Here is a 72,089-nt window from a genome sequence, read left to right on the forward strand (position 1 = left end):
CTTGAATCATTCAAAATGGAGTTCGTTTGGTGGGTCAATTGGCTGAAAACATAATTACTTAGAATCAGTTAAAATTGAATAAGTGATCCAATTTGGCTCGCTCAATTGATTGTTGATTGGTCAAGGCTATTTAGCCTAAATTCATATTTATTTGGCCTTTTGCATGTGATTTCTAGATGTATAGCTTAGGCTTGCGATGCATGCTAATTCGCGGATAGTGGGTGATTAGTCTTACTTAGGGATTAACATAATTGTCTTATAGCTTTGTGAATGCAAGTGGTGGGTTGATTGTTGTTAATCTTAATTAAACAACCCCTTAGTGGAATATGAGGTGGTTTGGGACAATCAATGTGCATGATTAGTTCTAAGATCGATTCCAAAACGTTTAATTGAATGTCAAGTTGATGTGAATGTTGCTTCTGCTTTGTGTTGTTTGAATGCATGACATGAATATTACGGATGAATGAATGAATGCCAAAATCGACACACATTGAGGCGTTGCTGAAGTTGGAGACCCGAGGAGCCGGCGGCCAAGAAGAGCCGACGATGGTGGAAGATCAATGTCCATTTCAATCTTAATCTCTTGCATTAGTTTAGTTTAGTTTAGATTAGCTTTAACTAGACTAGTTTATATACTTGTAGGCCAATTAGAATAAGCTTTGCTAATTAAAACCAATTAGACTTAGCCTCACATGTCAAATAAATGATTAAGGTAGTCTAGTTTAGATTTCACCTTAATCAATTGATTAGATTTAGGCTTGCTCTAATTTCTTAATAGCAAGCTTCCGAGGTTCATGTCTCGAGGCTCAATAATGAGGCCATGTGATATTCATTATCCGACAAGTTGCGGGTTTTATATTACCGTACTTAGATAGTAACTTTCTTGATAAAAAAGATAGTCACTTTTAATTCATTGGGTATTTAATTTCTGCACGGCATTTCAATTCATTTATTGTTAATTAATTTTCTAGAATAGGACTAGAACTAGATTAGAATCATGATGAACTCTCCTACAAAAACCTTTGCATGATCATTTTGTGGACTAATACATTTATGATCATAACTGGTAAACCAAGATTGTATGGTCACCTTAGAAAACAATCAACTAGTTAAGTATTGAAATGCCGCTAATAGAAATATTAGCTTAGTCAAGTCCCCATTTTTAGAAATCTTTAGTTGCGTAGAAAATGAGATGAACCTCATGTTCCTCGTTTGGGTTCTAGCCGACCCTCAACAATAGCAAGTGGCGACTCCTAGCATTAATAGGTCGTTAAAGAACTTAAAATTGAAAATGAAATCCAACGTCACGCGAGGTATGGGCTTGAGAGAGCTCGTGCTCTTAATTGATGGACCGATTGGTTGGACAAAAGACGATGTTTTTGAGCCGTCTTTTCAATGAATCATTCGGATCTTTTTTGTGCAATACCTCTAAATATATTTTCCAAGGGCAGCCCTTCGAAAGTAGGTCACGACAATTTCAAGTAAAGTTGTCAATGTTAATGTGCCATGTAAGAGTGTTGGCAACGACTGCACACCACATCAACAATTTTTTGCGGCAATTGGCCTAAGAATTACATTGAAACTTTACTTTAAAATTTAGGACTATATTGATCAAATTGAAAAGTTTAGGACAGACTAATTTTTATATAATAGATTTAGGACTGATTTAAAAAATATCTCGCCGTACGAGGGACCTATTATATTTTCCACTAAGTACATATGAAGTCATTCCACAAAGTACATATAAAGTCGTTCCACGTAGGATTTGACATAAAAAAAAATCCGGTGCACATACGATAAAACATCAGTGGAAGGAGTCCCACTAGATGCTTTTCTTAGCCCCAACAGCCTTCAATCATGCAATGGGTACCATAATCATCGGATTCATCCCATCACATGATCGAGTGTCTTCTGTAATCTGTTGGTTTATGAGAAGGCCAAAGGACGACTAAATGTTGGCAAAACTTCATTAGGGTCACTTTGACTTCACTTTCATATCACTGCAAATTTATGATATGGGAGAGTTTATTTTGGTTTCTACAAGTGCTTTGAGAACTGAGAGCAAAAGAACAGGGAAGGTTCTGGACGTGGTTGAGTTTCAACATGTTAGCATCGGACACTAGTTTGCTTCCCTGTGATATTTACGGGGTAAGTACAGCGCAAGTGTCATAACTTTTGTACGGAGGACACTTAAGTATCATAACTTTTTTTTGGCTCACTTGAGTGCCATAACTTTCAAAAAAGAGATCACTTAAGTGCCACTTACGAGTTGGTCGTGAGGGCCCGAAACCGCGGCTTTTCCGGCCGAACAATGACCTTCCCGGTGAGGCGAGCACCACCAGCTTGAAGAGGGGGTGTCGGTGAATCATTCCATGGCCTCCGTTTGTCTCGAAATTTCCATTTTAGCCTCCGTTGACGAAGGTAAAAATGCTTCGTAGTCACACATTTATCGAGCCGATTTGTGTGACTACGAAGCATTTTTACCTTCGTCAACGGAGGCTAAAAAGGAAATTTCGAGACGAACGGAGGCCATGAAATGATTCACTGACACCCCCTCTTCAATCTGGTGGTGCTCGCCTCGCCGGGAAGGTCACCGTTTGGCTGGAAAAGCCGCGGTTTCGAGCCCTCACGACCAACCCCTCTGACAAGCTAGTCGTGAGGGCCTGAAACCGAGACTTTTCCGGTCGAACGATGACCTTCCCGGCAAGGCGAACACCACCGACTTGAAGAGGGGGTGTCGGTAATTCATTCCATGGCCTCCGTTCGTCTCGAAATTTCCATTTTAGCCTCCGTTGACGAAGGTAAAAATGCTTCGTAGTCACACAATTTATCGAACTGATTTGTGTGACTACGAAGCATTTTTACCTTCGTTAACGGAGGCTAAAACAGAAATTTCGAGACGAACGGAGGCCATGGAATGATTCACCGACACCCCCTCTTCAAGTTGGTGGTGCTCACCTCGCCGGGAAGGTCACCGTTTAACCGGAAAAGCCGCGGTTTCAGGCCCTCACGACTAGCTTGTCAGAGGGGTTGGTCGTGAGGGTCCGAAACCGCGGCTTTTCCAGCCAAACGGTGACCTTTCCGGCGAGGCGAACACCACCAGCTTGAAGATGGGGTGTCGGTGAATCATTCCATGACCTCCGTTCGTCTCGAAATTTCCGTTTTAGCCTCCGTTGACGAAGGTAAAAATGCTTCGTAGTCACACAAATCGACTCGATAAATGTGTGACTATGAAGCAGTTTTACCTTCATCAACGGAGGCTAAAATGGAAATTTCGAGACGAACGGAGGCCAAGGAATGATTCACCGACACCCCCTCTTCAAGCTGGTGGTGCTCGCCTCACCGGGAAGGTCATTGTTCGGCCGGAAAAGCCGCGGTTTCGGGCCCTCACGACCAGCTCGTAAGTGGCACTTAAGTGATCTTTTTTTTAAAAGTTATGACACTCAAGTCAGCCAAAAAAAGTTATGGCACTTAAGTGTCCTCCGTACAAAAGTTATGGCACTTGCGCTGTACTTACCCCTGATATTTACAGTCAACTTGGGACCTTTCATGGAAGTTAATCATTCAACTGCATTTAAATATACAAGAATAAATTGTCTATAGGACATGAAGATCAATCGAATGCATTAAGACATACACGTTAATTGCAACAAAGAGAAGAAATCTCCATTGGAAAGTTTTCCATTTCCTCTTCCGCTCCAAAGATGCTCGAGAAGATCTTGGGCTTTTCAAGGTTCTCGACTGTGAATTAGGTTTGAAAAGCCTGCATAATGACCTGCTTTTGACTAATGATATCCTGGTTCTGCACTCTTTATTTGTCGCCATAGCCATGAAGAAGAACAAGAAGGGGGTTAAGGCTGCATTTGGTTGAACTTCATTTGCCCCAAATATCTTTGGCTCATGGTCTATTTACTCAAAGCAATGAAGTGATTTTGATATATTTTTCAAGGATAATGACACAAACAATCCCTGAACCTTGGCTCAATGTGTAATGTGGTCCCTGAATTTTTAATTTGTTCAATATAGTTGTCGCGACCTAAATTTCTCAGGCTAATGGATTGTTAAGACTAAGCCTAACTCGGGCCCTCCCAAGCCCTACCAATTCGCAACTTAGGGTTTAAGTTTTTAACATACAAAAGTTTTCATGCTTGGAGTTGCCACTAATCTATTTGTGGTAGGTCGATTAGAAACCTAAATAAAACATAGGGAGATATATTTTATTCCTACGAACCAGAGATTCTAAGCTCGGGGACTTGATTACGCTAGATCTAGTCTAACGCCCTTTTGGTACCGTTTCTTTTAAAAAAAAATATTTAAGCATGCAGTCTGGATACATTTTATTACCTAATCACTAACATGTAAAGTGTTCATGTGGGTGCGCAAACCACCAATTCAACACCCAAGAAAACAGTAAATAGATTGCAAGATTGGGAGAATGACGTACCTTAAAGCAACGCAAGCGTCTGCATTGTTAGTAGAAAATCACACAAACAATTCTAATATGATTTCTAATTAACAAAGCAAGGCACTCAAGGTGTTCTTTAGGGTTTGCGCTTTATTAAAATGAAAACTAACCTATATGTAATGACGTGCAAAAAATGACATGCGATTAATGCGACCTAGCATGCAAACTATATGACATGCGACAATATGACCTATTTCTAACGACGAGCAAATGATTTATTTTTGGTATGTTTCCAATGAAATTCGGAATCTAAAAATAACCTAAACAATCTATTACGATTAGAATAACACCTAATTTAAACTAGGAAATAAATTATCTTAAGTCCCGATTTAAATTAAATAATTATCCTATCTTCTAGATACATTTAGGATTTCCTAAACATGCAAAACTCCTAATCTAAATCCTAACTAACATATTTTGGATTTTTTATTAAAAAAAAAGCAATCAAACAAAGATAACAACCGCATTCAAACAATCCACGCAATCCGTAAGATTCTTCTTATCAAATTTGAATTAAGAAAAAGAATCGAGCTAACGGTCATATCTATAGAGTTATAGATATCAACGGAGAGCCGATTATTCGAATTTGGAAAGCGAATTAAATCTATTATCGTATCCAAGTGATTATGGATAAAATAACGATTTTCCATATCGCCGCATATCGTACCTTATAGATAAGGTCGGATAGTCGTCCATATACGTTGCCAAATTAGGAAAAATTCCTAATTTTGGGTATTTTCGAATATTGCGGATATAACACGCACTATCCTAAGATATCTAGCTATCCACGTAATATTCACGAAATATTCAAACATCCAAAAACTAAGAAACCAAATATTCTAAAAATATTGAATAACATCCTTACCTAATTTCGAGATATTTCCAAATTTGGACTCGCGGATCGGGATTGCGGATCGGGACGAGCGGCGGTGGGACGGACCGGCAACAGTGTCGCAGTGGTGTTCGCAGCTCAGGCTGCTTCACGGTAGTGATGATGCTAAGCAATGGCGGGAGTTGCTGAACGTTCACCTCCAAGATGTAGAGGTTTCTCTTTGGTCACCAATGCTCTCGCCCATGATCATACCTCTTTCTTTGAAAATCGTGAGTGGACTTGTAATTCTTGACCTTTGACCATGATCCTGAAGACGAACGCAGTGAGATTTTAATCGAGGAAGGAGTCAAGGCAGCTCAGCGTCGCATCAAGAGGGCAGAAAAAAGTGCAGTGACGGGCGTCAGGAAGCAGCAAGATCGGGATGGCGGCATCACGGCGCCGACTCAAGAAACGATGGGCGATCGTCGGGCGGTGCGGCAACGAGCGGCACGGCATGACATGGGCGGCGTGCGGTGACGGCGGCGGGCGGTCCACGGGTTCGGGCTTGGGTGGCAGCAGCGCGTCAACGTCGGGGCTGGAGTGTGGTGGACGCTGGTCGTGCTCGGCTCGGCAGCGCGGGCAGCGGCGGGGAGCGGCGGCACGAGCCCAGGTGGTGGCAACGGCGGTGGCAACGGCGGTGAGGGCACGACGATGAGGCAGTGCAGACACGAGGCAGCGTGACGGTGGGGCAGTGTTCTCTCATTCCTTGCTCTCACTCTCCCTCACGTGCTCTCTCTAAAAACTCTGATCTTGAAAATTATGAGAGCTCCCCCCTTGATTGAGGGGTATAATCACATATTTATATCGCAACCCTAAGTTAATTGGCCGGGCTTCCTAGTCCTAATGGGCTTAGGCTTAGGCTTTTATCCTTTAATTTTTATTTAATTTCAAATGGGCCGAATTAATTTGGGCTTTTCTCTAATTAAGCTTGATGGGTTGATTTAAGCTCAAATTAAGATAATCAAGGCCTTTTGGACTCATGATCTTCGGCCCCTATCCCCTAGGTGAGCCGAGTTCCGTTTGGTGTCCGAGCTCGATTTATGCGATGGATTTTCAGCTTACTCACCGTCGCCGGTCCAATGTGGAATGCAATTAAACTATATGATCCTAAACTATATTCTATGCGATTTTGATATTTTTGTTTAGGGGTTAAAATTTATGTAACACTCCGGATCTACACTGTGTAATATTATCCGTTTTGGGCCCACTGACCCTCACAGCTTTAAAACGCGTTACACAGAATAGGCCACCTAGGCCTTATAAGCAATCCCAGGACTCCCCCCTAGGCGATGTGGGACAAGAGACATGCCCCCCTTGCCATCCTAGAAGCTTGCCAGGAGCCGCTCCTTGTCTGGGCCCTTTTTGGCCCCGGCGACCACTCCCCACCCTCGTCGGACCGGGTCGTTACATTCTCCCCTCCTTCGAGCACAGCGTCCTCGCTGTGGCCCCACACGCGGTCGGGAGTCGGCTCTGATACCACTTAAACGGGGATGTCACGCCCCGTACCCTACGAGCACGTAGCATCCCGCCGCGGTCGTTAAGAATGCGACTCCCAGGATTCGTCGCCGACCCGTTACCATCGAATAAGAGAATATACGCGGAAGCCAAACGAACACTCCATTCAACAAACATTCAAACGGGATAATAGAGAGAGACAATTTAAACAAACCAACAAACCATTTTATAAACTTAACGTCATATACAACGATAACATATACAAGCCTTCCTAAAGGCCACAAACCCAGACCACGCATACTCAAAAAGGGATAGAGTGGTCAATCTGCTCCACTACTCTAGTCAAAAGAGGAGCTCCAAAAAGATAGGGATCTCTAACCCTATCAAAAACCTCCACGGCATCCTGACGGTGCTCCTGGCGAAGCCGGGTCAGATGCCTCGCTATAAGAACCAGACGGCAAAGGCTCCGATTCAGGTTCTGACCCCTTGGACCACGCTTGGGGCTCCGTAACCATCGGTTCGGACTCAGGATTAACTACAGCTCCATCAGGGGGATCAATCTCCATAAGATCCGACACTCCCAAACCGTCGTCAGGGGGAATATCAAATCCCCAGAGAGGACCAAAAGTCTGAGCTCCATCCCTCAGAAACCAAGCCATGTACTTGTGAGCTGTCAAGTACTGCTCGCCATCATCGACCCAAACCGTACTCTCATATTTCCGATACTCCCTATCCTCACCAACTGGGTACTCAGTCACCCAATGCTCCGTCTCCGTTGGTATCCCGAAACGTAGCAGAGGCTCAGTCATAGTCAAGGTCGAGGGACTGAAATTTTTAGCAACGGGGAATGAGATAAAATCTCAATAAGTAAACTACCTAAGCCTCGATTAGGGCAATACGTACCTCCGGCACCCTAATCATGCAATTCTAACCAATAGGGTAAGTTCTTATAAAACGAATAATGGTACCACATATTATGCAAAGTCTCGAATTGCATCACAACTATGGCATACTATCAAAATGCATAACAACAATAATAATAATCCAGACATACTCAATCATTCACACGAGTCTCGATTATAAGATGAAATCACTTCGGCCCGTCCCATACCGTGCCTCACGATTTTATCCCATAATCAAGCGCAAAGCATACCATATGCACATAACACTCGAAGTTGTCTAAATTATTAACGACCCACCATAGGTCACGCCGAACTCCCGCCGGTCTTCCGGCATAGCCAGGCATCACCCCACTACTTTGGGCGTGGCAACGTCTGGGATCGAACCCCCCCCCCGACAAGTCGGATACCGGACGGCATTCCATTTAGGAGCATCGATCCGACCTCCACCGCGATCGGCAATGTCTGGGATCGAACCCCCCTCCCCCCTCGACAAGTCGGGTACCAGACAGCATCCGAACTTCCGCCGGGCATCGTCTAGAACTCATCTTAGACGGAACTCATCATGGCCACACACGTAAACAACCACGCATTGCCAATTTTAATCTTCATTAATTAGCCAATGCAAGTGTTTATGACGTGCAATGTGCTACGAATAAATATGCCATGAATCGTACTCGTTTTCGTATCAAACATCGATATATGATCACGATATGCCATGCCAAGCCAACAATAGCCATAATTGACCACATGATCCACTTTCAAAGTCCTACGATTATTCATCGAGTGCAAGATCAACCACGAAACATCAATTTCAACCATTCGATCTTCGTTCTAGACCACGAAATCATCGTTCCAACCACACGATCAAGTCATAGTCAACTACTCAGCCATGATTAAATAAATTAACCATATGATTAAACAATTTAACCATGCGATCAGCATTAAACAACTAATCCACCACACGATCGTCATTAAACCTTTAATCGGCACATAATCGACTAATTAGCCATGCGATTGACAATCAAAGTCACACGATCAACTTCACATCTCTAATAAGCCATATGATTTCATTTTATCACATATTAATTTAATCTAAACCGTATGATCAAAATTAACACATAATCATGTTAATTAAGCCCTAAAATTAACATTAACCAATCTAGAATCAATGGGGGCCATATGATCAATGTCCAAATCATCCAATTCAGCCACTACCACATGATTATTGCAGCCACAAGACTAACCCACGAATTTAATTAAACAACCACTAAACAATCGTAATTAGCCAAATTAAGCACAATTAGCAACATTAAACATATGCTCAAGCTCAAGTCACTTAATCTACCTATCTTAACATTCAAATCAGCCATATAATCATCAAATTCAGCCACCAACAAATCCTCAATTCAGCATCTACCATAACCCCTAAATTACCCTAACAACCCCTAAACACTATCCATTGGTAACCTATTAACCTAATCAAGGTTTAGGGAGTTACTTACTACTAATTTAAGCTAAGAACTAAGCCCAAACAGCAGCATCAAGCCACAGCCAGATTTGGAATTTCTGGCGAACGGCGGCGGCCAAACGGCGATCCGGCGAACGGCGGCTGATCCCGGCGTGAACGGCAGCTTGGGGCTGGCTCACGGTGGTCCACGGTGACCAAGGGACGTGGGCTGAGGTGTTGGTGGGTGGTGGTGAGGCTCACGGCCAAGAGGGGGAGATAATGAGAGAGAAAATGAAGAGAGAGAGAGAGAGCAAGGAAAAGTGAGGAGAGAGAGAGAGTGTGAGCTTAACATATCTCTCAAAATGGAGGGCTAGGATGAGTCCTTGATGCCCAAGCAAAAATCCAAAGGCTAGGAATGCATCTTGGCAAAAGGCTTCTAGAAGGGTATTTTTGTAATTAACCAAAAAGGGCAAGGGTAAAGTTGTCCAAGAGAATTTTCAGCCACTAGGGTAGGAATACCATTATGTCCTTCCATTCAACAAATAAACTCTAGAACACACAGGGGTAAAATCGTCTTTTCTAATTTCCGAACCAAATTTCCCTTTTTCGCGTATTTCTGAGCAAACCGATAATAAGGCGAGCTTAACGCGGCGTCGTCCAATATAATACTTTTGATATCCTTGAAAGTTTGATACCCAAGTTTGGATTCCAATTCGTGGCCAAAATCGATCAAACGCGACTTTCGTGTATTTCAAACTAACGAGCGGCTTTTAGGGTTTACGCGTGTCGACCCGTGGTTGATTTGATATCAATCCACGTTTAAGTTTACTCGAGCCATGCTGACTTCCGTTGTCATGTAATTACGAGGGTCAATCATTAGTTCCGAATGACACGATCGTTAGAAATTGATTTTGGAACGTTCGGAATACAACAATTAAACGGAATCACCCGTGACTCAATTGTATAACATTTGTTAAATTGTTCCATAATCATTCTTGAATCGGCCTATAATGGCCCAAAATATCCCCTCGTCAATCCTTATGGTCGAAGTGTCGATCCAGATTCGAGTTATTGGGTCATGCGTACCGAAATCCTAACTAGCCATTCCCTAACGGTTAGTATTCTCAAGAATGGCCAATTCCGAGTGAGATAGAACAGAAAGTGCATTGATGATAATATCATTTCATAGATCCCGAAAGTGGGTCGAAATTCAGAATGTCACAATTCTTCCCCCATTACAAAAATTTCGTCCTCGAAATTTACAACCAAACCAAAACTATTCAAACAAATGGGGGTGCTGACGCCTCATGATTTCTTCACTTTCCCACGTGGCTCCTTCCGTTCCATGATGTTGCCAAACTACTTTAACCAACAGGATTGTCTTATTCCGTAGAACTTGTTCTTTTCTGTCTTCTATCCGAATAGGCTTTTCCACGTACGACACCTTGTCGTCCACGTCTATTTCTTCATAATTCAGCATGTGGGCCGGATCTAGTTCATACTTCCTTAGCATGGACACGTGGAATACATTATGAATCTGAGATAAATTCGACGGCAAAGCAAGTCGATAGCCTAAAATTCCAATTCTTTCCAATATCTCAAATGGACCTACGTACCTCGGGCTTAACTTCCCTTTCTTACCAAACCGGGATGTTCCTCGCATTGGTGATACCTTGAGGAAAACATGATCTCCTTCTTGAAACTCCAAAGGTCTACGCCGTTTATCTGCATAATTTTTCTGACGACTTTGAGCAGTTTTCAGTCTTTCTCGAATGATCTTAACTGCCTCGACTGACTGTTCTACCAATTCTGGACCCGTAATACTCCTTTTACCAACTTCATCCCAACAAACTAGTGTCCTGCACGCTCTATCATACAGCGCTTCAAATGGTGCCATTCTGATGCTTTGCTAATAACTATTATTGTAGGCGAACTCAACTAAATGTAACTATTCTTCCCATCCACCTTTAAAATCTATCCCACAAGCTCGGAACATGTCCTCGAGTGTCTGAATCGTCCTTTCAGACTGACCATCTGTCTGCGGATGATAGGCCGTGCTATATTGCAGCTTCGTCCCCATGGCCGTCTGAAGACTTTTCCAAAAGGTTGCGGTAAACTTAGGGTCTCTGTCTGACGTTATTGTCACTGGCACTCCATGGAGACGGACTATTTGTTGCATATACAGCTCGGCATACTTATCCATTGCGAAATCCTTTCGTACTACCAGAAAATGTGCCGACTTAGTCAATTTGTCGACGATAACCCAAATGGAGTCATGGCCTCTCTGGCTCCTCGGTAATCCCATAACAAAGTCCATCGTGATATGCTCCCATTTCTATTCGGAAATTTCCAAGGGTTGCAGCCGTCCACCGGGCTTACAATGCTGTAGTTGCTATGGTGAGCTTCTGCCAAGATTTCCTCTTTAAGTTCTGCGTCATCGGGCACGCACAAACGCCCACGAAACTTCAAGATTCCGTCCTCAGATACTTGAAAGTCAGCCTTTCTCTTAGTTTCGTCCATTTGCAGAATCTTTTGAATGTCGGCGTCTGTAGACTGTAATGCCTTAATTTTAGCCTGAATCTCTGGTTCAATCCTTAAAGTGGCTAACAAGCTTAAGAGGTGACCTACCTCAAACTTAAATTCAGAATCTCGTACTCCTTCAAGTAAAGTCCACTCTTTAATCATCAATTGCGCGATGCTCGATTTCCGACTAAGTGCATCCGCTACTTTGTTAGCCTTTCCCGGGTGGTATAAGATGTCACAGTCGTAATCGTTTAGAAGTTCCATCCATTGGCGTTGTCTCATATTCAATTCTTTATGAGAAAACAGATATTTCAAACTCTGATGATCTGTGTAGATTTGAAACTTTTCTCCACATAAATAATGCCTCCAAATTTTAAGTGCAAAGATGATGGCCGTAAGTTCCAAATCATGCGTCGGGTAGTTCAACTCGTGAGGTCTCAACTGTCGCGATGCGTATGCAACAACTCTTCCATACTGCACTAAAACACATCCTAATCCCTTCAGCGATGCAACACTGTACACCTCGTATCCTCTAGGACCTGAGGGTATTGTCAATACTGGTGCGGTAGATAACTTATGCTTAAGCTCTTGGAAACTTCTTTCGCACTTATCCGTCCATTCGAACTGTGTTTCCTTCTTTAGTAAGTGAGTCAAAGGAGTGGTTATCGCGGAGAACCTTTCCACGAATCTTCTATAATAGCCAGCTAGTCCTAGGAAACTCCGAACTTCTGTCACTGTCGTAGGTCTCGGCCAATTCGTAACCGCCTCAATCTTAGTTGGATCCACTGAGATTCCATCCCCAGAGATCACATGTCCAAGAAATGCTACTCGATTTAGCCATAACTCGCACTTATTAAACTTGGCGTAGATTGTGTGTTCTTTCAAGGTCCGTAGAACCATTCTTAAATGTTGCTCATGCTCCTCAGGATTTTTCGAGTATATCAATATGTCATCGATGAATACTATAACGAATAAATCCAAGAATTCCTTGAATACCCGATTCATTAAATCCATAAAAGCAGCTAGGGCATTAGTCAATCCGAACGGCATAACCGTAAACTCGTAATGTCCATATCTTGTACGAAATGCCGTCTTCGGTATATCCTCTTTTTTAATCCTTAACTGATGGTAGCCCGTTCTTAAGTCTATCTTGGAGAATACCGAAGCCCCTTGCAGTTGATCGAACAAGTCATCTATTCTTGGTAATGGATACTTGTTCTTGATGGTCACTTGGTTCAACTGCCGATAGTCGATGTACAAACGCAATGAACCATCTTTCTTTTTGACGAACAACACTGGTGCTCCCCATGGTGACGCACTTGGACGAATGAATCCCTTGTCTAGCAGCTCTTGCATCTGAACTTTCAACTCCTTCAATTCTGATAAGGCCATTATATATGGCGCTCTAGAGATTGGCTCCGTCCCAGGGGCCAACTCAATTACAAACTCCACTTCCCTTTCAGGTGGCAATCCCGGCAATTCCTTAAGAAAGACATCGAGAAAGTTACACACCTCGGCTATGTCCTCTAGCCTTGGCTCCTCAGCCAATGAGTCAAATACAGTCGCTAGGTAACCTTGGCATCCTTCATCCAACAGCTTAGTTACCTCAAGCAACGAAATCCAAGGGATCGAGGTCCCTTCTCGGTTTCCCACAAATTCATATCGAGGATGACCAACAGGATTAAATTGGATCACCCTACTACTACAGTCCATCACAACCCTTTGTTTTACTAGCCAATCCATACCAATAATAACGTCAAAATCAAACATAGCCGATACAACCAAATCAATTAATTCCTTTCTACCACCAATGATTATCTTACAGTTCGAACATCCTACTGAGATTAGCACTTTATCCTTTAGAGGGTAGTAACATGCAACATTACTTCTAACGGTTTCGGTTCGATCCCAGTCAATCTAACAAATTGCTCTGATACAAATGAATGCGATGCTCCCGGATCAAACAAGGCATAAGCAGCATGATCACATAAAGAGATCGTACCTGTGACCACGCCAGGCGCATCCTCCGCCTCTTTGCGAACCATAGCATAGATTCTTCCTTGTACTGGGGTTGGTTCTGATTATTCTGCGGAGCAGTTCCAGCCTGATTCCCCATCCGAGGTTGTTGCGGCTGAGATGGCGACCTAACTTGTCGATTCGGGCAATCCTTCACTTGGTGACCGTGCTAGCCACATCCAAAGCAAGTTCCATTCCTACCATGGCAAGGGCCATTCCCATGCCTTCTCCCGCAAAATCGACACGGAGTTCCAAAATAGTAGGTCGGCTTTACGATATTCTTTTTGACCGGAGGGACAAAACGCCTATTCCCATTCACAGGTTTCTTTCCAAAGTTACGATTATCCCTAGTCCATATAAACCGCGATCCAGATGCGGCATTCCTCTCGGTCATATCTCTCTCAATCATCTGAGCTCGCTTATAAAGCTCGTTGTAATCCCTAAGGTTCAAGGGTATCAATCGGCTGTGAAGTTCTGGCTTTAAACCATCTCGGAACCTTCTTGCCTTATCCAGAGGATTCTCGACCATCCTCGGTGCGAACTTTGATAACTGTTCATTGACGACATACTGGTATGTTCGAAGAGCTCCGAGGAGCATGAGGTACATTTGACTGAGGTACTACGGACCTTAAGAGAACACGCACTCTACGCCAAGTTTAGTAAGTGTGAGTTTTGGCTTAGCAGAGTAGCGTTCCTTGGACACATAATCTCAGGAGATGAAATTTCTGTGGACCCGACAAAGATTGAGGCAGTAACTAAGTGGCCGAGGCCGACATCAGTGACGGAAATTCGAAGTTTCTTAGGATTGGCTAGCTATTATCGACGCTTTGTGGAAAGGTTCTCGTTGATAGCCACGCCGTTGACGCGGCTGCTTAAGAAGGAAACTAAGGTCGAATGGGATGATAAGTGTGAAAGGAGTTTTCAGGAATTGAAGCATAGGCTAACGACCGCCCCGGTATTGACCATTCCGTCCGGACCAGAAGGATTTGAAGTCTATAGTGACGCATCATTAAGAGGGCTTGGTTGTGTATTGATGCAGCACGGAAGGGTAGTTGCATATGCGTCGCGCCAGTTGAGGCCGCATGAAATGAATTATCCGACGCATGATTTAGAGTTGGCAGCGATCGTCTTTGTATCAAGATCCGAAGGCACTATTTGTGCGGGGAAAAGTTCTAGATTTATACGGATCATCAGAGCCTCAAGTACCTGTTTTCGCAGAAGGAATTAAATATGAGGCAACGCCGATGGATTGAACTTCTGAATGATTACGACTGCGACATCCTGTATCATCCCGGGAAAGCGAATCGAGTAGCGGATGCGCTAAGTCGAAAGTCGAGTATGGCGCTGATGATGGTCAAGGAGTGGACCTTATTGGAAAGGCTAAGGGACTCAGAGTTTAGGTTCGAAGTGAGCCGGATGTCTAACCTGATGGCTGCATTGAGGATTGAACCTGAGATCTAGACAAAGATTAAGGCACTTCAGTCTACGGACCAAGAGATCCAAAAGATTATAGGAATGGACGCCGCTACGAGAAAATCGGATTTCCAAGTGAGCGAGGACGAAGTTGGAGAACGAAGTATTACAGGCCCAGAATTGGTACAGCAGACGGTTGAAGCTGTTGAGATTATTCGGGAAAGGTTGAGGACCGCTCAGAGTCGCCAGAAAAGTTACGCCGATCGGAGAAGACGACCCTTGGAGTTTCAAGTTGGAGACCATATATTTCTCAAGGTGTCGCCTATGAAGGGATTGTCCAGATTCAGAAAGAAAGGAAAACTGAGCTCGAGGTATGTCTGTCCGTTTTAGATTTTGGAGAAGATCGGTGATATGCTTATAGAATTGCCTTGCCGCCTAATTTATCGCAAGTACATAATGTATTCCACGTGTCGATGTTGAGAAAGTATGAACCAAACCCGACCCACGTTCTAAGGTACGAGGAGATAGACGTGGACGACAAGGTGTCGTACGTGGAGAGGCCAGTAAGGATCGAGGACAGAAAAGATAGAGTGCTGCGGAATAAGACTATCCCAATGGTCAAAGTTGTGTGGGAGCACTATGGAACGGAAGGTGCCACTTGGGAAAGCGAAGAGGCTATGCGACGTCAGCACCCCCATTTGTTTGAGTAGATGGGTTTAAATTGCAAATTTCGAGGACGAAATTTTTGTAAGGGGGGAAGAGATGTAACATCTTGAATTTCGACCCATTTCCGGGATCAATGATATTGATATTATTCTCGTTTAATTTTAGTAAGTCTCGCCCGGAATTGATCACTCTCGGGATACTAACCGTTAGGGAATGGCTAACTAGGAAAACGGTACGTGGACCAGGAACCCGATCGCGAATCGATCACCGATTCCAAGAAACGACGAGGAAATATTTTGGGCCAATGTGGGCTGATCCTAGGAGGGTAACGGATTTAGTTTGGCCAATGACGTACGATCGGATCGCGGGTGATTCCGCACGACCGAGAGTACGCATGGCGAACAAATCCCGAACTTAAACCTAACGATCGCGACCTCCGGAACTAGCGATAATTTCTCGCGTTCTCTTGGTAATCGAGACCATCACGACTCGAGTAACCCTAGGTCGATACGCGTAACCCCTAAACAGCCGCCCGTTAGTGAGAGACCCTAAAATTTTAAATTGAGCAATTTTGATCGCGAAATTGGATCCGGACTTGGACGTCGAATTTCGTGGACGTGTGCGACTATTTTGCGAGGACGACGTCATTTTAGTGTGGCCAACTATATTTGGGATCAATACGGTCGAAAAATGAAAATTCGGCCCGAAATTGGAAAATGACGATTTTGCCCATATGCCTATTTTTGGTATTCCGAATTTTGGGAGGTTATTTTGGGGATTTATTTGGATAAGACCAACCCCAATAATTTAGATTTTTGAAGTCTAAAATGCCCTTGGATATTTTAACAAGGTTAGATCTCATCCCTTAAAGTGAGGGGCAAGATGGGCATTTTGGAAAGTATGGTCAAACCCCCTTGGACCAATAAATGCCCTTGTCTCTCTCTAATTCCTCACCTCACCACCAGCCAACCCATTCTCCTCTCCTCTCTCCCCCTCGCCGGTTCCCTCTCTCTCCCTTGTTCGGCCGTGTGCACCGCCCGCCGAATGAAACGCCGCCGCCGCTCGCCGTGCCGCCTGTCCAGCTCGCCAAGCCTCACCGCCGTGCACCATCACCACCCCGTCCATTCTCTCTCTCTCTCTCTCTCTCTCTCTCTCTCTCTCTCTCTCTCTCTCTCTCTCTCTCTCTCTCTCTCTCTCTCCCTCGTCGGCCGTGAGGAACACACCGGATCAGCCCCCCTTGGCCGCGCCGCTTGCCGGAACGCCGCCGTTCGCCGAGGTCGCCGTCCGCCATCTCGCCTTCACCACCCGACCGACCTGTTCCTTCCCCCTCTCATTTCCATCACCACCGACCATCACCCTCTCCCCTAGACCATCAGTCAGTCCTTAGGCCATGCGGATCACCGCCACCGCCATGCGCCGCCGTGAGGGCCGCCGTTTGCGCCGCTGTGAACCAGCTTGGACCGCCGAATCCCCACCGGTTCCGCCGCCTCTTTGGAGCTTAGGATTAAGTGAGTAATTACTCCTAAACCCTAATTAGGTTAATTAAACATTTCTAGATAGGATTAGGGTGATTTAGGGGTTAATTAAGGGATATTAAGGTTGATTAGTGGGCTGAATAATTAGTGGTGGATTATGTGATGATTTGGGGTTCTAATATGTTGATTTCAATGTGGTTTAGTGCCCTAGAGTGGGCTGTTCAATGGCTGATGTGATTGGTTTAGATTGGCCTAAATTCGGTTAATTTAAGACTTAATGGTGGAATTCCCGAACATGTCTTGTATTGTTCGTTTAGTGGCTGATTTGTGCTCATTGGGGATTAATTTGATGATGCCATGTGGTGTGCCCTATGGTGGCCGAATGTGGTGTGGGATGGCGGGCCTTTAGTGTGTGAGTTTGTGTTGCACTAATTACGTGATTTATGTGCCGTGCCAAAATGTGTTAAATTGAATATTTGGGCGTGCCGATGTAATGTTGATTGAGTGCGTTATGGCATAAATTGAGCATGTTATGGCATCGTGTGAGCATGTCTTGGCATGGTTGGAATGTGTGCCCATGTTGGAATTAAATGCTCATTGTGCATTACGATATTGCCCGGATGCCGAACTTGCATGGCCACGCATTTTCGTATGCTAGGCATTGGCTTGAACTGAGATTTGTGTGAGTATGCGTGCCTGACATGAGCATGTGATCACCTAATTGCCCTGATGCATTTTACGCGGGGTTCAGATAAAATTGGTTGTGTGCACGTGTGATCACTATGAGTCCTGATGCGTTTTACGCGGGACGGTACCCGGTTTTACCGGAAGACGGCCAGCCTGATGCGTTTTACGCGGGTTTTGGTCCGTGTATGGAGATCGGTGTTGCGCCTGATGCGTTTTATGCGGGCTAGAGACACCGGGCCTGATGCGTTTTACGCGGGCCATGAAGTGTTGGTATTGATTGATAGACCTGATGCGTTTTACGCGGGTCGATCTCTAATTGAGAAATGAGCAATGTGCCCATGTGTAGTACTGAGCCGAATCATGAGCATGGCATATGTGTGCAAGAGTGTATTGGAAATTGAGCATATCGGTGACTCGTGTGTAAGGCAGGCACTAATGAGTATGAGCATGCGTATGGCGTACGTGTGACTAAGTGTGATCGCGTATATGCCATGAGTATTATTATGAACTGCCTAACCTGCAGGGTTAATTGTGTGCTCGATCTGGGCCCGAGAGCCTAGGTTAATTGATTGTCGATTATTGCTGGTTGTATGTGATTTGTTGCCTGTCAGGAGGTGCATGTTAGTCTAGTTTAGGTTTAGGGGGTTTTACCCGCTGAGATTCGTCTCATTGTTGTTTAAAACCCAACTTTTCAGACCCCCGACCTTGAGGATGTCAGAGGTCCCGGTATGTTTTGGGATTCCGCATCAGATAGAGAAGACGATGACCGTGTACCCCGTATGGAACGGGGAAATGTATATTAGGTATTACACTTTAGTATGGGTTGATGTGGGGAAGACTTATTACGAGACCCACGAGTATGTAGCTTGGTGCTTTAGGGACCACTCCTGGGAGCATGGACCTCTTCGGACTTTGATCTCCCGTTTAACGGGCTGGGTGAGATGGATCTGCGGTGTCCTGACGGAGATCTGACGAGTTCCGAAGCTTCAACCGAGGGGAGTTCCAATTCTGGCGCCGGACCTGACGTCTGGGAGGTGGATGAGCCGGACCCGATGGACGAGGAGCCGGTGGACTGGGATGCTGACCCGGAGCCTATGGAGGAGGTCCCCGAGCAGGAAGGCGAGCCTGAGGAGATGGACTCCGAGGAGGAACCAGCAGAGGTCGAGTCCAAGCTGGATTCCTTAGACTCCGAGGTGGAGCTGTCTGATAGTTCTTCATCTTCTGAGTCCTCGGGATCCGACCCGAACTAGGTTCCGTAGGGTTAGCCTTAGCTTAGATAGGTCGGGCCAGTACCTTTTTGATCGAAGCCCAACCTTAGTTAGTAGTCTAACCACCCAGGCCACTTACCCCTTTTTGTTAGTGGTGGCCGTTGACCGCTTTTGATTTTGGTGTTCGCTGTAAATGGATAGTGTAAATATTTCCCTGGTTAATATAAGTGTATATTTGTTATCTCGTTGTTTGTTGTTATGCTATCCTTGGTCTCGTGTTGTTTTATCTGTTCGGGTGTTTATGTTGCTTCCGCATGTGTCTCGATCTCTGTTTGGGTTTTGGGTCGGCGACGCTTCCTGGGGCGTTGCACAAGTTCGACCTAGGGCAGGGATGTTGCACTTCGTAGGGTTCGGGGCGTGACATCATAAGTACACACTTAGCAAGGTTCTAGATCTTACCTTGGAGCGCCTGCAACGTTAGTAATAGCACTAAACCACTCAACACTCATAAGCAGATAACCGTATGATGCAAATTCAAGCCTACCAATCACAAGCACATATTCTCAAAGCACGCACAAAGCGTCACAGACTTGTGATCAAGGCAAGTCTCTCTAACTTGCTACCCCAAAGTCATCGCTCCTTATCACTCCAGGTTTCGACCAAACATGAATCAAGCTGGCCTTGCTTTGATACCACTTATAACACCCCGGATCTACATTGTGTAATATTGTCCGCTTTGGGCCCACTGACCCTCACAGCTTTAAAACGCGTTACACAGAATAGGCCACCTAGGCCTTATAAGCAATCCCAGGACTCCCCCCTAGGCGATGTGGGACAAGAGACATGCCCCCTTGCCATCCTAGAAGCCTGCCGGGAGCCGCTCCTTGTCTAGGCCCTTTTTGGCCCCGGCGACCACTCCCCGCCCTCGTCGGACCGGGTCGTTACAATTTGATCCCTAATTTTCTATGCAATTAATCACTAAATAGTGTGCCAAAATTTAGGTGTCAACAGCTGCCCCTCTTTGAAGGGAACTCGAAGAAGTTTCATTCAAAGACAAAATGATACCTAAATTTTGACTATACAAATGCAATGAGAAAAATTAATCTTTTTGTCGAGTAAATGAGATCTCAATGAGCCCATACCCATTTTCTAATGCGATATGCTGATGCTAATGCAAAAATAGAAAACATACCTGCACTTACTTACCTGAAGATTTGGGAAAGCAAACTTGGGGTATGGAACAGCTTTTGAAAACCCGCCAAGTATCTGGAATTCTCAATAGTATTTGAAAGCTCAAAAATTCCCTTCGGATTTTCGATAAAAGGTATCGAATAATTCCTTTCAGACTTTCAAGAAAGATTCCTGAAACTCCAATCAGGTATTTGAATGGCCTCAAAAATTCCCTTCGGATCTTTGAGAAAGATACTTGAAATTGAAACTGCAATTAAATATGGATATGCTCGAAAATTCCCTTTGGATCTTCAAGAAAGATATCTGAAACTACAATCACATATTTGAATGGGCTCGAAAATTTCATTCGGATTTTCAAAAAGACATATGAAACTGCAATCAGATATTTAAATGGGATAAAAAATTCCCTTCGGATTTTTCGAAAATGATACTTGAAACTTCAATCAGATATTTGAATGGGCTCGATGATTCCCTTCGGATTTTCAAGAAAGATAACTGAAACTGCAATCAAATATGATTAATAGGATCGAAAATTCCCTTTGGATTTCCGGAAATAATACCTGAAACTTCAATCAGATATTTGAATGGCCTCGATGATTCCCTTTGGATCTTCGAGAAGATATCTGAAACTTCAATAAGATATTTGAATGGGCTCGATGATTCCCTTCGGATCTTTGAGAAGATATCTGAAACTGTAATCAGATATAATTAATAGGATCAAAAGTTCCCTTCGGATTTTCGGAAATGATACCTGAAACTACAATCAGGTAATTGAATATTCAAAAATATTTAGACAAATACGAAGCTTCAAAAAGCAACTGTAGCATTGGGAACTCTTCAGTCTTTGAGGAAACATTACCTGTCAGACATGACTAGAGCAAAACACATATGCATTCATCAAAGAGATTAGCAATCACGGCTATTCTAGAAATCACATTTCAAAATTCATCAATTCAATTAAGATTTATGCATGATGGTTTTACCATATTCGCATCACCAAATTTCCACTGGGGAGAATCATTAATTAAGACAATTTTCACTCATAACGTGGATTTCTTAAGAGTGCTAAATGAGAGACTTTCAGTTGGAAAGGGCTTTCACTCACTCTTATTCAGAAGGGCTATTTTATGAGAATCACTCCATCTCACCATCATCATGTCGACAAGGATCCGAGTATTCTCGCAAGCGGTACGACCTTACCAATCTAAGAGGTCTTTATCAGGACCGTAGCGTCGGTTTGGTCAATGGCTTAACAAAGGGGACTCTTCGAGTCGAGGCTATTGAAAGAAAATACTCCACAATCGTCTCCGGGTTTACAAGTCAAGAACCCTGCAAAATGAGATAGAAATAGACTTGCTCGCACTTCTTCGAGCTAAGCTTATAAACATATGAATTCTACGTTAATTCAAGTGCCCTAATCAGAAGAGATTTTGCAAAGGACGTAACGTAGGCTGGGTTCATTGGTTAAGAAACGAAAGGACACATCAGGCTCAAAGATGTGTATAAATAGGGTGAGAGTTGGTGATCATCTAGGCATTATCACTGGTCCTCTTTTTCGCCAGGGATTGTCTTCTTGGTAGATGCTCCATTGGCCTCGAGAGCTTGTCACTTGACTCCTTAAGACTGTGGATATCTTTGTGACTTTGTCACATCATATCTCGACATTTTCTACTCCGAAGTTCTCTCCTTTTTCTTCATTTTTTTCTTTCTCTTCTTTTCTTTTCATGGGCATTGGCCTTGCTTTTACTAGGCACACTGATTTTTCATGCCCCCTAGTTTTTTTTTTTTGACTTTTGACACACACTGTCTACAATGCATACATTGGCCAGCCACACTTTGGCTTGTTTTGACTGAATGACTAACATTTGGACGCTCAGGGTCTTCGTCTTCTATCGGCGCTCTGGATATGTTGCATGGACAGTAATGGCTTTTACTTTGCCCCAGTGTGGGGGATGATCACCAACTGGGTTTTTATGAAATGAAATTGCAGGCTCAAGTGGGCTAAGCAATGGATAAAGTGTGTAGGATAGAGAAAGAACCGCTCTTCATCATTCTAAGGCACTTGAATTAATGTTTGAGTTCATTTGCAATAGCAACACTTGAAGATTGATGCAAGTGCGAGCAAGAAAATTTTTATCCATTTTTCTCACCTTACGATGTCGACTTGCCTCCAGTTTACCCCGATGTGGGGTGATTCTTGATAGGGGTAATTTGAAAAAACTTCTCCAAGTGTTTAGGCTCAAAGTGGCGAAACAATGGATAACCTGTATTGTTTAGGATAGAGAAGTGAATTGCCTCTCGTCATTTCGGTAGTCATACCTTTCGCGAGATAACCCTTTACCTTGTGGACATGGAATTTTTCATTCATCTCACAAGTGTATGAATAGGGGACGGTGTATAGGATATGGCTTGCCTTTCATCATCCCAACATATCTCATTTAGCATACTCAAGCAATTCCACATCATTCATTGAATTGTCCATCTTGACAAATTTCAACAAGAAATTGATGGGTCAAAATAGGTAAACTTACCAAGCAAAATTTCTTTTCCTTGAAAGATGTGATCATTTCACAAGCTTATCAACTTCAAGCACAAAAAAGTTCGTAACTTCCGAACATATTTATCATACTCAAAAATCTCATCATAAGCATGAAAAATATGGCATTGAGCATTTAAAATAAATGGTCCCTGCAAAAGGTGTGAGAACATCAACACAGAGAGACATTTTTTGGAATAGGAACCCTTTGATTGCCCCTATCTAGAAGGAATGGACACATGAATGCTCCATCGTTGCTTTTGCCCCTGCACAAAAAAGCGTGCATGAATAGGATACTAAGCAAATGTGAATTGAGACTCAGAAGATTCCAATTAGAACTATGACATTATTTCAATCGGATTTGTCAGTCCATTATCATCATCAAAGTTTGACATGCCCCTCAGTTCGTCATCCCTTACTATTGAGCACTCATTTTCGTTCTTCGAAGATAGCATCATGCCCAAGTAAGTGTCGATCTTTTGCCCCATAGGTTCATCATCAATAGAACTCAATGTGTCAATTCCTTATCACAATAAACTGGAGAATTATGCTCTGAGACATGAAGTAAATGAGTCAGACAAACAAACAGGGTTTATTTGATGCACGCTTTGGAAAAGTTTTTTTTTTTAAAGCAGCGAAATGCTTTTTATTTTCGAAAAGTCTTTTTTTGGAGGGAGCATGAGAAAGCCCAGCCCTTAGAATTTCTCCTTGGATGATATTTTCTTTTCATGGTTGTATATCATCACAGGGCTAGTTTAATATACTTTAACATGCCCTCGAAATGAAAACAAACTTGTAATTTCATTGAATAGAATCAAATGAATTACATTATTGGAAGGGAAATGCAAATAATCAAAGCCCTACGAATCAAAACATAAACATGAATTGAGATCCTAGAAAGCATGAAAGACTCCTTCGCGGAGGAGTATAAAAACAGAAATTTCTCTACTCAATAACAGCATCCGCGCTTCCACCATGGTTGGGTAGAGGGTTTCGCTTGACATTTGCTTGATCACTGCGGAAAGAGAATGCCTTTGTGTCCAAGAGGTCTTGAACTCTATGCTTTAGTACGTAACAATCATCAGTAGAATGACCGACCTCTCCCATATGATACGCACACTTCTTAGATGAGTCATAACCAGAGAACTGCTCGGGGTTCGGGCGTTTTGGCTCACTTGAAAGAAAATTTTTCTTTAGAGTACAGGTAGAACTTTGGATAACGGCCCAGGCAGAGGTGTGAAGTTCCTTTTAGTACCTTGTTGTCGACTAGTGAATTAGCGTCCACCTTGTTGTTTGCTAGTAGACTGCATTGTCGGGGCAGTGTCACGGCTTTGTTGAGAGTAAGCTACATTCACTTCAGGTGCCGGTTCCTTATCTTTCTTGAGGGTGAACTTCTTAGCGGAGGTAGCCTGCTCAGTGGCCCAACCATCGCGCAGAGCGATCTCAATGCGTTCTCCCGTAGGTATCAACTCAGCTAAAGAATTGAAATTAGAACCCAACATTCAATTACGAAACTCGAACGGTAAAGTCTTCATGAATGTATCAAGCATCTCCTTCTCAGTCAACTCGGGGGTAATTTGCATAGCTAGAGCTCTCCACCTAGTGCCATAGGCCTTGAAGGTCTTAGTCTTTTTCTTCTCAGTGCGAATCAAATCCTCACGTGACGGGGCCACATCAATATTGAATTTGTATTGACAGATGAAAGCATGAGACAAATCCTCCCATGTCTTGAGCGAGTGAATCTTCTTCAAAACGAACCATTGTAAGGAGGGTCCGGTTAAGCTATCTTGGAAAGTGTGGATCATGAGTGGCACATTATCAGCATACGGCGCCATCCTCGTCGTGTAGTATTGTAAATGGACCTTAGGACAGGAAAGGCCATTGAACTTATTAAACTCAGGCGCCTTGAACTTCTTAGGGACTTGAACCTTGACAATATGAGCAAGACCTCGTGAGAATTCATCATCAAAGCCTTGCATTTGACAGAATTTTTCTTCAAGCTTATCAATATGCTCAGCCTCCTCACTCTTTGGTGGCTTAGAAGATGCATCGCCTCCATTTGTAACCATCGGACGGACTTTGTCAGTTGAAGTTGCACCATTCTCGATCGAGGAAGTGCCAATGGCAACGCTTTTTCCCTTATCTTTTGACTCGACAGGAGGAGAGTCATGGGGTAGTACGATCTCTACACTCGGTTGAGCGGGTGCAGATAGTGTGGACATGCTTGTCTATAGGGAAGCAACTTGTTTGGTGAGATTCTCGAGCACATTCAGGACTTGCTTCATCTCAGTTTCAAGGACAGCAACACGAGCCTGCCCATTTTGGTCAGTCATTCTTGCTCTTGAACGAGTATGTATTGGGGAACGTTGACGGTCCGTAATAACCTAATTTGAAAATGGAGCATGGTAAGTACACGACCTCAAAACGATCAGTCCATGACTCGGTCTAATTGTTCCCTTTTATTCCCATTTTTTATGACATTTTTCATTATTCCTTGTACTTGCGAAAATGATGGCAAACTTCTCAGGAAATAATGACCTATGACACATCTAGGAAATATAAAGACATAGATTGAAAATAAATTCTCCAAAAAAACTTTCTTTCTTTTTTTTTTGTTAAAAAAAAGAACTCAATGATTATTACTTTCAAATTTAAAACCAACTTAAACCTATCATGGACCGATCCGAAAATTGTAATAACTAAGTTAATTGCAAAAAGGAGAGTTCAGAAGACTTACTTCACCCAGTAGGACCATGGCAACCACATAGACATGCGCATGAAATGTGAGGTTCGATTTCTATCTAGACTCTGGCTTGCAAAGTGGAGACGTGAGGATTGCCGAGCTAAACTAGTCATGGTGGTGGTTAGGCTGGGATTCCCCTGACTCCAGCTTAGTCAAGGAGCCGACCCGGGTTGCAAAAGGTGTAACCGTGGTGGGAACTCAATGACACCATGAAAGAACTTTCGGGACCAAGGAGGGTAACCTGTACCACGCGGGTGTGGTCGGGGTGTCCGCTGTCTCAGTACCATCCTAAACCTGTGCCACCCAGGTCCGGCAGCGGGTAGTGTGTGAGGTGTAGTGTAAATGCAAGGCACGCACAGCAGGTTAGATCATATAGCGCTTCATACATAAAATAAACCATACATCCAAACACCTCCCTGCAAAACAAAGGTTAACAATCACACCTCCCCTTATACCTCCCATTCTGCAAAAACATTTAACACCTTAAACGTTAGGGACGTACTTGGGATTCTCGCTGCCAAACAAAAATATTTTTTTAAAAGAAAAACTGGCCTCAGTCCACTAAGAGTTTTAACCTAATCCCCAGCGGAGTCGCCAAGCTGTCGCGACCTAAATTTCTCAGGCTAATGGATTATTAAGACTAAGCCTAACTCGGGCCCTCCCAAGCCCTACCAATTCGCAACTTAGGGTTTAAGTTTTTAACATACAAAAGTTTTCATGCTTGGAGTCGCCACTAATTTATTTGTAGTAGGTCGATTAGAAACCTAAATAAAACATAGGGAGATATGTTTTATTCCTACGAACTAGAGATGCAGTCTGGATCCATTTTATTACCTAATCACTAACATGTAAAGTGTTCATGCGGGTGCGCAAACCACCAATTTAACACCCAAGAAAACAGTAAATAGATTGCAAGATTGGGAGAATGACGTACCTTAAAGCAACGCAAGCGTCTGCATTGTTAGTAGAAAATCACACAGACAATTCTAATATGATTTCTAATTAACAAAGCAAGACACTCAAGGTGTTCTTTAGGGTTTGCGCTTTATTAAAATGAAAACTAACCTATATGTAATGACGTGCAAAAAATGACATGCGATTAATGCGACCTAGCATGCGAACTATATGACATGCGACAATATGACCTATTTCTAATGACGGGCAAATGATTTATTTTTGGTATGTTTCCAATGAAATTCGGAATCTAAAAATAACCTAAACAATCTATTAAGATTAGAATAACACCTAATTTAAACTAGGAAATAAATTATCTTAAGTCCCGATTTAAATTAAATAATTATCCTATCTTCTAGATACATTTAGGATTTCCTAAACATGCAAAACTCCTAATCTAAATCCTAACTAACATATTTTGGATTTTTTATTAAAAAAAAAGCAATCAAACAAAGATAACAACCGCATTCAAACAATCCACGCAATCCGCAAGATTCTTCTTATCAAATTTGAATTAGGAAAGAGAATCGAGCTAACGGTCATATCTATAGGGTTATAGTTATCAACGGAGAGCCGATTATTCGAATTTGGAAAGCGAATTAAATCTATTATCGTATCCAAGTGATTATGGATAAGATAACGATTTTCCATATCGCCGCGTATCGTACCTTATAGATAAGGTCGGATAGTCGTCCAGATACGTTGCCAAATTAGGAAAAATTCCTAATTTTGGGTATTTTTTAATATTGCGGATATAACACGCACTATCCTAAGATATCTAGCTACCCACGCAATATTCACAAAATATTCAAACATCCAAAAATTAAGAAACCAAATATTCTGAAAATATTGGATAACATCCTTACCTAATTTCGAGATATTTCCAAATTTAGACTCGCGGATCGGGATTGCGGATCGGGACGAGCAGCGGTGGGATGGACCGGCAACGGTGTCATAGTGGTGTTCGCAGCTCAGGCTGCTTCACGGTGGTGATGATGCTAAGCAATGGCGGGAGTTGCTGAACGTTCACCTCCAAGATGTGGAGGTTTCTCTTTGGTCACCAATGCTCTCACCCATGATCAGACCTCTTTCTTTAAAAATCATGAGTGGACTTGTAATTCTTGACCTTTGACCGTGATCCTGAAGACAAACGCAGTGAGATTTTAATCGAGGAAGGAGTCAAGGCAGCTCAGCGTCGCATCAAGAGGGCAGCAAAGAGTGCAGCGACGGGCGTCAGGAAGCAGCAAGATCGGGATGGCGGCGTCACGGCACCGACTCAGGAACAGCAGCTGATCGTCGGGCGGTGCAGCAATAGGCGGCAGCACGACACGGGCGGCAGTAGCAATGACGGCAGCAGGCGGTCCACATGTTCAGACTCAGGTGGCAGCAACGCGTCAACGTCGGGGCTGGAGTGTGGTGGACGCTGGTTGTGCTCGACTCGGCAGCGGGGGCAGGGGCGGGGAACGGCGGCACGAGCCCAGGTGGCGACAACGGCGGTGAGGGCACGACGATGAGGCAGCGCAGACACGAGGCGGCGTGACGGCGGGGCAGTGTTCTCTCATTCCTTGCTCTCACTCTCCCTCACGTGCTCTCTCTAAAAACTCTGATTTTGAAAATTACAAGAGCTCCCCCCTTGATTGAGGGATATAATCACATATTTATATCGCAACCCTAAGTTAATTGGTCGGGCTTCCTAGTCCTAATGGGCTTAGGCTTTTATCCTTTAATTTTTATTTAATTTCAAATGGGCCGAATTAATTTGGGCTTTTCTCTAATTAAGCTTGATGGGCTGATTTAAGCTCAAATTAAGATAATCAAGGCCTTTTGGACTCATGATCTTCGGCCCCTATCCCCTAGGTGAGCCGAGTTCCGTTTGGTGTCCAAGCTCGATTTATGCGATGGATTTTCAGCTTACTCACCACCGCCGGTCCAATGTGAAATGCAATTAAACTATATGATCCTAAACTATATGCTATGCGATTTTGATATTTTTGTTTAGGGGTTAAAATTTAATCCCTAATTTTCTATGCAATTAATCATTAAATGGTGTGCCAAAATTTAGGTGTCAACAATAGTCCATGAACTTTAGCCTAATGTTCAATGTGGTCCCGAGACTTTTAGTATATATTTAATTTAGTCCCTGAACTATATAAAAATGTTCTATCTCCAGCTTCATCCGATAGCTCAACACCTACTACGGTGATAATCTTCATCCTTAATTTGTTGTTTTGTGTCGGTTTATCACTTATGGATTCTGTTTTTTTTTTTTTTTTTTGGGTCTGATTCTAGTGAACTTGTGCTAATTTTGAGACAGAATGGACTGGATTCTTCAATTTGCCATTTTGTGGAAGCAAATCGATCGTCCAAGTTGTCCCCATCTTCTTCCTCTTCATTTCCTCTCATCCGCAGCTCCATTCGCCCGCTGGCTCCGACGCAATGATGCCTCCGCTCAACGCCCCCAAAGCAGCTTCCTCTTCCCACTCCCGTGGCCCTAGACCCTTGGCGACCAACACCCCCCATTGACGACCTAAACCCTTAGCGAACCTTGGCAACTCTTGACAAACGTTAGTGACCGTCGACGAGCTTAGCTCGACCGTTGGCGGGGCGTCAGATCGATAATCAGTTTTGTATCTAGAACTTAGCGAGGGAGAAAAATAAACCTAGATCTGGAAAATCCAAACCTCGGCAATCATTGACCCTTGGCGACGCACAACTCTTGACAATCGTCCCGTGGCGATTGTCGACTTTCACCACAAAAAAACATGGATTTTGCCACAGAAATTTGCGACGGGGAATTTTTCGTCGCTAATTTGCGACGGAATTTGCCACGAAATAAAAATTCGTCGCAAATTTGCGACGGATTTATTTTCCGTCGCAATTGCGACGGATTTTGCGATGGATTCCAAAAATTGTATTGCATTTTCCAATCCGTCGCAAATTTGTGATGGATTTATTTTCCGTCGCAAATTTGCGACGAATTGATTTTCCGTCACAAATTTGCGACGGATTTTGCGACGGATTCCAAAAATTGTATTGCATTTTCCAATCCGTCGCAAATTTACGACGGATATATTTTCCGTCGCAAATTCGTTTAGCGACGAATTTTGCCAAATTTTTCGTTGTAAAATTCGTCGCTAAAACCTTGTTTTTTTGTAGTGTTCTAAAACTAAACCTAAGTTCTTCTAAATCTAATCACGATGATTACCATGTCTCAATCTCTCGACGAGGACTACATAAGGAATATACTCCATCACAAGACAAACTAAATATTGCCTAATGAAATCAATCTAATGCAAACTAACAATTATTAATTGAAATTCAAACTAAATTGGATGATTGTCACAAGTTCAAATTCAAAAGAGATTGGACGATTTGCTACACGTCCAATTCTAAGAGAGATTAGATATTACAAATTCAAATTAGATAAGAAGATCTATTATAAACTCAAGATATTAGATAATCTCTTAAAATGTTCTCATCCCAAATAAGCTTTTTTAGATTCGATAGGTGCAAATCTTATCTTCTTTGTTTTCAAGACTTAGATATAGATAACACAGATATCTATTTAGTTGAATATGGCGGTTTCCTCCGCACGTAGCTCTTATGTATGCGTAAATATATGGGTAAATAAATTATAGCAATTTTCAAATAGATCGGAATCGGGTGGATATATGAAATGTAAAGTCAATGTATCTATATGGGGATATCTATAGGACATCATATAAAAGAGATATTCTTATGTAGACCTAACAAATTTGATCTAGCCAATTAGATGATTTACTCCTAAAGGGCTACATCCGAATGATGAGTGAATAGAGGGCATACATTCTATTAGAGAAATATTTAGAAGATTCCCTATATTTCCTTTAATTGATTGTAATTGATATTTTCCCTTTTAGATAGTCATCCTATAAAACCGATAAATAGGTTCGTGTACTCTTCATTTGACAATGATATATATATATTGCTATTAATTTTTTTATCACATTCTTGACTTGGTATCAGAGCCCTATTGTTATTTGAGAAAGCGTCAATCGAGTCTGTTTGTAACAATGACATCCACATCAGTCATGTTTCTCCACAGTGTTCGTAATGCTAGTCACATCGGCCCATTTCGCAATAACCTCCCGTAGTTGTTGGACATTCCTCCGCTGCTCTAATGAAAAAAGAAAAAACATCACCAGATTTGCTGCCCTTAGACGTAGATCATGACATTTACTAATTTGTCAAATATGAGTAATGTGTCATTGTATGTAAAAGTGTAGAAGCATATCTACTCAAGATTCCGACGAAATTAGCGACGGATTCGAAAAATTGGTCGGTATAAACATTTCCGTCGCTAATTCCGTTACAAATTAGCGATGGATTTGACAAAATGGGCGCCATGTGCCACAAAGATCACTTCCGTCGCAAATTAGCGACGGAAAAATAAATCCGTCGCAAATTTGCGACGGATTTGGAAACTGCGATTTATTTTTGGAATCCGTCGCAAATTTGTGACGGAAAAATAAGTCCGTCGCAAATTTGCGACGGAAAAATAAGTCTGTCGCAAATTTGCAACGGAAAATAAATCCATCATAAATTTGCGACTGAAAAAAAAATCCATCGCAAATTTGCGACGGAAAAAAAAATCCGTCGCAAATTTGCGACTGAAAAAAAAATCCGTCGCAAATTTGCGACGGAAAAAAAAATCCGTCGCAAATTTGGGACGGAAAAATGCGACGAACTCTGAATTTAGTCCCCCGCCAGTCTCTCAAATCTGCCCGCCCTCACCCCAGTTTTTCTCTCTCTCTCTCTCTCTACCATTCCTCAGAAACCCCCCCTCCGCCAAACACTTCTCCGTCGCTCCCTCCTCCCCTCCGCCAGCCATGATGGCCACCCTCACCGCCGCCGCCGCCGCCGCCGTTGCCTCCTCCTCCGTCGCCATCCACCCGTTCCACGCCCACAAGCCCCTCCGCGTGCCCCGCTGGGATCCGGTGCTCCGTCACCGAGGGCCCCGCGATCTCCCAGCCGAGGGCAGCCGGCGGGGGACTGGTTGATTGCGTGGTGGTCGGGGGCAGGATCAGCGGGCTCTGCATCGCCCAGGCGCTCGCCACGAAGCACCGTGACAGGGCCCCCGACGTGGTCGTCACCGAGGCCAGGGACCGCGTCGACGGCAACATCACCACCGTCGAGAGGGACGGCTACCTGTGGGAGGAGGGCCCCAATAGTTTCCAGCCATTCCGAGATTTGTACGTTCCGTCGGTCCCATTCCGAGATTTCTTTCCGTCAGTCCCATTCCGAGATTTGTACGTTCCGTTTACTCTGATTTTGTGACCTTTTTATTGAAGTTCTCGAGTATGTTTGTGTGTTAACTGATAGATACATCGTCGGATTATTGTAATGGTTGTCGTTGCTATTGTTTCGTTAGAATTGGGTAGTCTTCATCGAGAAATGGAGATGATGTTTGTGAGTTTATAGGGTAAATGGGTCGGGATATGGTGCTTTGCAAGTGTTTGATGAATGACTCAGTTCTCCAATTTGTGAATAGACGTGTAATTTTGGACTTTTTTTATGCTGTTGCGAATAGCGGGGCGAGGCTCGAATCGACGTGAGTTCTTTCTTGGGTGTTCTTCCTTTTTTTTTTCTGGGGGAAAGGAAGAAAATGGAGAGGACAAAGCTATCGTTGGATAGATGCTCAAGAACACTCAGACTTCACTTGCAGAAGGTAGTGCTTCATGTGTTAATTTTTTTGAAGCTTTCTTTGGATAGATGCTCATTCTCTTGCTTGTCACTTCAGAACAAGAACGCAATCGCCAGTTGACAAAGCCTGTAACTGCTGAAAAGGTAGGATATAGTTCTATGTATTGTTGATATTCGCATTGAGGTTGGCAATGAGAACCTTGCCAGAGTACAGTTGTGCTGTTTTTGTGCATATTGGTCATCACTTTTGTTTGTTTGCAGATGGAAACAAGAAAAGCAGAGCTTGAGACTAACCTTGCAACTAATCTCAAGAGGCAGAAGCAAGAGTATGAGGCTATTATATCCTCATCAGAGACTGATTTGCATGAAAATGAAGCGGAATCAAAGTGGCAGGAGCTAAAAGATACTAAATCATTGGTCATTGATGCAACCCAGCGATTAGAAGGTGGAAATTTTGGATTGATCGGAATATTGTTGTCTTGAAGCTTTAGATTTTGTTCGCGCTTTTGATTGAAACAAAAATTATCAGGAATTAATAGAAGTACAGAGGAAACAAATAAGCAAATCAAAAAGATCAAAGATGAGATGGCAAAGTTGAAGGTACTATTTAATTTTTTCAGTGTGGACTAAATGTTGGTATTCAACTCTTTGGTTTCTTCTCAAATGATTGCTCGAATGCAGGCTTTGGAGGACACCTATGAGAAAACACTTCAGGATGAAACTAAAGAACTTGAACAACTCTTTAGCCGGAGGAATACTCTTAAAGCTAAAAAGATGAGTACTCAAAAAAGATAAGGAACTTGGGCCCGTTATTTTCTGATGCTTTTGAGATGTATGTTCCCTTGTCTAACTGTGAAAATGTTTTGACTTTGAAAATGCTTTTGAGGTGTATGTTCCCTTTGCTACTGAATTTTAATTTGATTTCCACTATTGAAGCTCATCATACCTCATTTTATATGTTTGAGATTATAGGTATAGACGGAGGAGCATCAAAGAGTTGCAGAAGATGCTTCACAGATGCAACGAGCAGCTCCGACAGTTTAGTCATGTAAACGAGAAAGCACTTGATCAGTACGTGAACTTCACAGAGCAAAGGAAGTGAGCATCTCACATGGACCGTGTCTTTAGTTTTGTTCAATATTTATATGATGGAGATTGTCGCTAAAAGCTGGATATTCTTTTTTGATTCATTTCTGTCGTCATTGTTTATTGTGCAAGATTAGTTATTATGCAAGATTATTTATTCTCTCATTATGTGTACTATAAACAAAAATATTTATGTCATTCTTGTGGAAAATGTAGATGAATGTATTTCATTTTCATATTATTATAATATTTTGATGTTATTAAGTGCTTAATCAATGTTAAATATAAATTTCAGAAATTAATTTTGCTTTTAATTAAGTTTAAAATCGAAAAATAAAATAAACGATTTTATCGTACGATCACAAATTATAAAAGTTCGTTACAAAAATAAAATTTCGTCGCTAATTTCGTCGCTAAACGATATTCGTCGCAGAGTTCGTCGCTAAAGAATTAATAAAAAATCGTTGCTAAATTTGTTCATGAATAATGTTTGTGGCAAAAGTCAAAATTTTTCGTGACAAATTTGCTACGAATTTTGCCACGAATAAGTTCGTCGCAAATTACAAACAAAAAAAAATTCGTGCCAAATTAGCGACGAATTTTGCCACGAATACAGTTCGTGGCAAATTAGCGACGAATTTTGCAACGGATTCCAAAAATAAAGGGCATTTTCCAATCCGTCGCAAATTTGTGACGGATTGGAAAATGCTCTTTATTTTTGGAATCCGTCGCAAATTTGCGACGGATTGAAAATGCCCTTTATTTTTGGAATCCATCGCAAAATCCGTCGCAATTTTTGTGACGGAAAATTTTTGCGATGAATTTTGCGACGGATAAAGTTCGTGACTAATTTGCGACGAATTTTGTGACGAATAAAGTTCGTAGCTAATTTGCGACGAATTATTTGCGACGAATTTTGCGACAAATTATTTGCAACGAATTTTTTTCCATCGCAATTTTGCGACGGAAATTGAAATTTTCCGTCGCAAAATTTTGCGACGCCCTAGTAGCGACGGAATTTTTTCCATCGCTAATTTCGTCGCAAATTCGATTAGCGACGGATTTTGCCAAATTTTTCGTCGCAAAATTCGTCGCTAATCCCTTGTTTTTTTGTAGTGTTTGGGCTTGCACGATGGGAATTTGGAGCTACCGGGTGTCGAGAGAGACTTCGTAGGGCAAAATAGGAATTCAAAAATGTTAGTGAGGAATAAAAAAAGTTCATTAACTATTAAAGTTGCTTTTTGTAAATGCTAAAAGTCCAAAACAGGTTCCCTTGAACTTTCATCTTTGCTAATGTTAACTTTGACAACCAATAATATGGGCATATGGATTTAAAATTGGGCTAATACTACAAAAAAAAAAATCTCAAGCTTGTACGCTTATGTTACAGTTACTTTATCACAAAAAATTCCAAACTAATACATCTTAGTCACATTCATCCCAAATTAATTTTCGTACTACAAAAAATCCCAACTTACCCAAAAGATTGGGATAATTTTGCCTTAAGAGCTCCCTCAAGTTTGGAAAATCCGCTAAAATCATTTTTTTGACTCGAAAATTAATTTGAAATAAATGTGATATGAGTTGATCAGTTGAGAATTATTATTGACACATCTATGATTTTTATTTTTGTCACATAAAAATTATTAGGGATAAAGGTAACATAAGAGTACAAGCTTGTGATTATTTTTTGATACTAACCCTTTAAAATCGGAGCTATCAACTTGAAGTTGTGGATCCCAATGTGTGTTCGCACTAGGGGTGAGCATGGTTCCGGGGTAGAACCTGGAACTTGAGAACCTGACCGGTGGAAACCTGTACGTTCCAGGTTCCAAGGTATGCAGGGTAGGTTTCAGATTCCAAAAATTGAAGAACATGTTTCGACGGATAGGTTCAGGTTACTGGAACTTGGAACCTGAAACCTAAACAAGTTTTTTGTGTTTTTTCTTGGTTTATGTCATCGCGTGATCCTGCAGTGTTTCATGGCGTTAGATGATGAGTATATAATCTAAAATCACTAGTCCGAGCTTTCATTTTATGACTCGTTAATATTTCATATTTTTTGTGTATCTAAATATAAGTTATGGTCAGTAGATCATAGTAGCAAGTGGTGATCATTAAATGTAATGATTCACTGTAATTGTTCAATTAATAATACATGTGGAACTTGGGTAAACCCTATAATCGACTTGGAACTTGATAGAGTAGGTTCTAGGTTTCAAAAAATGAGGGACCAATACTTATGGGCAGGTTCTAGGTGGAACCTGTACATAACATGTAATCGCTCACCCCTAATATTGATTCACGTGATGACTTTTCATTTTAATTGTATTTATTTGAACTGTAATGCTAGGAAAACTAGTCTTTTGTATTCTCTTTGGTGAATAACAAGCTTGTTCAGTATTGTTGCGTTCATTTTCTTTTTGTTTGACTAAAAATGAAATTAAAAAAAAACATGTTAGACCTTGGAACCTGCCATGAAACCTGTGACAAGGTTAGTTCTAGATTCTAGGTTCCGACGAGTAGATTTCATTCTCCAAAAAATGAGAAACCGTACCCGAGGGTAGGCTCCAGGTTCCAAGTGAAACTTGTAAAGAACCTGAAACCGCTTACTCGTAGTTCGTACGCTCCATTATGATCAGATTGGAGCAAGAAGCAAATCCCACACGCTTTTCTCGATAAAAGAGATATGGTTTGATGGTTGGACAACGTAAATAAATATTAACATTTTCAATAAAAAATAATATCACGAAAAATTTCAAATTGATATATATATATATATATATATATATGATAAATTTACCTTCCATTACTTTTCATTTAATTTTACAGTCAAATTACTGAGTTTGATGAAGTTTGTAATTTTTCATGATATTAATCTAATTTAATGGAAACTAACAAAAGGTACATTTGTAACAAATATATCAGTTATGAGCTTTTGGTTGTCAAAAAATTAGTTTGGAATAAATTTGTCATAGTTATACCAGTTTGTAGTTTTATATGGTCAAAAAATTAGTTTGGAGTAAATTCGTCGCATGTGTACCAATTTGGGATTTTTCATGGTATTAACTCCCCAAAAAATAAAATTTAGGGATAAATACAATAAAAGTCCTAAAACTTGTCACGAATGTACAATTGAGTTCTAAAACTTTCAAAAAATGCAGTTAAGTCCTAAAACTTGTCAGAAAGTGCAATCGAGTCCTAAAACTTTTCAAAAAGTGCAATCAAGTCCTGAAACTTGTCAAAATTGGTGAAATCAAGTCTTTTCGTTGATTGCACTTTTTGAAAATTTCAGCACTTGATTACACATTTCAAAAAGTTTTAGGACTTTATTGTATTTTCATGACAAATTTAAGGATTCGATTGCACCTTTTAAAAGTCATGGGACTCAATTACACTTCCGTAATAATTCTCGGGACTTCTAGTGCATTTATTACTAAATTTTAACGTTGAGAACTTCCCTGCTTCTGCCGCGTATGGAGAATAACGACATACACAGCTGTCACTCTCAATTATTTCTATTCTTCCCTTTCTCCAAAGTATTTTTAAATTTTCTTCCTCTGTTTTCCTGAATAACATCGAAAGCTCACTCCCGCAACCAGATCTACTTCGTCACTCCCTCACTCACTCCATCTCCATCCACGGGACCCGCTAACCCAGAAAAGCGTTTCCCATCTTGCACCGCTCGAAGTGCTTCCCTTTCCGGGTTCAACCTCTTGCTTGATTGGACCCCTGATTTGGTGTAGGATGTAGGTCTCTTCAAGCTCCACATCGATGACTGTTTGATCCCCCCACCGGGCATGGATTGGACCTGGTGCGTGGCCATGGCGAGGAGGGTTCCGAGGAGGGTCTGGCTGGGCTCCCAAACTTCGATGGGTCTCCTCGTGGGTGGGAATCACACCTCCTCCAGGTTTTGCACCCGCTAAATCTCGCTCTCCCAACTGCTCTGCCGGCTTCAATCTCTCTCTGTCTCTCTCTCTCTCTCTCTCTCTGTTGAAAGTTTCACGAATTGATCGAAAAGATCTGAACTTGATCGGAAAGATCTGAACTTTGCACGAATTGCTCTGGGCTTGAACTGATCGAATCCCCCACCGTAAGGGATGGATTACAAGGCATTGAGATACCAGATTCTTCATGGGTATATCGCGAGGCGCGTGCTTCTCCGCACGCTTATGATAGCCTCTGCTATTTCTCTGTTCCCTTTGCTGCATGTGCTGTCCGGTGGGAATCCGGCATTTTTCGCTCCGGCGAATTCCGATAATTGCGCCGCCGACCCGGGTAACTTTGGCCAATTTATGTTTTCCGGCGCTTATTTGATTCCCAATTGGATGTTGGAACCGATACGGGGTTCGTTCGAATCCGTCGAGTGCAAAGAGGATGTGAATTTGACTCTAAATGTGGTTGGAGAGCTAATGAGCAAGCACTTGTTGGATTATAGCGCGAATGCTCTCTGTGCCGGAGAAGGCTCGTCTGCCTGCGTTTATGCATTGCACGAGTTGGGGTTCTCCAATGCTTGCGGGGTGTACGGACACCCTTTTTTCTCCCTGAAACAAAAGCATTTGGTTTACGACCTGAGCTACGAGGATAATTCCTTCGATTTCGTATTCTCCAGGGACCTTGATAAGGTGTCGGTCCCTGCATTGCTCGTGCTCGAGATTGAGCGCATGCTTAAGCCCGGCGGAATTGGGGCTATGCTTGTCAGTGTTAGCGGTTCCAACCCGAACAGCCTCATTAGGTCGGCAACGCCAGTTTCTTCGCTGCTGAAAGCTTCCAGCGTCATTCACGTGGGTTTCATGAATGATTTCAGTCTTGGTGTGATGAATGACTTCACTCTGGTGGTTTTCAAGAAGAGGGTTGAAAATGTGGGTTTTTTTGGGCAATATAGACTTCCGGACAACTGCCCATCAATTATTAAGAGTAAAGCCTTTATCGATCTCATGGAGCCTCTTGTAGAGGAAAAGCCAATGGAATCAAAGCCAAAAGATTCCTATTTACCGAAATTCGTAGATGTTTCGTTGGCGAAGCAAATGACCTATATAGTTATTGGAGCAGGGGAGCACCTGAATTCTGTCCATGTGAATTGGTTCCTGCCATCTTATCCAGTGGACATCCGAGCATTTAACATTTATTTCGTCGACCACAACACTTCAGTGCTTTCATCTTATGTCAAGAAGCCTGGTATTAACTTTGTTTATCACCCAGGGCTGGTGGGAAACAAGGGCACAAATAATCTTGGAGATGATCCTGAGTTTGATCCTTATCTGGGAAGTGAAGGTTTTGACGTTCTTGCTTGGTTCAAGGAAACAGTGAAGCATGCTGACTTCGTGGTTATGAAGATGAATACCGGGGAGCTAGAACTGAAATTCCTGGTGGAGTTATTCGAGAGCGGAGCCATCTGCTCGGTTAACGAGCTCTTCCTCCATTGCTCGGACCCTTTGCAAGGCATTGGACAAATGAAAGGGGGATGTATGGATCTGTTCAAAGGCCTGAGAAGCACTGGTGTGTTTGTTCATCAGTGGTGGGGAAGTTAGACTCTATTCCAAGTTTCGCGGTCTTGTTGTTTTCAGGTTGTGTCGTTTGCTTTGTCAGTTGCTCGCTACATACTTCCGAGGAATTACACCTCCCGTGTGCAGATGAGCCCCATAGATGGAGTTCACATAGCATGGGAGATGAATGCCCTGAGGAGTACTGAATAATTTCCGTGTGTCCTAGGAAGCTCTGCTTTCTGGTGTGTTTCGAATTTCCGAGTCAGTCCGTGGTCTAGTCCTTTCTGCTTTGATGTGTGGGGGAAAATGTATGTTGCTTCTTGGTTGTGCTCTAGCACCACATGACATGAGCAACCATTTCTTCTCCACCTTATGAATAAGAAGAACCTCGTCATTATAATACTCTCTCCTCCCTTTGCATTAAGCATGTCTGCTTGAAATTTCTTGATACCACGAGCCGCGCGTGTTGCGTCCCGTGATTTCTCTCATCAGAGCTATTTGGGTGACGGCATGACTTGAATCTTGAATTGGAAGAACTGCTTGTTCATGCTATTTAACGATGCTAACCATGCGGCATTTCATATTGATAAGAACCGTTCTAGGCTCAACGATGTGTGGGAAATAAAAGTTTTCGTCGGCCGGTGAGAAGTCACGAGCGGGAGCTCCCATGTCAACGACAATGTGAAATCATGACCATGTGGTCCTATGTCGGAAAGCCCCGTTGGGGGTCTCTGTCTGTCTTGAATGATCAAGATCGTACGTACCCGAACTATACTCTGTATATAGCTGGTTTCAGACACGAGATTCAATGATAAAGGACGTACAGCGAAGCCTGTCTAGTGATGATTTTTCTCATATTTCAATCAAAACTTGAACCCCCGGAGATGGTCCCACCCTGAAGAAGACGTAACGCGTCCAAAAGAAGGCCACGAACAAAATCACCGACACAAAGGAAATGGCGAAAAAAAGAAGAAGAAAAACTTAAGTAAGAAAACAAAATGAATCATGATAACTTAGTACATCAGTCTACATCTGGAATTAGCGGAAAATAAGGTTGTATCTTCAGTTGCTAAGTGGGCACTTTCCTTCCTTTACTCATTTACTTGTTCTATATTGCCTGCACGGGGAAGTGAGGATCTTCAACGCTAATTTCACTAGTCATTCCTAAACTACTCCTACGCACAATCTTGTTTTCGTCTGATGCTTTCGCCTTGGAGTCGAACTTGAAGGCTAATACTTGTGGGGGAAAAATTAGAAATCTGAACACTTTGAAAAGATACAGATGTTGTAACTAAAGAGACCCAAGAAACTGGTTAAGCGATAAGAGTTTACGTCTTCAATGAGAGTTGGAACCACTATGCTAGTATTATTTGGGGTCAAACCCAATGGCACATAACCATATGAAGAAGCCTTAGAGAAGGAAAAAATAAAGAAAGTACTGAGAAATGTTGTATGAACTTAGCATAGAAATACATTATATAGACTCACCAAGATTTACTTCGTCGACAATGTGTGTTATTAATTTTTTTCTCAGGCTAGATGTAGATGATGCGTGACTTGTTTGGAGAGAACTAACATAGATGCAACAAAATCTATCTAAACTGTTCCCATGTAACAAAGGAGGTAAAAGGAAGAGACTACCGTACAATCGTGTAATTAACTATTGGTGCTACATATTGTAATTCATGTGCATCCCGTAATATTTTATATATAATGTTAAATTATATCTAGAGTTTGGATACATGTACAATGTGCAATTTGAAGTAAATTGTGGCCGGGAAAGAGAAGAAAACAAAAGGGCATAGCACTAAAAGACAAAATAGGGGCTTACTCTTTTTGTATAATATCTTTTTCTTTTATTGTGGGGCGAAAAAAGGTGAAGTAGAGAAAGAAACAAATGGCTAGGGTTTTTCTTTTGTCTGTGTTTCCTAGCCTAGCCTGGAGGAGCCACATAAGAACTTGTTCCGCACAGTAGAAAGGTGTGGGTTTCTCTCTCTCCTTTTGAAGTGGCCAAACAGTAGCTCTTCTTGAAGAGCACAGTAGTTGCACAGTGAGAATGAGTGGGCTCCTTCAGCGAGAGGTGTAGCCGCAGGGCAAGTAAGGGTTTCGAGGATGCCGCATAGTGAACTCCTCGAAACCTTCAGTTGAGTTTCGTTTGTTTGGTCGTTGGGAGAGCTTGAACATCCGGTAATTTTGTGTTGTGAGTCTTTATATACAAGTGAAGTAATTTTATTTATAAACACATTAGGTTTGGGTGTAATTTAGGTATGGAAAACACTTGAGTGTGTAAACTCCTCAAAACCGTGAGTTGAGTTTCTTTTGCCTGGTCGTTGGTAGAGCTTGAACACCCGGTAGTTTCGTGTTGTGAGTTTTTATATCCAAGTAAAGTAATTTTATTTATAAATGCTTTAAGTTTTGATATAATTTAGATGTGGGGAACACTTGAGCATGTAAAGCGATTGCAGCTCCGGTTATCTGATTATAGTAGATTTTTGGTATTGGCTCTCCTCATAGATGTATGCATCGATGCATCGATGCATCGAACCAAACCACTTAAATCTTAGATGTCCTTTTATTGTTCCTCGTTTATTTTTTCGGTGTTTTCGCATTGACTTAAATTGCAAGATTTGGTCCTTCGTTTTATATTATAAAAATTGGTATCAAAGCTTAAGGATATGTTTTTTTCTGGATTGTGATTTGGGGCTTTTGCTGGCTGATTGTTATATGGAAATTTTATTGTTGCAATTATGTCTAAAGCAAAAGTGGAAATTGAGAAGTTTAACGGGAGGAACAACTTTGAGTTATGAAGCGTTAAGATAAAGACATTATTAACAATCCAAGGTTTGGCCAAAGCATTGAAGGGCAAATATAAGTTGTCCGAAACAATGAAAGATGTTGAAAATGACGTGCTAATGAGGAAGACAAGAAATATAATCCTGTTGAATATATCGGATGAGGTGTTAATAGAGTTGGCCGAGGAGAAGGATGCCGCAGCAATGTGGTCAAACTTTAGGCACTCGAAACGAAGGGTTTAAATAATCGTTTGTACATGTTGAAGAAAATTTTTAAATTTAGATATACTAATGGACGTCTATCAATCCCACCTCGATGAGTTTAACAAATTCATGATGGATATAAAGAACGTTAGTTAGATTCTAGATGATGAAGAATAGAGCATGACGTTGTTAGCTTCTTTACTAGAGTCATGGGAGCACTTTACTGATTCACCGCTACAGGGGTGCATTATGATTACCTCGGAAGCAATAAAGTCTGTCTTGTTCTCTACTGAGTGGTAGAGAAAGTTGCGAGATGACAATCTAGCGTAGGATGTAGCACGGGGACTAGTGATTCAAGATAGAGATTAACATTGAGGGTCCAATATTAGCAGAAGTAAAAGTAGGTTGAAGTCATGCCATAAAAAGTGCAAGGGACGCGTGAAATGCTTTGAGTATCACAAGGAGGGGCGAGATTGCTCAAAGCGGAAACCAAGGTGACAAACAGAATGCCACAAGTAGTGTGGCAAATGTGGCGGAGGAGAGCACTAGTGATGCAGAGGCAATTTTGTGTGCGATTCGTCAAGAGATGAATAGGTGCTAGATTCAGGGCATTCTTATTATATGACGCCTCATAGGAACCGATTTACTACTTACCAAACTGTAGATGGTGGTAGAATTATGATGGGAAATATTGTAACCTGCAAGGTTGTGGGGATAGGGATAGTTTAGATTCGATGTATGATGGGGTGGTACGCACACTAACAGACGTGACGCATATACTGGATCTCAAGAAGAATTTTATTTCTTCGCGGACACTCGATGACATCGAGTGTAAGTACCCCGCTGAAGGTGGAGCACTAAAGATCTCTCGAGGTGCAACGACAATGATGAAAAGGAAGAAAGTGAATATTCTCTATGATTTACTGTGAGAGACTATGATAGGAGCTGCTACATTTTCATTAGGATGAGTCAAACTTTGACTTAATGAAAACATCAATCCAATTTTTATTCAACCCTATAGAATTGGTTTGGTAAATAAATAGAAGATATGAATCCCCACCAAAATGGCTCCGAAACAAACAATAGAGTGGTTGTACCGCCTTCACTTCTCGTTTCGTATACTTTTGTCCTTCCCTCGTTTCCTGCCTCGATTCAATACCACCCTTCAAGAAATTGTATAACTTGGAGAAAGAATCACGATTAGCAATATAGCCTTTTCCTTTGGTTATTTCCTCTAATTAGATCTATGGAAGCGCACACGATCAAAAGCCATGAAGGCTAAAAGCGGATTAAGCCTCCCCTGACTTGCCCATTAACCCTAGAAGATAGAGGAATCAGTTCCCTCCCAAAACGGATGAGAGACACCCTACCCAACAATATGGCAGCGGACGAATACACTTCGTATAGTCTTCGAGAGATAGAAGGTGCTCGTCTGAAGGCAGATAATCTGCGACATTTACTATTTCCATGCCATGACAGGAGACAGATCTCTTGCAACTAGTTCCCTTGCTAATTTGATTCAACTCATGAATGCCATTCTATTATTTGCAAACGAGTGCTCTGCAAGACCTTCCTTTTAGAGATATGATAGCAATTCCCTACTAGTGCTTTCTAGTAAACTCTTCTTAGGGCACATGAGTGAGGCATGTATTACGATGCTGAGTGAGGAGGTTGTTGAAGGGTCAAAAGACAAGGAAGCCTATGTAAGCATTACATCTTTGGGAAGCAGATCTAGATTAAGATTAATACAGCTATTAATTTGACCAAGCGACCAATTAAATACATTCATTCAGACATCTGGCGTCCGTCTCCTATTCCTTCTATAGGAGTTACCCGATATATGCTGACATTTATCTACAACTATTCGAGTAAGGTATGGATATACTTTTTGAAGCATAATTCTAATGTGTTAAATCGGTTCAAGAAATTTAAGGTATTGATTGAGAAGTAGTCAGATAAAAAAATCAAGTGCTTGAGAATCAATAATGGCATATAATTCTATGGTAAATATTTTTCCAAATCATACGAGAAAGAAGGGATTGTGAAACACCGCACAGTATCCGGGATATCACAGCAGAATAGCGTAGCAAAATGGAAGAAGAGAACTTTACTTGAGCGAGCTTGGAGAATGCTTTCGCATGCAGGACTAGGCAAGGAATATTAGGTCAAAGCAGTGAATATGACATGTTACCTGGTTAATCAATCTCCATCATCTGCTATTGAGTGGAGACCCAATCGACCCTAATGGTTGGGGAAACCTATTGATTACTCCGGATTACAAGTATTCGAATGTCCTGCTTAAGTTATACAAGTGATGGTAAGCTTGAGCCGAGGGCGAAAAAATGCATATATATGGGTTATGCACATTGGGTGAAAGGCTACTAGCTATGGTGCAATGATCTCAATCACCCAATTTTCTAATCAGCAAAAACGTGAGAACTGCAAAGCTTCAATAGAGGAGTATTGAGACACCACCAGTAGAGCAGATAGATATTGATGTCATTAGTAAGGTAGAGCTTCGGTGGAGATTCCGGAGACCTCAGAGGTAACACAAGTTGAGACTGGAGATGAGGCTACAGTTCTTGAAACAGGTGATACTAAACAAACAGCACAATCGCAGCACGTTAAAACCCGCGAGCAGGCACAAGAGGTAAATAAAACCACTGGTATGTTATGATTATACTAATATTATTTATGCAGTGACTGTAAGTGATGAAGTGGAGACAAATGAGCCTTCATTTTACTCTAAGGCGATGGCTAGTAGTGAGTCGTCGTAGTGGCTAGGGGCTATGAGCGAAGAGATGGAATCACTCCATTGAAATTATACTTAGGAGTTAGTCAAAGTACCTAAGACCTAGAAGATTGTTGGAAGTAAGTGGGTCTATAAAGGGAAGAATGGTATTCCTAATGTCGAGGTACCGAGATATAAGACAAGACTTGCTAGAATGGGTATATACAACGGGAGGGAATTGACTACAATGAGGTGTTCTATCCTATGGTAAGACATATTTCTACTCGTGTATTACTTGCTTTAATTGCTGCACAGGACCTCGAGCCGAAGCAACTAGATGTGAAAATGATTTTTCTTCATAATGAGTTGGAGGAGCGGATTTTCATGAGGCAGTTAGAGGGATTTACTATTCCGAGTAAGAAAAACCAAGTTTGCTTGTTAATAAAATCTTTATATGAGCCAAAATAGTCTCTTAAACAGTCGTATAAGCATTTTGATACTTTCATCACTATTTAGGACAATTCGAAAAGTCAGATGGATAGTTATGTTTACTTCAAGAGATTGGAGGGTGGCTCTATAATATATCTATTATTATATGTTGATGACATATTAACAGTAATTAAGAATAAGTCTGATATTGATGTATTGAAGAGGTAGTCGAATGCTGAGTTTAAAATGGAAGATTTAGGTACTGGAAAGGAAATGTAGGGTATGGATATTTTGCGTGACAGGGCTGCAGGAGCATATGTTCATCTTTCCTTATTCTAGTGCAGTGAGTAATATTATGTATGCCCTGGTATGCATTAGGCCTGACATTTTACAAGCCGTGAGTGTTGTTAGCCGTTACATAAAGTGGCCTATTTAAATTCACTGGGAAGCTGTGAAGTGAATACTCGAATATTTGAAGGGGACAACAAACATGTGTATAGTGTTCCGGAAGGACAACAATGGTAGTGAGACCATTGGTTATGTGGATTCGGATTACACCGATGACTTGGATGAGTGTAGGTCTATAACAGAGTACATGTTTACGCTTACCGATGGTGCAGATAGTTGGAAAGTGTCCTCACATAACCACGTTGTCTTGTCTTCAACTCAGGCAAAGTACATGCCACTGACCTTCATAGCGAATGAGGCGACATGGCTACGGGGCTTACTCTCGGACTTTGGGTTAGATAAGAAAAGTGTTGATATACATTGTGATAACCAATATGTGATATATTTTACTAGGGGTGTCAATAAAACCCGCGCCGGCCCGGCCCGACCTGCGCCGACCCGATCCGACCCTAAAATTTGGGCTATGTTGGGGTCGGGCCTTAATCTTCTTCGAATATGGCCCTAAAATTTGGGGTTTCATTAGGGTTGGGGTAGGGTCAGGCCGACCCATTAACACTCTGGGCCGGCCCATCTCCCTCTCTCAGACTCTCAGTCGCCAATCGCCGTCGGACGCTCTCTCGCCTCGCCTCGCCTCGCCTCGCCTCGCCTTGCCTCGCCTCGCCTCGTCTGATCTCGTCTCTACCCCTGTCGATCATCTCTCTACATCCTTCGCTCGTTGCCATCGCCGTCTCTCTCTCTCTCTCTCTCTCTCTCTCTCTCTCTCTCTCTCTCTCTCTCTCTAGCTCTGCAACGCCTCTGTTAGGGTTTGCGTTTCGAGTCCTTGATTCCGTCGAGGCTGTTGTTGTCTTTTTCGCTCCGCTTGCCCTAGCGTCCTCGATCTGCTCCCTTTTGCTCCGCGATCGCTTGCGCTCGCGAGCTCCCGCCCTTCCTGGGTGCAAGTTATGGAGCAGGTCAATGAGCGTTTCGTCTTCCTTCCTTCCTTCCCTCGATCGATTCCGTTCGCGCTCCGGCGAAGGGAACGAATTGCTTGTACAAAGCAGCTGTGGAGCGTGATATCAATCGCGTTCTGCGGATTTCGTGTGTGTTGGGTATCTCTGATTGGGTGTCTGAATTTTGGGTTCAGGTGATAGTGTCGGACAAGTGGAAGGACGGAGCCAGCAACACCATCGAGGGCGGCGGCCGCAAGATCAACGAGAACAAGCTCCTCTCCAAGAAGTCCAAGTTACCCCCTCTCTCTCTCTCTCTCTCTGTCCCTTTCCCTTTCTTTGGAAGACGAATTTCCATGGAGTCACTGTATTGCGCTGTCGCGAACTAGCTGTGGTTGTTGAGATTGTAGCTTGGTGGTGGCCTTTTTTTCCCCCTGAGATGTGAGAAGAGCCAAACTGACTATCCATTGTATCAGTGTGCCTCTTATGTTCAGATGCATGAATTTGTCTAAAATTTTATTATGTGTTGATTATTTTGTTCTTTTTGGCTGTTTTAATGATCTTAAGCTTGCTTTAACTTGTGTAGAAAAGGGAGAAGTGATTAGTGAACATTACAAGCTCCTGCCAGTTGACTTGCGTGACATACCAAAGTTGGACGACATTATATCATTGGCTAATATTGATCCAAGGTATGCATGTGAGGTCCTGACCACAATAGTCTGCTTCTTTCTAGTTGATGATACTGGTCATTTGCATTCCCTTTATGCTTCACTAAAATTGATTTATGTGATATTACTATCAGAGGCTCTTTTTCATTTTTTTCACATGTGCATTGTCTGATGATTGTGTTTGTCATATGTATATGATGTTGATGAAGATATTTCGAGGGGGCTCTAATTTGCTTTACGTTGCAATCCCTTTGCTTTTCTTTCTTCGTTTTCTCTTTTTTTTTTTGTTTGGTGGGTGAAAACTGAAGTTGCTGTTGTTGGGTGTGAACAGTTCCCAAACGAGGCGTGAATTGAGCGTCTCCATTTTTGAATCGGGTGGCTTCTTTCGGTCGTTCGGAGCTTGAGGATTGAGCAGAAGAAAGCCTAATTTAATTGTAAGTTGTTTTAGCAGAGAAGACTTTTGCATGATTTTGCAATCTCTGCATTTTCCTATCTCATTTCATATCACTTTAACTTGCAGCTCTCTTTCTTATCATTTCTAATAGTAATTAATTTTTATGCCCTGCTTAATGTTTTGTTATATCTCTATCTGTGATAGAATTTGGGAATTCAACATCTTTTGATTTAGTTATCCTGTAATCAATAATTTGGAGTAGAAATGACGGCTCTTGAGATGTTTCTGGGATTAGAATCTGTTCTTGGTTGTGTTATGTCAAAACTTTTGTTGAGAATGACTTAGAAGCCAATTTTACAGATGTAAAATCGATGGTGAAGCATGATGATCAGAAGGTAATTATGAGCATATCAATACTTTAAACAGAAAATGTATCAGCTTTTTAAAACTGAAGGGTTCAGGTTGTTTGGTTGGTTGCTTTAGACGATGGCATTTCATGGATGTGGACTTTTTTCATTTAGCATCATGCACATCAATAAACTTCATTAATAAGATCAAAGGTCCACCTGAAAAGCATCAAATTCTGCCTGGTTTCATGAGAAAGGCTAATAGAAGTTCGATATTATATTAATTTGTCAACAATGTTAATTAGAAGAAACCAACGGAAGTGCTTTTCTCATTCTGTACCTCTTTTTCCTGCTATGCCGATAATCTTCTTCCTTGTTCAGATAAAAGTATCATGATGGAACTTTAATTATCTATCCTGGGATATTTTAAGCACCATCTACCTTAACAGGAGAGGCATCTTTTTGTTTGGTGTCCATTTGTATTTGTCAAGAGTATGTTGAGGACTACATTTCTGATTATAGTAATACTTTCCAGGTTCTAAGTGTCATAGATAAAAGGATTGCTAAATGTCTGAGACAAGTGCTTCTAGTGTGACACAAAGAAGGACGAGATCTTCGGTATGGGAACACTTTAAACATATTCCTGATGAAGAAAAGGCTGAATGTATGTACTGTGGGGCCTGTATTGGTTGTGCTAGTGGTCAAGGGACCAGTTCGATGCATCGTCATTTAGCTAGATGTAAGGAATTCCCATATGCAAATGTCGAGAAAAGGCAAAAAAGTGACTCGGGTCCTTGGAAATTTGACCAAGATGATAGTGGAAAAGAATTGGCGATCATGTTTATTCTTGATGAATTGCCTTTCAAGTTGGTAGAGCATGAGGGATTTCGGCGATTTGTGAATAAAATCCAGCCAAATTTCTTAATCCCGTCGCGCAACACTTTGAGGCGCAAATGTTATGATTTATACACCGATGAAAGAAGTAAGTTGAAGAAATATTTCTTGGAGACATCTCCAAGAGTGTGTCTTACAACAGACACATGGACTTCTTGTCAAAATTTGAGTTATATGTGTCTCACTGCTCATTTTGTTGATGCCGATTGGAAGTTGCATAAGAAAATATTAAATTTTTGTCAAATCCCGGGTCATTCTGCTGAGATAATAGGAAAAGCGGTTGAGAAATCTTGATTGATTAGGGGATTCAAAACATTTTTTCTATCACCGTGGATAATGCTAGCTCAAATGACTTAGGAATTCAATATTTAAAGAAGAGACTTAACTCTCGGAATTCTCTGGTATTGAGAGGTGAGTTGCTCCACATGAGGTGTTGTGCTCATGTATTGAGTTTGATTGTGAGAGAGGGGTTGAAAGACATAAATGATTTGATTGTTAGAATACGTTCGGCCGTGCGTTATGTGAGGTCTTCTCCTGCGAGGTTGAAACGGTTTAAAGGTTGTATTGAGCTAGAGAAAATTGAGTCCAAGAGTCTTGTATGTTTGGATGTCGAGACTCGTTGGAACTCGACATACATAATGTTGGAAGCAGCTTTAAAGTTTCAAACAGCTTTTAACTCATTGGAATTTCAAGATGGCAAATTTGTTGAAGAGCTTTCCAAGGTGAAAGGATTGCCCACTAGTGATGATTGGGAGTATGCCCGTCACTTTCTTCCTTTTCTGAAGTTATTCTTTGATACGACTTTAAAAGTTTCGGGTTCTTCTTATGTCACCAGTAATGATATGGCAAAGGATGTGTATGGGATTTATATCATGATTGACAGATGTTGTGAAAATGAGAACCCGACTTTACAGGAAATGGCTAAGAGAATGAAGATCAAATTCAATAAGTTTTTTGGCAATGTGAACAACATCAATCTTACTTTGTTCATTGCTTGCATACTTGACCCGCGGCATAAGTGGGAATATGTGAAGTGGATGATTAATCATGTTTATAAAAGCAAGCAGGCAGAAACTTTACAAGACAAAGTACTAACATCTCTGACGTCTTTGTTTGAGCAATATCGCATTGGTGTATGCCCCCAAAGCAACTTGAGGCTAAAGAGCACAACGATGATTAATGTGTCAAAGTCTCCAGTGGTTGGTGCTGATATTATGACTGCAATGTATCTTAGCGAAATCGGACAACAACATTTTGAAGAAAAATCTGAATTGGACAAGTATTTGGAGGAAGGATGTGAACGTTATAGCGTTGAGTTTGATATCTTAAGTTGGTGGAAAATAAATTCTTCAAGATATCCTATCCTTTCTTCCATTGCTCGAGATATTTTGGCCGTGCCTGTCTCAACTGTAGCATCAGAGGCTACATTTAGTACAGGAGGCCGTGTGCTTGATGTGTTTCGTAGCTCTTTAACCCCAAACATGGTGGAGGCTCTTATATGTGCTCAAAGATTGGTTACGATCCGCGCTACTTTCACGTTCGATTGAAGAGGACTTAGAAGAACTCGAAATCTTTGAGTCAGGTGAAAAAATATGGTTGTAGAATATTAATACCCTTTTATGTTTCAATGGATACGTTAATTCTCATTTTCATTGTGAATTTAATACAGAGTTGCCAACTACAACTATGGAGCCAAACTCGATATCAATTTCTCTAGATGATTGATGAAGTTGGAGATTGCCATTTTAGGTAACTTGTCAGTTTTTACTCGAGACTCTAAATGACTTGGGACCTATTTTTACTGGCAAAAGTACACTACAAGTGCCATAACTTATGTACGGCGATCACTTTGGTGCCATAACTTTTTTTCGGATCACTTTGGTGCCAAGTCGGAGGAAAATCGATCACTTTAGTGACTCCGGCCAAAAAGCTGACATGGCATTTATATTAAAAAAAATGGTCTGACTTGTACACGGTGAAAATTACGTGGCTTTTTTTCGAATTTTTTAATTTCTAGAAAAATAATAATAATTAAAATAATTAAACAAAAAAACAAAAACAAAAAAGGTGTTTCAGCAGCGGCGAGGGAGCCCTCGCCGCTGCTGCCGCCAAGCCACCACCGCCGGGAAGGGCCAGCGGTGGTGGACCGCAGTGGTCGGCGAGGGTCGCCGGCCCTTGGCCGAGGCCGGCGACCCTCGCCTCGCCCGGCGAGGGTCGACGGCCCTTGGCCGGGGCCCGGCGACCTCGCCTCGCCCGGCGAGGGCCGGATCCGGCGAGGCGAGACCTCGCCGTCGCTCGGTCGCGACGGCGAGGCCCCCTCGCTCGCCTTGGCGGCGAGACCTCGCCGTCGCATGGGTCGCGACGGCGAGGCCCCCTCGCCGCCGCGGGCGAGGCGAGACCTCGCCGTCGCATGGGTCGCGACGGCGAGGCCCCGCTCGCCTCGCTGGCGAGGCGAGACCTCGCCGTCGCGACCGGCGACGGCGAGGTCTCACCGCGCTGGATCGGGCCCTCCCGGGCAAGGCGAGGGACGCCGGGGTCGGCGAGGGTCGCCGGGGGTCGGCGAGGGTTGTCGGGCCCGGCCAGGGGCCGGCGACCCTCGCCGACCACTGCGCCCACCACCGCCGGCCCTTCCCGGCAGTGGTGGCTTGGCGGCAGCAGCGGCGAGGGCTCCCTCGCCGTTATTGCAGGGCTTTTTTTTTAAAAAAATTAATTAATTAATTAATTAATTATAATATAATATTTTAAAAAAATACACGTCAACGGGCTAAACGGCGTCGTTTTTGGTTTTTAATGCTGACTGGACCTCTCCGGCGAGCCTTGGACCTCTCCGGCGAGCCGTGTCAGCGCCACATCGAATTTCCGGCGAGCCACGTCAGCATTGGCACTAAAGTGATCAATTTTCAAAAAAGTTGGCACCGAAGTGATCCGAAAAAAAGTTATGGCACCAAAGTGATCGCCGTACACAAGTTATGGCACTTGTGGTGTACTTTTGCCTATTATTACTACATAGTGTTTGGACTACTACAGTTTTAACAAAAGTATGGTAAAACTATTTAAATAGCTGGTAAACTATCCCTTTATATTTTTACTACATAGTGTTTGGGTGAAGAATGAATCACAATTAAGGGAACCTCATGGAAAAGAGGAGGGCAATGAACCAAGTATATGGATTCCTCAGCATATCCCTTTATAGTTTTTACATTTTCCAATGAAGTTTTCACTAACTAGCAGATTGTTCCTTCTACATCCTGACAGATTTCTACATGGGTAGGTATGTATTGCTGTGTATTTACTGCCTACATTTAGCTTGAGGTTATTGAAATAACGAAATCAATAACAATCTCATTATTATTCTCCAGTCATTTTCAACACGCATGAGCATGTGAATATTCCTTTTTGAGGGCTGTGTTCTCCCGCTATTTTGTGTTAGTTTAACTGAGCATGTCCTGCTTGGAGATTAACATTTTCCTGTCATGTAGAATGGCAGGTTTTGTACACGACCCAAGTAACTCAAGAGGCTAAGAAATACCACGATGGTTTTTTGCAGCTTGAAGTTCGCGGATCCTTAGGGCGGCCGGTCATTCCAAAGCACTTTCAAGGACGTTTTCATCCTCAAGCAACTGTTTTTTCATTAAACTACGCTGGCCACTTTGTTTGCTGATCCAACATGATGCACTTCTATTTTTTGGATAGTGGCTCATTATGTGCCCCAACTATCACACTAATTCAAGTGCATTTCACTACCCAAAAAAGTTCAAAGGCCTTTCACACCCCTTATTTATAGTTCCTGGAATTACTTTTCTGCTCATTGTTTTCTTCCCCCTTAATCATTCAGGTCACACTGTATGATGCTAGCAGGAAAGTCTTGTTGAATAAATTTCTCAGGAAAGATGAAGTATTGGGAACTGGAAAATCGCTGGTATTTGATTCTCACTTGGTGAAAGCGGAAAAAAAAAAAAAACCCGAAACCTGGCCCGGCTTGGGCCTTGGGGTGTACGGTGAACAGGGTCTTGGGTGGGTCTGGGCGGGTCAAGCATGACCTTGTAGGTTTTGGGTCGGGTATCAAGAAAGCCCGACCCGACCCGACCCATTGACACCCCTATATTTGACATATAATCCGGTTTATCACGAGTGAACGAAGCATATCAACATCAAGTACCAATTCATCCAAGATGTCTTAACGAAGAGTATGGTTGTTGTGAAGAAGATTGTGATAGCAGAAAACCCCACAGACATGTTGACTAAGCTTATTCTTCCGGCGAAGCTCAAACTTTGCTTGAGCAAAATTGGCATCTGTAGATAGTAAACGCCCGTCAGGGCGTTCGAAGAGCAGCATGGATGATGAACACTACAACTTAGCTTCAAACATCGAGCCAAGATAAATAATTATTAAATTATGTCTCGATTTTGAGCTTGTGTACGATATGCAATTTGAATTAATTGTGGCCATGAGAGAGAAGAAAACAAAAGGGACTTGCACTAAAAGACAAAATAGGGGCATACTCTTTTTGTATAATATCTTTTTCTTTTTTTCTTGTCGGGCTTAAAAAGGTAAAATAGAGAAAAAACAAAAGGCTAGAGTTGTTTTGTTTCTTTATTCCCTAGCTTAGCCTGGTGGAGCCGCATAAGAACTTTTGCTACACAGTAGAAAGGTGTGAGTTTCTCTCTCTCCCCTTGAAGTGGTCGAACAGTAACTCTTCTTGAAAAGCAAGGTTGCCGCACGGTGAGAATGAGTGGGCTCCTTCAACAAGAGGTCTAGCTGCACAGCAAGGGAGGATTTCGAGGATGCCTCACAGTGAACTCCCCAAAATGGTGAGTTGAGTTTCTTTTGCTTGGTCATTAGCAAAGCTTGAACACCCGATAATTTTGTGATGTGAGTCTTGTCGCGCCGCGCTTTTTGGGGCTTTCGGGATTTGCGCGCTAAAGAGGTATTTCCGTGTAAGGGTCTCTCCCAGACCATACCTCACGTGACAGTGAAAGGTGATTTCTTATTTAGTCTAGGTTTGTGATTTTGGAGTCGCCACTAGTCATTATTGGTAGGTAGACTAGAAACCTAATCAAGGTACGGGAGAAATACCACGATTCTACGAACCAGAGATTCTGAGTACGGGGACTTGGTTACGTTATTGATCTCGAATCGAGATCCCTAACGCCCTTTCGATACCTAAGAACAATACGATGTCTAACGTGTCATGCGAATTTTCGAGACTTACCCACTAATCCAATCCATTCTAATCGCAGGAAGAACCAAACAAGTATTAAATGTACAATCAATGTCAATCAGATCAATCAATCCTAAATGGTCTTTAAAAATGAAAATCAATTAAAACAACCAAACCCTAATGAACTCTAGAAGCTTATTCATTTCATGATTTACATTTTTTAGGGTTTTAGGATTTTTTAGGGGTTATAACCCCTGAATTTGGGATTTTCTAAAAATTCCACTTGGGCACTTCCAAAAATTCAAATCTCACTTTTTATGGTTGGCCACGATGTTTTTGGACCATTCTGTGAATTTTTAATTTTTTTGATTTTTTTGATTTTTTTTTTTCAGAAATTTTATTAACCGAGATTGATTTTTTTATGATTTTATGAAATTTTTTATTTTTTATTAATTTTCTACTTTTTTGTGAATTTTCTGTTTTTTTTTAATTTTTTTCAAATTTTTCTGAATTTATTTTTCGATTTTTTTATGTTTTTATGAATTTTTACGAATTTTTTAGATTTTTAAATTTTTTATTATTATTTATTATATTTTTTTTAAATTTCCCGCCGAAGCGATGACCGGCCCGGTTCAACCCGGTTCGGCTTGGCCGAACCGGGCCTCGCCAGCGCCGGTCGCCGGTCGCATCTTCTCCGGCGGGCACGATGTAAAAACAGCGCCATTTTGCCCCCTGTTCATTGAGGCATTATGTCGAACAAGTGGTGTGCATAGTCCGTGTGTTGAAGTTTTCAAGGCCGCCACTTCAATCACTTCTCCGGCGACCTTCCGGCGACTATCTCGCCATTTCTTTTGATCCATCATCAAGCCCATACATTCTAGTATGGATCTAGCCTAATCATAGTGCCGTCGGACGTTCGCCGGCCGGCGAAAAATCAGTCTAAACAACCTAGTTTGTAAACTGTTCAATCATGGATTTTCCAGAATACTAATCCTAATTCTAACCGCCCTAGCCGTCTATATCGTTCAAAACAAAAATCAAATCATCATACAAGGTAATGAAAAGCCTACTTGAATGGCCTAGGGCCTTGATAACTCTCCGGCGAGACGATGGATCTCCGGCGAAAATTCCAGAAATGGCCGACTCAGTTTTAATGCATTTTCAATCATTCAAAGTGCAAAAAAAACAATGAAAATGAGGTCAGAATATGTTTTAAGCATTAACAAACTCATACTCGTGAAAGAAAATGCACGATCAGCAAGATTGAATTCAAGTTCACCGTTTCTCAAATCTGGAAAACCGTGACTAGGAGAGGACTTTACCTGATTCGTTTGATGATTGGATGAGGTTTTCAAGCTAATCGGAGCCTGTGGAATTGTTCCTCGTCACTTGAACTTCAAACTGAAGGCTTCAGCTTTGCCGGAAGAGTACTGGGCACGTCGGTCGAACCTGGTTTTCAGGCCTTCATGACAAGCCCGTTCGGCTGAAACGATGAGGGGATGGTCACGGCCTATCCACGATTCGCCGGCGTTCCGCCGTCTACGGCGGCGCCAGACACTCGTGAGGGGACCCTTGACCCTCTCTCTGTAGATCATTCTCCTTTGTTTCGCTCGATTCCACTCTCTCTCTCCCTCTGGCATTTCGTCGAGCATCTTCCCTTCTCCCTCTTCAGTTTTTTTTTTTTCAGTTTTTGTTCATAAAAAATCCCGCCCAAATTCGGTTAGAACCGACTTATAATCGGTTAGATTGAATATTTGATGCCAGCTGGAGAAACTCCAGCTAGCAAAACCAATTTACACGTGTCAGATTGACCAAAATAAATTGGCAAAGGCGCGGGTTCGAACGGGCATTTTCTGGGCTTAATGTGACTCGGGTGAAGAAGATGAACAACCCGAGTCGGGTCGGGTTGACCCGACAGACCCGGGTTGGTATTAATTCGAAAATTAAGCTTAATTTTGACCCAGTTTTCAAAATTAAACCCTAAAATTGAATTCCCCATCATATTCCGAACCCAAATATGTGATTTTCCCCAATTTTTGTTATAATTGTCTCTAAGATTTTCACATTTTTGTATTCGGGTTAATAGGGTTTTGTTCAATTTGATGTCCTAATGACCTGATTAGGCAAAATTGAATTACCCACATCTGATTAACCCTAGAAATGATGGTCTCATGTTTCGACAATTTCATATTGGGCACGATTCCCAATTTGGGTTCAAAATTCTTAATTTTCAATTGAATTTTGGGGATTTTTTATTTTTATGTCAAATTGTGCAATTGGACCGACTATTATGTAATTAAAGGTCCTAGAATCATTTTTTGCGAAGACACTATGACTTAAAAATGACTAGAAAAAATTTAATTGCATTTTTGGTTCATTCGGGTTTAATTTTTGCCCAATTTTGGGAAAAACATATACCCGATTGAGATTTTTCAAAATTGATGATGTATTCATGAAATTGGATTAAAATTAAGAATAATGACTATTTTTATGGAATTTTTTGATTCCATTTGCTATTTTTCTTGATTTTCTCACTTATTTTGACTAAAAGAAATTAAGGAAAAATGCAGAAAAATGCTAAAAAAATATTTTTTTTGTTTAGAAATAGGTTTCTAGGCTTAGCCAAGACTCTTAGTCCTAATTTTTAGATTTTTGAAAATATGAAAAAAAAATGAGCTAAAAATCAGGTGTCAACAGCTGCCCCTCTTTGAGATTGAGCTCGTTAGAGATTGATCTCAAAGATAAGGTGACACCTGAGTTTTCAGTTGACTCAAAGAACAAAATAAGATGGAAATTTCACAACAACTGATTAGGGATCTTGCTTTTTGAAATTTATGATCTAATCCAAAGATTTTCTTTTCAAAACATATTTTGAAAGGTTCTTAATGATTGAGGGAGAGACACTTACCTGTTTGCGAGCGTTTCTTTATTGCTTGTCCAAGAGCATGAATTGATGGCATGAATTGATGGTGGTGATGATTGTGATGGTTATTCTGATTTTGTGGTTTAAGGACGAATCCACGAACCATGAACACTTGAGGCTCCTCGCCTGAGGATTTGGAAATTTGCCTAGTGGTTCCTCATCAGTAGGACTTAAATTTTCCTATGGGCTCCTCGCCTGTAGGACTTTGAATTTCCAAATCGCCTAGTGGTTCCTCACCAGTAGGACTTAAATTTTCCTAGAGGCTCCTCACCTGTAGGACTTAAATTTGTCTAGTGGTTCCTCACCAGTAGGACTTGAATTTGTCTAGGGGCTCCTCGCCTGTAGGACTTGAATTTGCCTAGTGGTTCCTCACCAGTAGGACTTGAATTTGCCTAGGAGCTCCTCACCTGTAGGACTTGAATTTGCCTAGAGGCTCCTCGCCTGTAGGACTTTGAATTTGCCTAGGGGCTCCTCGCCTGTAGGACTTTGAATTTGCCTAGTGGTTCCTCACCAATAGGACTTGAATTTGCTTAGGGGCTCTTCGCCTGTAGGACTTGAATTTGCCTAGAGGCTCTTCGCCTGTAGGACTTTGAATTTGCCTAGGGGCTCCTCGCCTGTAGGACTTGAATTTGCTCAGGGGCTCCTCGCCTGTAGGACTTGAATTTGCCCAGGGGCTCCTCGCCTGTAGGACTTTGAATTTGCCCAGGGGCTCCTCGCCTGTAGGACTTTGAATTTGCCTAGGGGCTCCTCGCCTGTAGGACTTTGGGAAGACTTCAAACAATGAATGCCTTGACCGTGAGTTATGTGATTTTGAGGTTTCACTAACCTTTGTATGGTTTTTTAGTTGACCAAAAACTATTTTGAAAAATAGTTTTGAAATTAATCAAAACTGTTTGAAGCATGGTTTTTTCTTAGCTTACCACAAACTGTTTAAAAACCTGATTTTAAGTTGGCCAAAAACTTTTGAAACCTGGCTTGGAAACATGCATTCTTTGCATTAATGCATTTAAGACAATCAAATTTCCTTTTCAAGGAATTATTTGAACAAAATGCTTGCAATCTTTCAAGAAATGCTTGAAATGATCGTTTGGAAGACCTTCATTAGAAAGGATTTGTTTCAATCTATGAACTTGGTCTTTTCTTCATCTAATTGAAAGGGGAACTTGTCTGATATCCCTCAATTTTATCTCTCTTAACCAATCCTTAGGTATTCGGAGATGTTCGCAATGTATACAATCCAATTGATCCGATAAGGTCTTTCAAAAGGTTGTAATGTTGGCTTGGTTAATGGCTATTAAAAGGATAGGCATTCTGAGGCCAAGAAAAAGGATTTCGTCACAACTGACTTCGGGTCTACAAGTTAAGAACCTCGAGGATAAGATAAGATATTATCGCATACATTTCTTTGAGTGATGACTTCTTGTCATAAAGCCATGTTTCTACTCTCAACATCTTAATATGAAGAGTCTTGGCGAGAGGTTGTATTGTTGGTATTGGGTAGGCTCAAAAGGCTCGTTTATTTGAATTCAAAGTTTTATGAAATTGATGATCTTCTTGACATCACCACTTTTTCTTTTTTTGCTTGCTAAGGGTCTTTCTTTTATGAACATCAAAGTCTCCTAAAACATTTATTACAATCTCTTTTCTTTTGCTCATTCTCACTTGTTGTGATTCATGATCTCTCATAGTCTTGACTTTGCTTCGTCATGACTTTTTTGTCATTTCGAACTCTCTTTTTGAATTCTCTTTTTCTTTCTCATTTTTCTCGGGCATTTGGCCTTGCTTTTACCAAGCACACTGCTTTTTTCATGCCCCAGACTCTTTTATCTTTGATCTTTTGAATTCTAAGAACTCTGTGTTCTACCCTTTTGTTTCTTATCTATTAAAGTGGATCATATGCTCATGCTCAAGTGTAAAGAGATGATCACCAATTTGGGGTTCTGAAATGAATATTCAGGCTCAATTGAGCTTTGTCAAAGGTAATGTGTTTGGGTATACGAAATGAAGCGCTCTTCTTCCTCTTGGGATGTCTTGAGCTTCCATATGACTTTATCTGAAGTTATTACAGAAAGATTGGTGCAAGAGTATGCAATAAAATCTTTCTTGATCCTATTTTCCATAGCTGTCAATCACAAACTTCCTGATTTGCCCCAATATGGGGTGGTTCTTAATAGGGTTGTTTTGGAAAAACTTCTTCATTGTTTTGGCTCAAATTTGGTTTGCAAGAGATAAGCATGTATTTGGGATAGTGAAATGACTGCCTTTTATCATTTCAATCCATGTAATCATTGCGAACATCCCTTATTTCCTTCGGATAAGTTTTTCTTACTCACTTCTCCATTTTGACTTTGAGTGTATAGGGGACATGTTTGGATATGGCTTACCTTTCATCATTTGAAGGTCTTTACATTTGATTCGATCCAAACTTTCTCTTTGAAATTTTTCAAAGGCTTTTGTCAAATTATCCCTTTTAAGGAATTTTGATGCTTAGTGCATTTTCAAAAAAAGCGTGTTTCAAAATTTTTGATTGAAATATTTCTAAGGTATTTTCCTTTTCAAAACAATCTGTTTTATTTTGCTCAGCCTTAGTGTCATTCCGCTTGGGGAAGAAAAAGTTTCATTTTTCTCTTAAAAATGCAACTTCTTTAACAGATGCTCTCATGATTTGAGGATACCTGTCTGATCAACTTACCAAGATCCCTCTTGTTTGCATGTTTTTGCTTTGGTTCCACTGGAGATTCTTCTTTTGTTGCTCCTTTTTCTTTGTCTTCCTGGAGATGATAAAAAGGAAAGCGCATTAGAGGACATCAATGGAAAATATAATTGGAAGTGATACTAACCTTTACTATTTGATAACTCTATTGGGAATTCTGAAATCATCAACTGGTTCGGATTCTTTTTACTTTCTTCTGCAAAACAGATAAACATGTTCATAAAATGCATGGTATGCATATATGCGTGAGATGCACATGTTCTAAAGTGACCTGAATTTTTTCTTGAATGTTTTGTCTTCATTTCATGGGTAGAAAATCTTGACAGCATCTGCATTTACAGGATAGGCCAATTCTATTCCTGCCATATCTACAAGAATCAATGCTCCTCCAAGAAGAACTTTCTTGACAATGTATAGACCCTCATAATTCGGAGTGAATTTGCCACGAGGATCTGAATTGTTGAAGATGACTTTCTTCACTATTAAATCCTCTGTTTTGAAATTTCTCGATTTCACTTTTCGATTAAAGGATTTAGCCACTCTTCTTTGATAGGCTTGCTCATGGCATATAGCTCTTAATCTCTTTTCATCGATCATGTTGAGTTGTTTATATCTTTGTTGAATCCACTCAGCTTCTGAAAGCTTCAATTGGGATAGTATCCTTAATGAAGGAATTTCTGCTTCAATAGGTAGCACTACTTCCATTCCGTAAACCAATGAAAATGGGGTTGCTCTAGTTGATGTTCGAATTGAAGTTCGGTATGCCATCAGAGCATACGGTAACCTTCATGCCAATCACGATAATTTTCAGCTGTCTTGGCCAGTATCTTCTTGATATTCTTTGCTGCTTCAACTGCTCCATTCATTTGTAGACGATATGGAGATGAGTTCAGATGTCCGATGCGGAAGTGTTCGAGTAAGTCATCCACAATCTTGTTGTTTAGATTTGAGCCATTGTCTGTAATTAGTACTTTTGGAATTCCGTATCTAGCAATGATGTCCCGCCTAATGAATCTTGCAACATTCTTGGCAGTAACATTCGTGTAGGAGTTTGTTTCAATCCATTTAGTGAAATAGTCAATAGCAACCAGGATAAACCGGTGTCCATTTGAGGCATTGGGGTTGATTGGACCAATCATATCAATGCCCCGCATTGAAAATGGCCATGGCTCGGACATTTAATGTAGCTCGTTTGGCGGTACATTGATTTTGTCTCCATAAACTTGACATTGATGACAACATCTCACATGTTGGGTGCAATCTGATTCCATTGTCATCCAATAATATCCCAACCTCATAATTTTTCGGGCTAGAAGATGTCCATTCATGTGTGGTCCGCATTCACCTTCATGAATTTCTTTCATGATTTGTTCAGCTTATGTAGAATCCACACATCTTAACAGGGTTGAATCAAATGATTTCTTGTAGAGGGTTTGACCACTGAGGAAGAATTTGTTGGCTATCTTCCTTATAAATTTCCTGTCACCTGGTTGGCTTTCTTCAGGAAATTCTCCTGATTGAAGATATCTTTTGATGTCATGATACCATGGTTCGTTGTCGAACTCTGCTTGGACCATCATGCAATGAGCTAGTTGTTCAAGAATATTGATTCTAAATGGTTTTATATCCATATCATCTTCAGCTTGTAGTAAGGATGACAAAGTTGCCAGAGCATCTGCAAAATGATTTTGAGTTCTTGGGAGATAATCGAATGTTACTTCTTCGAAACTTTCTATCATCTCTTCTAGGTATTTGTGATAAGGAATTAGTTTGGCATCTCTAGTTTGTCATTCATCAGTTGTTTGCAATATGATGAGCATAGAATCTCCATATACTTGCAACCTTTTTACCTTCATTGAAAGGGCTAATTGTAAGCCGAGAATGCATGCTTCATATTCAGCGACGTTATTGGTGCATGGAAATATCAATTTTGCAGATACCGGATAGTGTTGGCCTTCTAGGGAGATCAGTACTGCCCCAGTTCCTGATCCAGATAAGTTGGTTGCACCATCAAAATACATGGTCCATTTATCGTCGACCAGTGTCAATATATGATCATCAAGTTGTTCTTCAGGACTGGCAATATTCTGCGAATTTTCTGCCAACATGTCTGTTATTGCTCATCCTTTGACTGACTTTTGGGATGAACTTCTGATGTCGAATTCAGATAACAAGACTTGCCACTTTGTTAATTTCCCAACCAAGGAGGATTTCTCAAGAAGATACTTGATCGGATCATTCTCAGTCACTAGCAAAATTTGGTGATGAAGGGTGTATTGTCTTAGTCTGTGTAATACCCAAATCAATGCAACGCATGTCTTCTCGACTGCCGGGTAATTCACCTCTGATGTTGCGAACTTCTTACTCAAGTAATAAATGGCTTGTTCTTTATCATCATTTGGTCTTCTTTGTACAAGCACCGCTCCTAACGACTCATAGTGAATCGTCAAATATAAGATCAGCGGAACTCTAGGAATTTGTGGTATCGACACTGGTGGGCATACCAAATATTCTTTGATCTTGTCAAAGGCTTGTTGAAATTCCGCATCCCACTTTACTTTGGCATTTTTCTACAAGCTTCTCACTTCTTTTACCGTAGAAGGAATCTTTAAGTCGTATATTGCCTTGATCTTGGAAGGATCTATTTCGATGCCCGTTACTGACCACAAAACCTAGCAGTTTGCCAGATTTTGCCTCAAATACACACTTGTTGGGGTTCAATCGCAACTTGTACTTTCTAAGTCTTTCAAACAATTTGCGAAGCACCTCAACATGATCTTCTCCTTGTTTGGATTTTGCAATCATGTCATCCACATATACCTTGATTTCTTTGTGCATCGTGTCATGGAACAAAGTTACCATTGCCCTTTGATATGTGCCACCAGCATTTTTCAAACCGAAAGGCATCACCTTATAACAAAATGTGCCCCATGGTGTTATGAAGGACGTTTTCGCCTTATCCTTTTTCTTGATGAGGATTTGATTATATCTTGAGAAATCATCCATGAATGAAAATGTTTCGAACCCAGCAGTGCTATCCACTAATACATCAATATGTGGAAGCGGGAAATCATCCTTAGGGCTTGCTTTATTTAGGTCGCGATAATCAACGCACACTCGTACTCAACCATCTTTCTTCATTACGGGTACTATGTTGGCAACCCATTCTGGATATGGTACTACTTCAATGAAACCAACTTTGAGTAATTTCATCACTTCTTCTTCTATTTTCTTCGCCAATTCCGGCTTTGTTCGCCTCAGTTTTTGCTTCTTTAGTAGAATACTTAGATCAATTGGCAAAACATGCTCAACTATGCTTGGATCAAGGCCTGGCATGTCAGCATAAGACCATGCGAATATATCTTGATATTCCTTGAGCAAATCTGTGATCTTTTCTGCCTCTACTAAGGGAAGACTTTCTCCAATCTTAACCTCTTTGGGATTCTCTTTATTGCCCAGATTAATAGTGATCGTTTTCTCTAACGTGAGTGGCTTTGATTCTTCATGATGGATCCATTCCCTTCTGATCCATTCCTCATCTTCATTATCCACTTCAATATCGCAAGTGATCTCTTTGGAAGAATTTGGGTCACATATGAACTTATTATGGATATGTAAATGCTCATGCCTGACACGTAATAAACATGATTAGTAATTTCATACAAAGTAAGTAACGCACGTGATCTTATAAAAACCCTTTAGGAAATTCATTTTGAAATTTATTTTGAAAGAACATAAAGACAGAGCTAGTCCTCATATCATCAGACTTTCTTGCTCTTAAAATCATTTCCGCAATGAGGAGTAGTATAGAAACCCAAAGCCTCAAGCCTCACGAATGAGGATAATGTTCATCATAGGTTTGGTTTTGTTTCTACATGTCCTTAACGAAACATTTGATCACTTTTATTGAATTGAAAAATGCGATTACATTTACATCAAAAAGAATGTAAATTGTAACTGAACTGAAATTACAAATGAAATCACAGGAAATTTGAAATTGTAATCAACAAAATGTAATGGAAAAAGCTAGTAGCAAAAGTTCAAGAGAATCTTCCTACTCTAGTACGTAGGTATCTTTCGCCTCAGTTACGATAACGTTGATGGTATTTTCTTCGAATAAACCAGGCAAAATAGATTCTTCCTCTGCATGTAAGTCTTCTTCTTAAAGTAGCTTGGAAGGTCCAGGAAAAGTTTCCTTGATGTGGATCTGATGATAGGGAAGCTCTTTAGCTTTACCCTTCCATATGGATGGATTAATGAGGCGATCACCTTGGCCTTTATAGCCTCCGTGGTTCTTTCGACCTTGGCCTTGGCCTCCTTGGTGAACCTTAGAGTTATCTAGAATATAACCTACTTCGTGCTTCATTCTTGTAGCAAGCGGAGTAATAGGTTCTTTGATCCCTTGGGATTTCGATCCAAGACCATTACTGGGAGTAAATCCATACTGGCATAACACTCTTCCAGACATAATGGATGGTGTTGAAAATTCTGAGGATTTTATGGTGCAACTAGTAGGAATTTGCATCATTGAGATTATTTCGAAAGAATAATAACTTGGTTTTCTTTCGCTTCGGGTTCGACATATGGTATTACACTCTCTTTGTAGGTGGCGAAATTCATTTCCCCGTGTACGGTGATCATCTTGCCATTAATGACGAACCTGACCTTTTGATGGAGACTTGAAGGAATGCCACCAGCCATATGAATCCAAGGTCTTCCGAGTAATAAGTTGAAAGTCCTCGGAATATCCACTACTTGGAAGTCAATTAGAAAAGGCACAGGGCCTATGTTTACCTCGAGCTCGATATCGCCAATAACGTTTTTTTTCATTCAATCAAACGAACGCACAGTTACCTTAGATGGTTTGATGAGCTCTTCGCTAATCCCCAAGCGATGCAGTATGCTTAGTGGACACAAATTAAGTGCAGAACCATTATCGATCAGCACCCGTGACACCTCCTTGTCCCGGCATTTAACAGCGATATACAGAGCCTTATTATGGGAACGCTCGTCAATTGGGAAATCTTCATTGGAGAAGGCAATTTGGTCTTTCAGAAGAATAGTGCCAATAAAGTCTTCCAATTTTACTTCATTAATTGTCTCCGGGACGTGCACTTCATTGAGAAGCTTCATAAGTACCATTTTGTGGCTTTCTGAAGTCTTGAAGAGATCCAATAGAGAAATATGTGCCGGCATCTTTCTTAGTTATTTAATTACCTCAAATTCGCTCATCTTCATGACCGAAAGCAACTGTTTGACATCTTCTTCGGTTACTCCTTTCTTTTCGTTTTCACTTTCCTTCGGGACATTGCATCTCCCTGATCGGGTTATGGCATCGACTTCTTTGATAGAGTAATCCCAAGGTACACACTTAGTGTCAAACTTTTCTTTCGGAGGGAGAGTGATAATCACAAGCTGTGTTTCTTCTTCTTTGATCCTTAACTAATCAATGGGAAGTTGGATAGTGATCGGTGTGACAGGGCCTTCCTCCTCCTTATATTTATCTACCTCATCAAACTTGATTAGAAATGGTGTAATCATGGATACCATGCTTCTATTGGCTTCGTCAGCATCCATTCCACCCCAGCCATCAGGTATGATTGTTTCGTTCTTGAATGCCCATGAAGGAGGTGTATATTTGACACGGTAATTATACCGGCCACTAGCTTGACCCAGAAAATCAACAATTTCCCCTTGTCTTCGTGTTTTTTGAACAAATCGCCTATCACCTCGGCAAGTTTTTTTCTTCTTTTTCTCTTCCCGATCTTCATTCCCCTCGAGATTTAATTAGCTGATCGGGACTTCGTCCATGCCATCCTATCCGTCCGGTACAATGTCTTCATTTTTGAACGCCCATGGTGGCTGTGTATATTTGACATGGTAATTGTATTTACCGCTGTCTTGACCGAGTAAGTCTACAATTTCGCCTTCCCTAGATGATTTCTGGGTGAAATGCCTTTCACCCTGACGGACTTTTTCTTTCTCCTTTTCATCCTTGTCTATTTCATCTTGAAGCATTTTTTTCTTAGATAGAGCTTTCTCCTCAGGACTGGTTTCATCATCCATACCATCCCAGTCATCAGGCACGATTACTTCATTTTTGAATGCCCATGGCGGTGGGGTATATTTTACTTGGAAGTTATATTTTTCGGAGTCTTCTCCCAAGTTGTCTACAATCTCGCCTTTTAGGAGTGCTTCTTGACGAAAGCGAGCATTTCCAAATCGAGAAGCTTTAATCTTGACTTCATATTCATCTTCATCGTCAGACTCAATCACTGTTTCTTCATCCTTGATCATGTTTACTGTATTGTGCTCAAGAAGAGGATTCTGATATACATTTGGCTCGGGCTCTTGGAAGTTCAATATCTTCTTGTCAATGAGCTATTGAACCTTATACTTTAGAGTGGGACAATTATCTACATCATGTCCCCTTTCTCCCATGTGATAGGTGCAGGTTTTTGATTCATCGTACCAAGAAAATCTCGCAGAATTGTCTCTCGATACTTCCTTGGTCACCAAATGCCTTTTTAGAAGCATTGGTAATAGCTTTGATAAGGGTCGGGGCAACGGTGTGTATTGCCTCACGAGCCTTTTATTTAGCTCGAATTGCCTTAGGTTTTTCCAAGCGACATTTGATTACTTCGGAAATGATGCTTGATGAATACTTGGGCTTGACACCATAGCCACTTCTCGGATGGGTTCTTTGTCTTTTTTCCCAGGGTAAGGCCTTCGTGCTGCTATTTCTTGAGCCTTCTTTTCTTTCAATCCCCATTCAATTCTCTCACCCACTTTTACCAATATGGTGAATGTTTGACAGCTTGATACATGAAACTTGTCATAATACTCAATTGGCAATGACTTTAGGAAGAGCTCAATGAGCTCGTCTTCACTTATGGCGGGCTTTACTTGTGAGGCAACAGCTTTCCATCTCTGAGCATAGGCTCTGAACCCTTCATTCTTCCGTTTCTCGGTTCTGATGAGATCCTTTCTAGTTGCAAGTACCTCAATATTAAACTTATACTGGCGAAGAAATTCTCCCGCCAAATGATTCCATTCAGTGAAGTCTTCTATATCGAGGGCTGTGTACCATGCAAGGGCCGCCCCTCTCAAACTATCTTGAAATGTGCTAATAAGAAGTGGCGTGTTGTCTAAATATCTTGCCATCTTACGAAGATAATACTTCAAATGGCTTTTGAGACAACCAGTGCCATCATACTTTCTCATGAACTCTGGCTCCTTATAGTTTTCTGGAATAACCACTTTTGCGTACAGCGAGAACTTGTCGAATATTTGAAGCTCATAGCCTTGACTTGCTAAGCATTCTTCAATTTTGGCCAATCTCTTGGCCTCTTCTTCATCCTTTGTTTTGGATGTCTTCTTGATTTGATCATCCTCTTCTAAATTTACCACCTCAGGCGTAGTCTTTGGAGGATTTTCTTGAACCGGTTCTTTGTTTCTAACTAGGTCTTCAATAGGTGTTTCGGTAGCGTTTGAAGTTCCCATATTTGGAGTAGTAGGATAAGATCCTCGAGATGTGAGAATAAAAGCTTTCATTTCTGCCATCATTGCAACCATTTGGGTCATTTGATTCTCGACTTCAGCTAGTCGAGCACGGGTCTCTTCTTCCGCCATTCTAACTTGTAATCGAGTCCGAGGCCTTTTACCTTCCGTTGCTAAACAACCTGCTTCTGCCAAAAAGACCCGATATCAGTATAGTAAAATGATCATGAAACCCTACATTCTTTTAATTGTATGGTTTCATGAGATTGTCAAGGATATGAAATTTCATACAAGCCTTAGCTTTGTATAAAATTCTTCATCAATGTATTTCTCAAGGAATCATACAATTCAAAGAATTGTAATCCATGGTGATTCTTCACAAAAAATATTTTGAAACTTCATTAAGCAATTGTTTCAATTTGGAAAATTTTTATTACAATGCTATTCATCAAAATAGGAAAACACTAGCTTAAACAAGTCTAGGCTTCTTGCTAGCTAAGGTAGCTTCAGCTTCTTCATATTCCTTGACTCGTGTCTCCCATTCTTCCACATCGATTACAACTTCCTCGGGAACATATGGCTCTACACCTGGCGTGCTTGGCACAATGTACTCTGGGATGTACGGCTCATCAAAATGAGTAGTAACACTCAAAGGTACATAGGGTTCGACGTCAATTGGTCGCTTAGCCTTCAGCCACCTTATATACTCATTAGATACCAAAAAGAGCTTCATTTCTCCTTCCAAATCTTCAGGCCATTGTACTATTTGCTTGGTTGATCTCTTCAAGGAATTCACGATCCCATCGACCCTTGTTCGCAGCTCTTTACTTTTCTTTTCCGGTATAGGTTCTTGCGGTATCTCAAATGTGAACTCCTCAGGATGCCAAATAGGTGGAATTTGTTGAACCATTCCGAATTATTGTATGACTCTTAGTGGGCAATAAGCAGTTCCGCCACTCAATCCAAGTAAAGGCACAAAATTACCGTCTTGGGTAGTAATTTGAGCTTTTGTTATCTTCGGCCATTGAATCCTCCATTGAAGCTGGTCGGGAGTTAATGCTCTAATGAAGTTTGCCCACTCATGAAAAGAGTACTTTGGCATTTTGTCGTGGAGTTTCAAATACTTCTCAATAGGGTTGGTAGATGAGTCGATCTCTCGAATGCGCATATAACGTTCCCAAGGTCAAGCATAGGAAATAAACCATACAGAAAGTATCCCAGCTGAAGCTTGCAGTACACCCTTTTGTTGATTTTGGTATTTGTTAAATGAAATGATGGTCTCCGCCAAGAGCATATTGGAGAAGTCCCATTTTAGGCAAACTTGCCTAGCAACTACCGCAACGAGAGGATTTAATCCCGTCTTTGATGCGGGAAATAAAACGAATCCGAAAAAGGCCAGAATAAAAACCCTCGCGGAAGTGTTTCCCATTTCTTTCGGCAATTTGGAGTAATTGTCCACCAAGTATGATAGAGGAAACCTCCCGGTATTCGATTTGATCAACTTTTCCACTTGAGAGGTCTTCAAGTTTAAAAATTCAGCTATAACACTTGTGGGTTTCAATCCAACTGGGGCCTCAACGGTTCTTGACTCGAAATCAATCCCAATGGTTGCCTTATATTCTTCTAGTGTAAGTACCATCTCGTGCTCGCCCAATTGAAATGTGGCAGTGGTAACTTCCCAGAAATGGGATAATGCTTGGATTAGTCTCACTTGGTACTCCAGGTTGATGAGCTTGAACAAATACCCGAGCCTTTCCCTTACATATGCTTTATTGTCCTTTGTCATGTTTACCCACCATGCCAAAAGCTCTTTCCTTGGAATAGGAATGAATTGTATGTCTAGTTTCCCCATTTCGATCTAAAGCATGTAAAAGAAAGTGATTATTATTCACCATGGATTACCAATTGATTTTAATGCCCCCATTTCACTTATATGTCCTTTTAAGGTAGGACGGAGGTTAAATACACTTGCATGCCTTGAAAGTAATGCTAGTGTCATTTTGAATCCGTTTAAACCTTAAAAGAGCATATAGTTGAGATCATGGGCAAATTCAATGTGTGATGTAAATGCCCATTCTATCATACTCCATTTAGACCATAAAGTCTTAAAGTATGGTTTACAACTTCGAATATATTGAAGTGAACGAATAAGCATTTGAATTACATGGGAAATCCGCCATGGACCTATACATTTCATCTAAAAATGGAAGAATGGTCAAATGGAGTATGACACCCTAATTATGCATTCTAAAACGAAAGGGCATTTATACCAAGCATTGAATGTCATTTAGGCATTTTTTTTAAGAATGTGCCAACTAACATGCATAATTGTAAAAGAATGGAATTGAACGATACTTGCTTACCATGATATTTTTGTTTGGTTTTAGGTATACCAACCACAAAGACAAGCGAATGCAACCAGTGAAATTTTGACGTCCATTAAGGTCATCACCTTAATGGACAAGGGATTCCATTCCAATAGGCAATTGGCCTAAAGTTATGGAATATTATTCCACCTCGGTGATCGGTATTGTATTCAAATGATCACATGAGCAATCGGCCCATAGTTTCGCCCAAACACATACCTCTTAAGGGTAATCCTAAATGTAGCCGGGGTTGGGCCACGGGTGATGTGTGCTAATGGTGTAGTGCTAAAACAATTTAAAGACATGCATAGCAATTAATGACCAAACAACACTTCTAAAATTCATTCAAACCACATTCAATCCCAACACCATCCTGCAAAACAAGGGTTAGCAAAGACTACACCACATATACCACCCGCCTGCAAAACCATTTAACACTATCGTTAGCGGGACGTACTTGGGATCCTTGCAAGTACTAAACACAAGCATATCGTTCTATCTAGGCCTAAGTCCACTTAGAAAAGGTAACTCCCCAGCGGAGTCGCCAAGCCTGTAGCGCCGCGCTTTTTGGGGCTTTTGGGATTTGCGCACTAAAGAGGTATTTCCGTGTAAGGGTCTCTCCCAGACCATACCTCACGTGACAGTGGAAGGTGATTTCTTATTTAGTCTAGGTTTGTGATTTTGGAGTCACCACTAGTCATTATTTGTAGGTAGACTAGAAACCTAATCGAGGTACGGGAGAAATACCACGATTCTACGAACTAGAGATTCTGACTACGGGGACTTGGTTACGTTATTGATCCCGAATCGAGATCCCTAACGCCCTTTCGATACCTAAGAACGATACGATATCTAACGTGTCATGCGTATTTCTGAGGCTTACCCACTAATCCTATCCATTCTAATCGCAGGAAGAACCAAACAAGTATTAAATGTATAATCAATGTCAATCAGATCAATCAATCCTAAATGGTCTCTAAAAATGAAAATCAATCAAAACATCCAAACCTTAATGAAGCTCTACAAGCTTATTCATTTCATGATTTACATTTTTTAGAGTTTTAGGGTTTTTTAGGAGTTATAACCCCCGCAGTTGGGATTTTCTAAAAATGCCACTTGGGCACTTCTAAAAATTCAAATCTCACTTTTTATAGTTGGCCACGATGTTTTTGGACCATTCTGTGAATTTTTAAAAAATTTTAATTTTTTGATTTTTTTTCGAAAATTTTAGGTACCGCATGATAACCATTCTGGTTCTGTCCAGAACTGATTTTTTGTTTCCAGAATCAGTTTTGGACCAGAAACCCGTTTGTTAACGCAATTTCATTTTTCTATTTCTGAGACAAGTTTTTGTTCCAGAACCGATTCTGAACCAGAAATCATAACCAAAAAAAAGTTGGTTTTCTATTTCTAGACCAAAAATGAGAATCATTTCTGAGAGAACTCTTTCTTCAAAACACATGTTCATCTGGAAGTCACGATCTTTGAGGTGGGAAAAAAAATCAAAAAATCAAAAATTTCAAAACTTCACATAATGGTTTAAAATCTGTGGCTACCCACTTTGAGCGAAATTGAAATTTTTTTAGGTGCCGAAAAAAATAAAAAAAAATCAAAAATCAAAAATTTCAAAATTTCACAAAATGGCTTAAAATACCTATGGCCACCCACTTTGAGCGAAATTTAATTTTTTTTAGATGTCAAAAAAATAAAAAATAAAATAAAATTCTAAAATTTAAAAACTTTACAGAATATCTTAGAATACATGTGGCCACCCAATTTGAGCGAAATTTAATTTTTTTTAGATGCCAAAAAAATTTTAAAAAATAAAAAATTTCAAACTTCACAGAATGGCTTAGAATACCTATGACCATCCACTTTGAGTGAAATTTAAATTTTTTTATGTGTCGAAAAAAATAAAAAATTTCAAAACTTTACATAATGGCTTAGAATACCTGTGGCCACCCACTTTGAGAGAAATTTAATTTTTTTTAGACGCCAAAAAAAATAATAATAAGAAAAAAAGCAAAAATTTCAAAACTTCACAGAATGGCTTAAAATACCTGTGGCCACCCACTTTGAGCGATATTTTATTTTTTAGGGACCTAAAAAAATAAAAATAAAAAAAGCGAAAAAGTAAAAATTTTAAAACTTCACATAATGGCTTAGAATACCTGTGGCCATCAACTTTGAGCAAAATTTAAATTTTTTTAGGTGCCGAAAAAAATAAAAAAATAAAAATTTCAAAACTTCACATAATTGCTTAGAATACCTATGGCCACCCACTTTGAGCGAAATTTAATTTTTTTAGGTGCCGAAAAAAATAAAAATAAGCAAAAAAGCAAAAATTTCAAAACTTCACAGAATGGCTTAGAATACCTGTGGCCACCAACTTTGAATGAAATTTTATTTTTTTTAGGTGCCGAAAAAAATAAAAAAATCAAAAATTTCAAAACTTCACAGAATGGCTTTGAATACATGTGGCCATCCACTTTGAGACAAATTTAATTTTTTTTAGGTGCCGAAAAAAATTTAAAAATCAAAAATACCATTTGGGCACCTAAAAAAATTAAATTGCACTCAAAGTGGGTAGCTAGAGGCATTCTAAGTCATTCTGTGAAGTTTTAAAATTTTTTATTTTTTTATGTTTTTATTTTTTTTTCGGCACCTAAAAAAAATTAAATTTCACTCAAAATGGGTGGCCACAGATATTCTAAGTCATTCTATGAAGTTTTGAATTTTTTGATTTTTTGCTTTTTTTTCACCTCAAAAAATTAAAATTTCACTCAAAGTGGGTGGCCACAGGTATTCTAAGCTATTCTGTGAAGT

At 41.2% G+C, this 72,089-nt stretch overlaps 2 protein-coding genes across 2 annotated transcripts; both read left to right on the forward strand.

The window, feature by feature from the left end:
* The first annotated feature begins 31,520 nt into the window (after positions 1-31,520).
* LOC115674122 (structural maintenance of chromosomes protein 3-like) lies at positions 31,521-33,060 on the forward strand. Its single transcript, XM_056316710.1, has 6 exons — positions 31,521-31,783; positions 32,122-32,259; positions 32,332-32,378; positions 32,496-32,679; positions 32,764-32,834; positions 32,916-33,060. The coding sequence occupies exons 2-6, from the start codon at positions 32,226-32,228 to the stop codon at positions 33,027-33,029; spliced, it is 450 nt and encodes a 149-aa protein (XP_056172685.1). The 5' UTR covers positions 31,521-31,783; positions 32,122-32,225; the 3' UTR covers positions 33,030-33,060.
* Positions 33,061-36,888: 3,828 nt separating this feature from the next.
* Positions 36,889-39,208, forward strand: LOC115674179 (uncharacterized). The gene has a single exon (XM_030596520.2). The coding sequence runs from the start codon at positions 37,421-37,423 to the stop codon at positions 38,849-38,851; it is 1,431 nt and encodes a 476-aa protein (XP_030452380.1). The 5' UTR covers positions 36,889-37,420; the 3' UTR covers positions 38,852-39,208.
* The last annotated feature ends 32,881 nt before the right edge of the window (positions 39,209-72,089 follow it).

The sequence above is a fragment of the Syzygium oleosum genome, unplaced genomic scaffold, assembly GCF_021117445.2.
Source record: "Syzygium oleosum isolate NSW1041296 unplaced genomic scaffold, Sole_v2.1 Sole_v2.12, whole genome shotgun sequence".
NCBI lineage: Eukaryota > Viridiplantae > Streptophyta > Magnoliopsida > Myrtales > Myrtaceae > Syzygium > Syzygium oleosum.

What these genes read in the sequence shown, in the direction of transcription:
- LOC115674179 (XM_030596520.2), top strand. Translation starts at nt 37,421, where the DNA reads ATGGATTACAAGGCATTGAGATACCAGATTCTTCATGGGTATATCGCG.
- LOC115674122 (XM_056316710.1), top strand. Translation starts at nt 32,226, where the DNA reads ATGCTCAAGAACACTCAGACTTCACTTGCAGAAG. An exon ending in TCAGACTTCACTTGCAGAAG is followed by an intron (nt 32,260 to 32,331) that starts GTAGTGCTTCAT and finishes TTGTCACTTCAG; the next exon opens with AACAAGAACGCAATCGCCAG. An exon ending in TGCAACCCAGCGATTAGAAG is followed by an intron (nt 32,680 to 32,763) that starts GTGGAAATTTTG and finishes AAAAATTATCAG; the next exon opens with GAATTAATAGAAGTACAGAG.